Here is a 65,790-nt window from a genome sequence, read left to right as displayed (position 1 = left end):
ATCCTTGGATGTGTTTGGATTGCAGCACGATGCAGGAGGACCCGGAGACCCTGCTGGCCTTGCAAAGGGCCAATATCGTGGCCCAGTACCATCAGGTGAGGCCCAGAAGGGACCATAGACACTACACACCCACGACAGGGGGGACCGTACCTGCAAGAGCAGGTGAGGCTCAAGAGGGGATCAGAGCCAAGGATGAGCCAGGTCAGCCCAGGCAAGGACCACAGTCACCAGGAACAAGTGAGACCCTGGGGATGGTCCCGGTGTCAGTAGCAACTAAGGGTCCATCCTGGATCCTCGTCATTGGTAGCGGAGGAGCCCAGGCACCAGGTACAGGTGAGGCCCGGGTGGGGACCAGAGTCACCAGGTCCAGATGAAGACCACAGCTACCAGGTCCAGGTGAGCCCAGGTGGGGACCAGAGTCACCAGGTTCAGGTGAGGCCAAGGAGGTGGGGACCACAGTCGCAGATCCACATGAGGCTCAGGTGGAGACCAGAGTCACCTGGGTGAAGCCCAGTTGGGGACTAGAGTCACCAGGCCTGGGTGAGGGCCAGGTAGGGATCAGAGTCACCAGGTCAAGTGAGGCCCAGGTGGGGACCACAGTCGCCGGGTCCGGGTGAGGCCCAGGGGGGGATCGTCACTGATAGACAGAAGCAGGTGAGGCTGCCAGGCTGCGCCCACTCTGGCGCCCGGCCAATCTCAGAGGGTCGGCGCTCCCTCAGGATCCAGGGGAGGGAGGAGCCCTTCTGCTCCCTCCTGTCTCTGTCCCCACTCCCCTGCTCTGATCGGTCCCCACCACGGAGCCCCCTCTGTTGCAGGCGCCCCAAGCAGGGTCTCCGCAGGACCTGTCACTGTGCAAGGTCGCCGACCACCAGGGCTTTCTGCAGTGAGTCCCCTGGACACCCCTCATCCATCCCAGGGCGGGTGGCCTTTGCAGGAACACCTCTCTGGAGGCTGACCCCCCCGCCCCCAGGTCGGGACCTGGTCCCCTGGAGCCCTCTGAGGGCCATGTCTGCGCTGGGTTGCAGCTGAGACACCCCGGAGGCCGACCCGGGACGTGGGCAGGAAGGGAGCTGGGCCCGGGGGAGGCCCCTGGACACTCAGAGGAGGGGCCCCCACGCCTGCTTTGGGCAGGCCCAGGGGTCAGCCTGCTGCATCCGGGGGTGGTGGTGGGGTGGGGTGTCCAGTCCCTTCAGCAGGGGATCCCGCCCGTGAGGGGCTCTGGGGCCGGGGCGTGCTCTCCGTAGGGGGACGGCCTGGTCTGGGCCGAGTCCGCAGGGGTGCTCTCGCCCACACCCGAAGGCTTTTGCGGGGCTGCAGGTGGATGCCGGGGACCAGGCCAGCGCGGGGAGGGGGGGGGGGCCGCAGAGGGAGGCCCCGACCAGGCAGGAGGAGGCAAGAGGAGGAGGGGGCTGCCCTGGGCGGGAAGGAGGGAGGGGACAGCCCAGTGGCCTAGGTCGCAGGGGACGAGGCTGATGGGTCAACAGCCCCACGAGAACCTGACGGACGCTGGAGACCCCAGGTGGGGCCCCCTCGGCCCTGCTCACGGCCCAGTGTCTGCTGGGATGGCTCAGGGGTGGTCGTGCTCAGGGGCTCCGACAGGACGGGAGGTGAAATGGGCCAGGGTGGCAGAGGGGACAGCAGAGAGGGGAGCCCGGGGACAGCAGGGGGACGGCCAGGGGGCAGGGGGAGGCCGGCTGGACGCTGGGCAGTCAGGCCCTGGGGAGGCGGGGGGACCTCAGCGGGACGGTCACGGGGCACCCGGGCCACGCTGACAGCTCTCGGGCTGGTCCATCGAGGAGGGGGGCAGGTCACCCCCTGGGGGCGCCGAGGGGTCCCCGCCCAGCCCACCACCGGCAAACACCCTCCTCAGACCCCCCAGACGCCGCCGCCGCCCGCCCTCAGGCCGCTGGCAGCCCCTGCCCTCCCCGGGGGAGCCCTGCCCTCCCCAGGACGCTGGGTGCAGACGGGGTGTGTGTGTGTGTGTGTGTGTGTGTGTGTGTGTGTGTGTGTGGCTGTGGGGCCGGGGCCTCAGGGCTCTGCGTCTCCTGCCTTCCAGGGACAGGGAGCTGCCCGACCCCAGCCCCCGCGAGGCCAAGGTGAGAGCCCGTCCTGGGCCCCGGGCAGGACGTGGGGGGGAGCTGGGGCCAGCTGTCTGCACCGCGTCCCCCAGGACATCCCCGGGCGTCTCCCCAGTCCCCCGTCCCAGCGCTGCACGGGCCGCCGGGAACGCACCCGAGACCCGGAGCCGCGGTCCGCGGGGGGCCCTGTGCCTTCCTGGCTCCTCCGGGTCCCGCGGGGCACTGGACGCGGCCCGAGCGCCCACCTCCCGCGGCGGGAGCCTCACCTGCGGCCCCCGCCTGTCCTCTCCCAGAAACTCCGCCAGGAGACCCGGCGCGCGGACAAATGGATAAAAATGCTCAAGCGATGGGACCACTACCTCCCCAGCGAGAAGGTGGGGCGCTGGGTGCCCCCGAGGGCTCTCCGTCCCGACGGGGCTGGGGGGCCGCCCTCAGTGTCCTCCTGCCCCGTCCTCGGGGGAGCCCCCTGCCTGGGGAGAGTCTGCTGGGAGCCCGGGCCTCCCTCCCCAGGCCCCGGGACGGCGGTGGGGGAGCGTCAGGTCGGGGCCAGGGTCCCTGCTCCTCGCGGGGGACGGGGGAGGGGGGGGGGCCAGATCCAGGGAGACCCAGCCTCTCTGCAGACACCCTGGAGCCGACGCCGGAACCTTCTAGATGCCTCGTGTTCCCTGGGCTCCAAGGGGCCGCCCTGGGCCCCTCTCACCAGCACTGCCTTCCTCCCCGCAGCTGCGACGCCGGGTGTACAAGGGGGTCCCGCCCCAGGTGCGGGGACAGGTGTGGCTGCGATTGCTGAACGTCGACCAGGTTAAGGCCAGCAATGCCGGGAAATACCAGGTGGGACCCGACCCGTCTACTCCCCGTGGACCCTCGGTCCCCTCCCTGCCCAGGGCTGACCCTCCGTGACCCCTCCCCACCCGGGGCTGAACTCCCGTGTCCCCTCCCCACCCGGGCTGATCCTCCACGTCCCCTCCCTGTCCAGGGCTGACCCTCAGTCCCCTCCCCGCCCACGACAGCTGGGCACAGGCCCTCACGCAGGCCCCGCGGGCACGGTGGGCACTCCCGCCGTCCCCGGCCTCCCAGGGGAAGGGTGGAGGTTCCTGCAGGACACACTCCCGTGGTGGCCCCGGGGCTCCCTGCCCAGGACGGCAGCTGCTGACAGGTCGGGGTCTGTGTCCCTGACGCCGGCTCCTCCTCCCGGGGTCTCCCCGCAGGCAATGAAGGAGGCGGCCCTGGTCTCCTCCCGGGACATCGTGCAGATCGACCTGGACGTCAACCGCACGTTCCGCAGTCACACCATGTTCTGGGACCGCTACGGGGTCGGGTGAGGCTGCTGGGCCAGCGGGGTTCGGGGGTCGGGGGCCCGGCCTGGGAGAGGCCCGGGGGCTTCTGTGCTGGGGACACGGGGTCTCCGAGGCCGGGGGGAGCGACGGCAGCAAACAACACACTGCCACGTGGTAGGGTGCTGGGGATGACCCCCGTGCCCCCAACCCCAGGGTCTCGGGGATGGGGAGGCCGCAGGACGGGGCCTCCAGGGGTCACCGTCTGAGCTGAACCCCAAGGGGGTGAGGGGCGGCCCCGTGAAGAGCAGGGGGCCGGGGTGGGGGCGTGGGGGGCACGAAGGGGACCTGCGGCCAGGGTGCATGGCCGCGGCTGGACCGGGACACGTGGACCCGACGAGGGTCGGACAGGTCAGGGTGACACCCACCCTCCGGTGCTTTATGTACTTCTGAATTCTGGGCGTTTTGTTTTAGACAATTTGCACTTGGTGAGCACACACGGCATGACGCCCCCCCCCCCCCCCCCCCCCCCCAGACGCCGCCCCGGTCCAGGCAGGCCCTGCGCGGAGCACACGGGGCCCCAGGGGCAGGGGCAGGGGTCACAGCAAACCCCAGACTGGGGTCGCCTTTATGTGTAGACGTCTCCGTGTGCACCTTAGAGAAGGGGGTGCCCTGTGTCCGCAGCCCCCCACCCCATCCCCTCACCCACCGCCCCCACGCCATCCCCCTGCATCACCCCCCACACCATCCCCCACAACCCCAGACACTATCGGTCCCGCCCCCACCCCCACCCCACCCCCACGAGGACGCGGTGCAGCTGCCCCCTGTGGGACATGCTCAGCCTCCCCGGCCACCTTGGGGTTCTCTGGACGGCCTGCTCCCGTCAGAAGCCCGGGTGTCCCGCAGAGTCCCCAGGGGCCGCGGGGAGGTGGGGAAGGCAGGGAGCCCCCCGACAGGGGCTTGCAGGTGGGTGGAGCATAGGGTGCAGCTACCTGTGTGTGCAGCGGGCGGGGTGTGTGGGAGCCCGGGACCCCAGGGGTGACCTGCAGGGGCGCCAGGGGCGGGGCTGGGGAGACGCCAGGCATGGGTGGCTGGGCTTCCCGGGCGGGCCGCTCGGACCGTCTCCCCACGAGAACTCGGTGCTCCTCCCTGCAGGGAACCTGCTGCCCCCCGGGGCCCCCGCGGCCCTCAGAGCGCGGCCGGGTCAGGCTGACCTGTGACCCCCGGCCCGGGGGGAGCCGGCCTCCAGCAGCCCGGGCCCGGGGGCCGCGGAGCCGGGGTGCAGACTCAGGCCGCCGTGCGGGGGGCATCGGGCGGCTCCTGGCAGCGCTGAGGGGGCCGCACCCCGTACCCCCCCGTGCTCAGATAGTGACCCCAGGGGTTCGCAGCCTGTATCGGGGTCACACCTGCACGACGTTCCCTGCTCTCCTCACGGCGGCTCAGACCTGGAGCCCCGAGATGCTCTGGGATGGGCGGGCCCGGGGTGCCCCCCACAGAGTCCAGCCCAGGGACACCTGGGAAGACCTGGGGGTGCGCTCAGGGCCACGGATGCCCCGGCTGCGTGGGCTCGGTGCAGGGGTCACGTGGGGCTGGTGGTGTTCCCGGGACACGGGGCCGGGCCAGGCCAGGGCAGCGGAGGAGAGGCGTCAGGGGCTGCGGGGACCGGGGCAGGGGGAGCGCTGGCTCCCATGGGGGCGTGCGGGGGGGGGGGGGGGCCGCTCCAGGGCTGGAGGCCCGGGGCGCTGGCGGCGCTGGGGGAGCCCGGAGCTGCGCACCCCACGGCGGGAGCCGCTCGGAGGCGTCGGACACCCCAGGGTGCACTGAACCCCCGGCACGCTGCACGTGTGAGGTCGCCGCCTGTCCCCGTGCGCAGACCTGACCCCGGAGATCGGCCCCCGCGGAGGGGCCCTGCGGGCCGCGGGGCCTGCGGGGCGGGTGTCGGCACCTCGGCGGCCTCGCTGGGCGGGGGCTGACTGAGCAGAGCCCCCCGCTGTCCCCCCTCCTAGGCAGCGAGCCCTGTTCTGCGTACTGGCAGCGTACTCGGTGTACGACACGGTGAGTGTCCCTGCCCCCGCCTCCTGCCCCGCGGGCGGCCTTGTCCTGAGTGGTGGTGACCAGCGGGACTCACAGTTATGGCCCCGGCTCCACGGCCCCCGAGATGCCGGGGAGGGTCTCTCTCCTCCGGGACGGGCAGGGGGCGGGGTGCAGACCTCCCAGGGGAGGCAGGGCCTGCGTGCCCGAGGGCCGGGGCTGCCCAGGGCCCCCGCGTGCACCGCGGCCGTCCTAGAGCTCGGGTCTGGACCCTGACAGACGGCACTACCGACGAGAGCCCGGGCGGGGAAGGCTCCCACTCCCCCGAAGGGAACGAGACCGAGGCGCCCAGGAGGCCGCCCCCTTCCACGGCGCATTCCAGAAGGGTCCCCGAGGACCCCAGCTCACACGCTCCCCGGCCCCGCGGGGTGTCCTGGCCCAGCTCCCCTCGTGGGACCTGCCAGGGGCCACAGTCAGGCCCCCCCACCCCCCCCCCCGCCGACCTGCCCTCTGGGGGGTCTCCAGACCTGGCGGGTCCCCTACAGCCTGGCACAGCTCACGGAGGCCCCTCCTGCTGGCCTGAGGACGGGGGTCCTGGCACGGCGGCCGCAGGGCTCGGTAGCGGGGCCCGGGGTGCTCGCGCCCCAGCTGGTCCGGGTGGCCCTCACCTGCTCCCCCGCCCTCTGGGAGCCCCCTCCGGGAGCCCGGGCTGGGAGGGAGCCGGGGGAGCCTGACGCCCGCGGGGAGGGCTCAGAGGGGGCCTCGGGGCGCACGCCCTCCGTGGGGCTCTGGCTCTTGCAGGAGGTGGGCTACTGCCAGGGCATGAGCGAGATCGCGGCCGTCCTCCTCATGTTCCTGCCCGAGGAGGACGCCTTCTGGGCGCTGGCCCAGCTGATGGTGGGCGACCGGCACTCCATGCACGGTAGGGGCCCGCCGGGGAGCTCAGGAGGGCCTCCCTGCAGGCTGCTGCACCGGGGGGCAGGCGGGGACCCCCCAGCTCGCCCCCCCACGGGCAAGGGCCCCGCCTCCCCGGTGGCCTCGGGGTCCCGGAGCCACGGCCACCCGCCCCACCGTCTGCAGGCCAGGCACGCACTCCCGTTGCTCCCCCAGCCTCCCGCCGGGCTGCCGGCTTGTCCCCCAGGCCCCCCTGCCAGCCCACGGCCACACGGGGCCCAGGGGGCAGCGTCTCCCCCTCCCGGGGGCCCCCAGCCTCACTCCCAAGCCCCACAGCAGAGGGCCGTGCACGCCCATCACCCTCCCCTTGGCCTGCACCCGCTGCCCCTCGGGGCTGGGGACCCGCCTGTCCCCGCGGCGGCCCCCGCAGGAGAGAGGGTGCTGGGTCAGCCGGGCCCGGTCCTCAGCCCCCAGCCCACGCCCCGCGGGGTCTCTGTGAGGACGAGGGTCCCCGGGCCCCGCGCCCCCGGCCTGGGAGGCAGGCCCTGCCCTCTGGGAAGAGCGGATCCAGCCAGGGCTCCGAGGGCGGTGGGCACACGGGGGTCAGGGCGTGGCGGGGAGGCCCCTGCCCCGACACCCCCCACCCCGCCTGGTGCAGGAGGAGGCCCTGACCGTGGGGGCCTGGGGCCTTCTCAGGCTTCTTCGTCCCGGGCTTCCCGAAGCTCCTCAGGTTCCAGAGACATCACGAGCGGGTCCTCCAAAGAGCTCTCCCGGACCTGAGGAAGCACATGGCGAGTGGGGGCGAGTGGGAGCTCCTGAGGCTCCGTCCCCGGAGCCCGGGGCAGGGGGTGGGGGGCATGGCCCTCCCTCCGAGCTGCCCAGAGTTGGGGTCACGTTCCTCCCCCTGGGGCCCGGGGGCGCCCTCGGGGCTGGGCTGGCCCGTGGGGAGCGCGTCCACCCGGCTCCAGGGGCCGCGGCGTGGGGCCTGAGCACCCCCTGCCCTCCCGCCAGGACGAGGAGCAGATGTCCACCGGCATCTACAGCCCCAAATGGTTTCTCCAGTGCTTCCTCGGCCGGGTGAGGCCCCCCCCCCGCCCCGGGACCCCCGCTCCCGGACCTGCCCCCTGCCCCCGGGGAGGGCCCAGCTCAGCCCCACCCTCCAGACGAGCCAGGCCCGACCCCGGGGTCCTGAGGCTGAGGCTGAGGCTGAGGCTCGCAGCCCAGCCCGTCCTGGAGAAGCCCAGAGGGTCCCTGGACGAGGTCCCGGGGGGCGGCCCGTCTCTGCCTCAGCTCCCCCGGGGGAGGCCGGGTCAGCCCGGGGTGTGGACGGGCCCTCGGCCCATCGGGCGGCCAGCCTGGGGTCCTCTCGAGGCGTGGTGTCGTCAAGTGCGGGCAGAGTCTGTGCCCCCAGGGGTGCGGGAGGTGCTGGCCGGGGTCGGAACCCGGAGTGGCCGGGAGTCCCTGATCTCCCTGGGAGGAGGGCACGCACGGGGAGGCGGGGGGCGGGGGGCGGGGGCCGGGGGGGGGCGCTGCGGGGCCTCGTCGCAGGCAGCCGGGGGCCAGATGGCAGGCCTAGCCTAGCCCCAGCCGAGCCCCCCAGGGGCCCTGCTCAGGCCGCTCCTCCCACCCCGCCGTCCCCCTAGACCCCCTTCTCGCTCACCCTGAAGCTGTGGGATGCCTACGTGTTGGATGGGGAGAGGGTGCTCACGGCCATGGCCTATACCATCCTCAAGGTGCACAGGAGTAAGTGAGCCCCCGGGAGCCCAGGTGTGCCGGGGGCGGGGGGCAGGGGCGGTGACCCTGGGCTCTGAGCAGCACCCAGACCTGGGGCGGGGGGACGGCGGGGCAGGCGGGTGCAGCGGGGCTCCCCGAGTGGAGCAGCGGGCAGGGGCCACCCCGGCCAGCGCACTGCCCGCGGCGCTCCTGGGCACAGCGGGACCCCAGCCGCTGGCCTGGGGGCCCCGGGGGCCCCAGGGCGGGGCCCTCTGGGTCTGACTCTCGCCCACCGCCCAGAGCGCCTCCTGAAGCTGCCCCTGGAAGGGCTCCGGGAGTTCCTCCAGGACTCTCTGGCCCAGCCCTGGGCCCTGGAGGACGAGGCCGTGCTGAGACACCTTCGGGCCTCCATGACCCAGCTCCGCAGGATGCGGTGCGACCTGCCCCCGCCAGGTGGGCTCAGGGCCCCGGCCCCTCCCGACTCGGCCTGCTGGGGCCGCCCACAGGGGACAGAGCCCCCGGGGCCCCCGTCCTCATCTCTGGGGCTCTCCTCTTCTGCTCCAGCCTCGGGGACCCCAGGCCAGGGCTGGGCGGGCGGGCGGGTACCCACTGCAGGGCCCGGGCAGCAGTGTGGGGGGCTGAGCACAGGGTCAGGCCGGGGGGGGGTCACGCGGGAGCCGTGAGGACCCCCGGGGCCCCCAGCGGGGGACACACAGCCTGCTGGAGACGCTGACCCCGTCGGCCTCTTTCCAGCGGGACCTGAGGAGTTCCCCACGAGGCCCCTGGGCCTGGAGCCAGTGTCCCCGGCGCCCGGGCCTCTCCTCCCTTCTCCGGCCTCTGAGCCACCGCCCAGGGTGGAGGAGCCGGCCTCCCCGGGCCCAGCCGCCCGGCCTGAGCCGCCCGGACCCCCTCCCGGCCAGGCCATCGTCCAACTTGCCCCCCAGCCCCGGCGGTGGAACTCCCTCCCCACCCTCCCGGGGCAACAAGGCGGTGCAGGCAGGCGGCCCCGGGACACGGCGGGCTTCAAGACAGAAAACGGGGTCTCCTTCCATTTGGCACCTGCCTGGGCCACCCCAGAGGCCCCGCGACGGACCGGGCCCTGGAGCACCCCCGGGACTCCCATCACGCGGTCCCCCCAGCCCCCTAGGGATGACGCTGTCGGGCCCAGGACACCCTTCCTGCCCCGCGGCCACTGCAGCTCGTGCCCCTCGCTGGGCAGTGACGGGCACAGCCAGGGCAGAGCCAGGGCGGCGCTGAGCCCGCTGCCCCGAGGCCCCGCACAGGCCCGGGACCCTCTGCCCCCCGCGTCCACGGGGCAGCTCGATGCTCGCGGGCCTCGGGGGCAGAGCGTGGCGGTGAGGGCGGGGGCCCGGAGGCTCCGGCCCGCCGTCACCGTGCCCTGCCTCGTCTCGCTGTGCCTCCCGGAGGGCGGCACCGCCCGCACGGGACACCAGCCCCTGACCCAGAGGGACCTGGGCTGGCCTGGCCCCGGGCTCTGTGGGGGCAGGGGCGACTCGAGCGCCTGCCCCAGGCCCAGCGCTAATGGGATCCAGCGCCCCGGGGCCCTGGCCAGGCCTGCGTTCTGGCCCCGGGCCGAGCGAGCCCTCTCACAGCAGGATGTGGCCTCCTGGGCCCTGGGCGTGCCCCACAGACCCAGGTCGCTGACCTAGGGCAGCCCTGGGGATCCCGGGACACCCCAGGGCAGGGCAGCGGGGGCAGGCCCGTGGGCCCCACCCACACCCACACCCCCACCCCCACCCACACCCACACCCACACCCACACCAGGAGGCAGGCTCCTCCACGCGCTGGGGCTCCAGCAGTCAGTCACCCGGCCCCAGGGGGCCCGAGGCCGGGGTCCAGCTGCCCTGCGGGGACCCAGCGCAGGAGCCCATGGGCCGCAGGTCCACGTCAGCCCTGCCGCCCCCAGAACCGCCTCTCACCGCCCCGACCTCAGGACACGCGCCCCCACCCGGAGTCGAGTCCGCACAGGCTCCCAGGCGGGGGACGACTCCAGCACCCGCACCCCTGTGGGATTCCCGCTTTCCTCTAAGGACAGGAAGGTCTCCCAGGGGAAGGCGCGCACCCTCGGCTCTGAGCCCCTGTTTGCTGTTGCAAGTTCAATAAAGTGTTGTTGTGTGAGAGGGCACGGCCGGCTCGTTTCTGCGTCTCCCGGAGCTCTGTGCACGGGGTGCGGAGACACCCCCAGAGAGGAGGAGGGGGCGCCGCCCAGGCCCCGACCAGCCCCTGCGGGGGCGCCGCCAGGCACACACGGCTGACGTCCCCACGTGCCTTCCCGGGGCGGCCAGACGCCAGGGTCAGGACCCCGCAGACTCTACTGCGACTCAGCCTGCGCCCGCGGCCAGGACGGGCCTGGGACAGAGTGACAGCCGGGGAGCCTCAGGTCACCAGGGTCTGTGCTAAGCGCCCCGGGAGGTCTGTGCCCCCTCTGTCCAGGGGGCCTGGGCTGCCCGGGCTCCGGGGCGCTTCCTCCCCTCCCCGCCCCGGGCCTGTGCGCCTGGGGCACAGAGGGCCCGCGGGGCGGTCAGCGTGGCCCCGGAGCGGACGTCAGGACAGCAGGCCCTTGCAGCTCTCACACCTGGGCCACCCTCACCGGGCGGGCTCAGCGTGCACACCCGGTGCTGCTGGATCCCTCGCACCAGAGTGTGGAGGGCACCCTGCACGCCCTGGAGAGTAGGGGCTGGGTGAGCGCGGGGCTCGGCCTGGGGGCAGGCAGCGCAGGGGACCGAGGGACCCCGGCCCCGTCCCCACCCCGACTCCCACACACACACACACACAGGCAGCCCCAGGGCTCCCCCCACGGGCAGCCGGCCCCTCAGGAGCTCCCCCCAGGGCGGCCCCGAGGTCTGGCTCCCCGCTGGAGAGGCATCGGGGAGAAGAGGAGCGGCCGGCGCTCGGCGGGGACCCGCTGCCACCCACGGGAATGTGGCCGAGCCGGACCTTCCAGCTCAGCTGACCCCCCGGCGGGACGGGACGGCACGGGACGGCACGGGACGGCACGAGGGGGCCCGGGTCGGCCGGGAGGACCCAGCTAGCTGCCCAGCGCCAGCACCGGAAATGATGGTGTTTCAACCGTTTCGGCGTCAGGACGACGCGGCCCGAGGATCAGATCGCGGCACGGCGACAGACAGGCACACACCCCAAACCCAACAAACGTCGGAATCCCCCGACTGTTGTCAGACAGCAGCCGGACGGTTACAGACGTGACGCTGGGGTCCCCGGTAGGACACACGGAGGACGCTCCAGACCACGTCTGCGGAGGCGCTGGAGGCCCGGGGATGCGCCTGCGGGCGCCCACGGGGAGCGCGGGGCGGCGGGAAGCACCCTACAGAGGGGGGGCCCCTCCTGGGAAAGGACGCCGGGTCCCCGCGAAGGCTCCCGATGCTGACAGCTGTCCCCCTCTCCTTCAGCTTCTGGTTCCCCCCCGCCCCATTTTGCTCTTCCTGATTCTCCGTCGGCCTCCGCCCTGCATCCGAGCCACTGACCACACGGGCTTCTTTAGGACGTCGGGTCCCAAAAGGAGGCCGAGCTCTGGCTCCCGGGATCGGGAAGGACCATCGCCGAGGTTTATGCTGATCCCCCCGAGCTCGTGCCTTCCCGGCTCTTCTGTCCTGCAGAACGAGGGGAGGCACGGGCCTTACGGGGAAGGAGGCCCACTCCCACTCGGGCGGGACCGTCCCTCGTGGGGGACCCCGTCATCTGGGCCCGGGAGAGCGAGCGGGGCCATCAAGAACAGGTCGCAGGCTAGACATGGTCCGCTCTGAGGTTTGTCCTGAAGCGAGGACTCCCCTTCCACGTCACGCTGTCTTAGTTCATCCATTTATTGTTTGTTAAAGGTTTTACGTTTATGTCCTCTCTACACCCAACACGGAGTTCCAGCTCACAGTCCTGACATCAAGGTCCCCCGACCAGGCCGGCCAGGCACCCCAGGGCCATGTTTCTCATCTCTTTGCTGGCTCGCCTATCTCTGCACCCAACTGGGACATCGAGTCCACGACGGGGGAGCTTTAGCTACCTCCGAACCCGCAAGAACCCGGAACGTTCTCGCTGTGTCCCCATCCTAGTACGACCTTCGCCGTCGAATAGCAACTCAAATAAATCGGCAGCCAGCCCAATGACTCCTGGTCAAGGAAACGGCCAACTTGTCACGTGTGTGGGCCCCGCTCCCTGGGCTCCCGGGGCTCCCGGGGAGGCTCCGCTTTCTTTAACATCGACCAAGGTCCCAATGACTCCACCGCACCTCGACGCCGGGGCTCAGTTTCTGCCCTGACACGACACAGGCAGCACGTCGGCTTCAGTTACTCCCTGTCAATCAATCAAAGGGAGCCTGGCCGCTCTCGGGGTGGTTGGGGTGGTTGGTAAGAACACGCGACTCTTGTTCTTGGGGCGGAGAGTTCAAGCCCCATGTGGGTGTAGAGATGACAGAAAAATAAAATCTTAAAAAGAAAATCAGTCAGTCGGTCTGGGGGAGACACAGCCCCGGATCCCACAGGGGCAGGGAGCCAGCTGACGGGTCTACGCACACTATTAGAAGCAGCAGAGCACAAAGTCAGAACTTCCAGAAGTCTGCTGGGGGGGGGGACACGCCGGCCTCGACGGTGCTCGGGAGGCGAAGTGGGGGGCGGCCCCTGGAGCGACAGGGTGGGCTCAGGGTCCCCGGGGTCCCAAGGACGGTGGCGCCAACGGTTCCCAGGCCCAGGAGCGGGGACCCCGGCCGAGGGCCGCGGGACTAGGGCCAGCTGTCTGCCCTGTGTGGCCACAAACTGCAAACCCCTGTGCGGTCACGGGGCCGCGTCCCTGGGCCGGGCCAGCAAAGGCCAGAAGTGGGAGGAGACCCTCCCGGGCGGGAGGAGCACGGGTCTCCCCCAGGGCAGCCCCTAAAACTTGGAGGTTTGAAACTCAGTCACTTGTCCGAGATAAAAAGAAACAAAACAAAACAAAACAAAACAAAACTCGGACACAGGCAGGGTGAACGCAGGGTTCTGACAGAAACGGTGGAGACAAGAGGGCTTGATGGCACATCAGAAACTATATGCCAATAGGACAACCTACCAGAAATGGACACCATGACACTATATATAGAAAACTACAAAAATGAACAAACAAAAAAATGTTAGAACCGGTAAATGAATTCAGTAAAGTCACAGGATACATAATTAATGCACAGAATTCTGTTGCATTCCTATACCTCAGTAAGAAGGTAAGAAAAAGAGAAACTAAGACATTAATAAAAATAAATTTAAAATGAAACAAAAAATAATATTATACTTAAGAAAAAACCTAAGGAAACAGCTATAAAAACTTACTCTGAAGACGATGATGGAAAGAAATCGATGACACAAAGAAACGGAAAGAGACACTCCACACTCGTGGACTGAAAGGGTACGAAGTGTCTTCACAACCGAGAGCAGCCCAGACATTCCTATAAACCCTATCAAAATGCCCCCAGCATTTCTCACAGAGCTAAGATAAATGATCTTCAACTTTGCATGGAACCTCAAAAGACCCCAGACAGGCGAAGCAGCCTTGCAAAAGAAAAGCCAAGTAGGAAGCTTCACATCGCTAGATTTCCAGTTATGTCACAAAACTGTTGTGATGAAGACAGTACGGTCCTGGCACGACAACGGACACACAGACCAAGAGCACAGAGCAGACCTCCCAGAAATGAACCCACAACTATGTCGTCGTTTAATCCTTGATAAAGCTGGAAAGAATATCCAGTGGGGAAAAAAATCTACAAATGGTGTTGGAAAAAGTGGATAGACACAAGCCAAAGAATGAAATTTCTAGTTTTTGATTTTACTTTTGTGTGTGGCTAAATTCCTAGAAAATATATAACCTACCAAAACTGACACATAGAGAAATAGAAAATTTGAATAGACCAATTCTCAGCGAAGCTGTTGAGTAATAGGAAAAAAATTCCCAAAACGCAGAAGTCCACGACCAGATGGCTTCATGAGTGAATTCTATGAAACATTTAAAGAAGTATTAAAGCCTAGAAAGAGTATTATGCTAAGCACAATATGCCAACCCTAACCCTAACCCTAACCCTGACCCTGACCCTGACCCTGACCCTAACCCTGACCCGGAAGCCTCCCCGCGGGTCCTGAGGAGGCCGGGCCCCTGTGGGCGTGGACGCGACCCCCACACGGCTGTTTCCGGTCTGTTGACTACGTGGGACTCCCAGCGCTGAGAGGGCACCTCCGTGGCTTGTTCCTGCTCTCGGGGGAGACGATTTCAGGTCGTCACCCTCGGGGATGACGTCAGCTGCGGGCCTTCCTACGCGGCCTCTCCTCTGTTGACAGACCTTTCCTAAAACCCCCTGTGCTTTTCATGCTTTGTTCTGTCAAATGCGTTTTCTGCGACTCTTGAGGGGATCGTCTCCTTTCTCTTTGTTTTTGTTGTTTTTTTAAAGATTTTATTTATATATCCTTGAGAGACACCGAGAGACGAGAGAGAGAGAGAGAGAGAGAGAGAGAGAGAGAGAGAGGGAGAGGCAGAGACACGGGCAGAGGGAGAAGAAGGCTCCGTGCAGGGAGCCCGATGTGGGACTCGATCCCGGGACTCCAGGATCTCGCCCTGGGCCGAAGGGAAGGCAGGCGCTGAAGCGCTGAGCCCCGCCGCCCCCCTCCGCCCCGGGCCGCCCCATGTCCTTTCTCTGGTTAACGGGATGGATCGTGCTGAGTGATCAGAGGGGCCGCGGGGGGCAGGTGGGCAACGTGGATGAACAAATAGGGAAAGCTACAAGCGTGTGGTTCTAAATAAAGGAATCCCGGAAATTTAGAAAGTACGGCCTGGCAATAGAGTCAGGACCGTGGGGACAACTCGGTACGGGGACAGACGGTGACGCCGCTTCTCGCGGGGAGAGCTGAGCGAGGCACAGAATTGTCAAGTCGCCAGCTGTAGCCCTGAAACTACTGTCCCCTTGGGTGTCGACGGCACTTCAATAGATACCAAGGAAAAGGGGTTTCCGGTGGGAATCCCGGTGGGCCCGTGAAAGGCATTTACACGGTCGTGACGCACACGAAGGCGCCTCTGCAGAGGGGATCCAGATGCTCACGTGTCTTCATGTTAATGTTTAGAAGATGTACTTGGGAGACGGTGCGGGGGGCAGGGGCGGAGGGACAGGGGGAACCTGGAGCGGACTCCTCACCCACCGGAGACCGAGCCCCACCCGAGGCTCCACGCCACAACCTGGAGATCCTGGCTTGAGCCAAACTCAAGAGTCGACGTGGAACCGACGGACGGAACCACCCAGGAGCCCCTCAAATGCTCCTAACTGCAACCCCACGCTGTGAACCCTGGGGGGCGGAGGGGGGCATCTGTGACCCCCAGTCTGCCTTGAAGGGCGGGAGGCCTGCAGGGCCCGAGGATGGGAACTGAGGATGCGGGAGGCTGCCTGCATCGCCTTCCCGCCCGGCGTGGGGACAGGACCCTCCCCCGGGACCCTCGGCCACCAGGGTGAGGGCTGAGTGCTGATTGGACCCCGCCTGCCCACAGTGATGATGCGGGACCCCGCTCTGGGCGGAACTGTGGTGCCCCCGGGTTCCACCGCTGCCTGGTGCCCACTCTGCGTCCGCAGACCTTCGGAGGCACCGGTGCTCCGGATCTGGCTCGCAGCGACCCGACTCTCCTGCTCTCCCCAGTAGCCCAGGACTCGTCTCTCCTCAGTACCCCCACCCTCCCACTCTCCCCAGTACCCCGCTACTCCCACTCTCCCCAGTACCCCGCTACTCCCACTCTCCCCAGTACCCCCACCCTCCCACTCTCCCCAGTACCCCCACCCTCCCACTCTCCCCAGTACCCCGCTACTCCCACTCTCCCCAGTACCCCCACCCTCCCACTCTCCCCAGTACCCCCACCCTCCCACACTCCCCAGTACCCCAGTGCATAAAGAGGAGGCGCCCACACAGCGACAGGTCACAGGTGAGTGGCAGCTGATCCCTGATCCCCGCGGGCCACAGTGGGGCCTGTGGATCCGCGTGGGGGCACAGGCCTCCCGCGCTGGGGTCCACAACACCCCGACCCCCATGCGATGACCGTGAGCAGCTCCCACAGCCCTTCCACAGCCCCACGGGGTGAGAGCGGCCACCCTGCTGCCCCCCGTCCAGGGAAGGAGGCTGCAGTCGGAACTCAGGCAGCTCCCCCGGGACCCCCGCTCCCCTGTAAGCCCTCTGCTGTGCAGGCACCCAAGCCATGACCTTTCCAGCCTGTCCTAGACGCATGGACCCCGACAGGGGTGACTGTCACCCCCCCATCCCGCCCTGTGCCCGCTGGGTCCCCCTGGCCCGTGAGCAGGCTTGCTCTTCAGGCTCCAAAGAACGTGGAGTCCCTCGTGCTCCCCCAGGGCCCCCCTCAGGCTATTCACACATCGCTGCCCTCAGGGTAGGGAGTTCGGTCGCACTCTTGCTGGCATCAGGTTTTAATTTTGATGAAGTCCAGTCCGTCGCTTTCTCCCCTTGGTCGTGTGCTTGTGGAATCTCGGAGAAACCTTCCATTCCCGCCCCCCCCCCCCCCAAGCCCGCAGGGACACTCGCTGGCCGGCCCACCCACCACCATCTCTGCGCCGGCCCCGGGCTGGGAGACGTCACCCCCGAGCATCAGGTGGGCAGTTCCCCGGAGCCCCTGGGTCCCCCGCCCGTGTGCTCCTGATACCGGGGTGGGAGCGCTCTGTGACCCCAGCGTGACGGCGTGCCCTGGGACAGTGGCTGGGAAGGTGGACTGTCGGTGGGCGACGGACAGACAGGCAGCGAGGGCCCGTGTGTGATGCCTGTGCCCCTCGGGGCTACGGGGTTGTCTCCGGCTCCGGTCAGACAGAGGGGCGCCCGCCCACGGGGAGCACCCGGACGCATGTGTCCTCGGAAGGTTCTCACGCGCCGTCATCCTTGGATGTGTTTGGATTGCAGCACGATGCAGGAGGACCCGGAGACCCTGCTGGCCTTGCAAAGGGCCAATATCGTGGCCCAGTACCATCAGGTGAGGCCCAGAAGGGACCATAGACACTACACACCCACGACAGGGGGGACCGTACCTGCAAGAGCAGGTGAGGCTCAAGAGGGGATCAGAGCCAAGGATGAGCCAGGTCAGCCCAGGCAAGGACCACAGTCACCAGGAACAAGTGAGACCCTGGGGATGGTCCCGGTGTCAGTAGCAACTAAGGGTCCATCCTGGATCCTCGTCATTGGTAGCGGAGGAGCCCAGGCACCAGGTACAGGTGAGGCCCGGGTGGGGACCAGAGTCACCAGGTCCAGATGAAGACCACAGCTACCAGGTCCAGGTGAGCCCAGGTGGGGACCAGAGTCACCAGGTTCAGGTGAGGCCAAGGAGGTGGGGACCACAGTCGCAGATCCACATGAGGCTCAGGTGGAGACCAGAGTCACCTGGGTGAAGCCCAGTTGGGGACTAGAGTCACCAGGCCTGGGTGAGGGCCAGGTAGGGATCAGAGTCACCAGGTCAAGTGAGGCCCAGGTGGGGACCACAGTCGCCGGGTCCGGGTGAGGCCCAGGGGGGGATCGTCACTGATAGACAGAAGCAGGTGAGGCTGCCAGGCTGCGCCCACTCTGGCGCCCGGCCAATCTCAGAGGGTCGGCGCTCCCTCAGGATCCAGGGGAGGGAGGAGCCCTTCTGCTCCCTCCTGTCTCTGTCCCCACTCCCCTGCTCTGATCGGTCCCCACCACGGAGCCCCCTCTGTTGCAGGCGCCCCAAGCAGGGTCTCCGCAGGACCTGTCACTGTGCAAGGTCGCCGACCACCAGGGCTTTCTGCAGTGAGTCCCCTGGACACCCCTCATCCATCCCAGGGCGGGTGGCCTTTGCAGGAACACCTCTCTGGAGGCTGACCCCCCCGCCCCCAGGTCGGGACCTGGTCCCCTGGAGCCCTCTGAGGGCCATGTCTGCGCTGGGTTGCAGCTGAGACACCCCGGAGGCCGACCCGGGACGTGGGCAGGAAGGGAGCTGGGCCCGGGGGAGGCCCCTGGACACTCAGAGGAGGGGCCCCCACGCCTGCTTTGGGCAGGCCCAGGGGTCAGCCTGCTGCATCCGGGGGTGGTGGTGGGGTGGGGTGTCCAGTCCCTTCAGCAGGGGATCCCGCCCGTGAGGGGCTCTGGGGCCGGGGCGTGCTCTCCGTAGGGGGACGGCCTGGTCTGGGCCGAGTCCGCAGGGGTGCTCTCGCCCACACCCGAAGGCTTTTGCGGGGCTGCAGGTGGATGCCGGGGACCAGGCCAGCGCGGGGAGGGGGGGGGGGCCGCAGAGGGAGGCCCCGACCAGGCAGGAGGAGGCAAGAGGAGGAGGGGGCTGCCCTGGGCGGGAAGGAGGGAGGGGACAGCCCAGTGGCCTAGGTCGCAGGGGACGAGGCTGATGGGTCAACAGCCCCACGAGAACCTGACGGACGCTGGAGACCCCAGGTGGGGCCCCCTCGGCCCTGCTCACGGCCCAGTGTCTGCTGGGATGGCTCAGGGGTGGTCGTGCTCAGGGGCTCCGACAGGACGGGAGGTGAAATGGGCCAGGGTGGCAGAGGGGACAGCAGAGAGGGGAGCCCGGGGACAGCAGGGGGACGGCCAGGGGGCAGGGGGAGGCCGGCTGGACGCTGGGCAGTCAGGCCCTGGGGAGGCGGGGGGACCTCAGCGGGACGGTCACGGGGCACCCGGGCCACGCTGACAGCTCTCGGGCTGGTCCATCGAGGAGGGGGGCAGGTCACCCCCTGGGGGCGCCGAGGGGTCCCCGCCCAGCCCACCACCGGCAAACACCCTCCTCAGACCCCCCAGACGCCGCCGCCGCCCGCCCTCAGGCCGCTGGCAGCCCCTGCCCTCCCCGGGGGAGCCCTGCCCTCCCCAGGACGCTGGGTGCAGACGGGGTGTGTGTGTGTGTGTGTGTGTGTGTGTGTGTGTGTGTGTGTGGCTGTGGGGCCGGGGCCTCAGGGCTCTGCGTCTCCTGCCTTCCAGGGACAGGGAGCTGCCCGACCCCAGCCCCCGCGAGGCCAAGGTGAGAGCCCGTCCTGGGCCCCGGGCAGGACGTGGGGGGGAGCTGGGGCCAGCTGTCTGCACCGCGTCCCCCAGGACATCCCCGGGCGTCTCCCCAGTCCCCCGTCCCAGCGCTGCACGGGCCGCCGGGAACGCACCCGAGACCCGGAGCCGCGGTCCGCGGGGGGCCCTGTGCCTTCCTGGCTCCTCCGGGTCCCGTGGGGCACTGGACGCGGCCCGAGCGCCCACCTCCCGCGGCGGGAGCCTCACCTGCGGCCCCCGCCTGTCCTCTCCCAGAAACTCCGCCAGGAGACCCGGCGCGCGGACAAATGGATAAAAATGCTCAAGCGATGGGACCACTACCTCCCCAGCGAGAAGGTGGGGCGCTGGGTGCCCCCGAGGGCTCTCCGTCCCGACGGGGCTGGGGGGCCGCCCTCAGTGTCCTCCTGCCCCGTCCTCGGGGGAGCCCCCTGCCTGGGGAGAGTCTGCTGGGAGCCCGGGCCTCCCTCCCCAGGCCCCGGGACGGCGGTGGGGGAGCGTCAGGTCGGGGCCAGGGTCCCTGCTCCTCGCGGGGGACGGGGGAGGGGGGGGGGCCAGATCCAGGGAGACCCAGCCTCTCTGCAGACACCCTGGAGCCGACGCCGGAACCTTCTAGATGCCTCGTGTTCCCTGGGCTCCAAGGGGCCGCCCTGGGCCCCTCTCACCAGCACTGCCTTCCTCCCCGCAGCTGCGACGCCGGGTGTACAAGGGGGTCCCGCCCCAGGTGCGGGGACAGGTGTGGCTGCGATTGCTGAACGTCGACCAGGTTAAGGCCAGCAATGCCGGGAAATACCAGGTGGGACCCGACCCGTCTACTCCCCGTGGACCCTCGGTCCCCTCCCTGCCCAGGGCTGACCCTCCGTGACCCCTCCCCACCCGGGGCTGAACTCCCGTGTCCCCTCCCCACCCGGGCTGATCCTCCACGTCCCCTCCCTGTCCAGGGCTGACCCTCAGTCCCCTCCCCGCCCACGACAGCTGGGCACAGGCCCTCACGCAGGCCCCGCGGGCACGGTGGGCACTCCCGCCGTCCCCGGCCTCCCAGGGGAAGGGTGGAGGTTCCTGCAGGACACACTCCCGTGGTGGCCCCGGGGCTCCCTGCCCAGGACGGCAGCTGCTGACAGGTCGGGGTCTGTGTCCCTGACGCCGGCTCCTCCTCCCGGGGTCTCCCCGCAGGCAATGAAGGAGGCGGCCCTGGTCTCCTCCCGGGACATCGTGCAGATCGACCTGGACGTCAACCGCACGTTCCGCAGTCACACCATGTTCTGGGACCGCTACGGGGTCGGGTGAGGCTGCTGGGCCAGCGGGGTTCGGGGGTCGGGGGCCCGGCCTGGGAGAGGCCCGGGGGCTTCTGTGCTGGGGACACGGGGTCTCCGAGGCCGGGGGGAGCGACGGCAGCAAACAACACACTGCCACGTGGTAGGGTGCTGGGGATGACCCCCGTGCCCCCAACCCCAGGGTCTCGGGGATGGGGAGGCCGCAGGACGGGGCCTCCAGGGGTCACCGTCTGAGCTGAACCCCAAGGGGGTGAGGGGCGGCCCCGTGAAGAGCAGGGGGCCGGGGTGGGGGCGTGGGGGGCACGAAGGGGACCTGCGGCCAGGGTGCATGGCCGCGGCTGGACCGGGACACGTGGACCCGACGAGGGTCGGACAGGTCAGGGTGACACCCACCCTCCGGTGCTTTATGTACTTCTGAATTCTGGGCGTTTTGTTTTAGACAATTTGCACTTGGTGAGCACACACGGCATGACGCCCCCCCCCCCCCCCCCCCCCCCCAGACGCCGCCCCGGTCCAGGCAGGCCCTGCGCGGAGCACACGGGGCCCCAGGGGCAGGGGCAGGGGTCACAGCAAACCCCAGACTGGGGTCGCCTTTATGTGTAGACGTCTCCGTGTGCACCTTAGAGAAGGGGGTGCCCTGTGTCCGCAGCCCCCCACCCCATCCCCTCACCCACCGCCCCCACGCCATCCCCCTGCATCACCCCCCACACCATCCCCCACAACCCCAGACACTATCGGTCCCGCCCCCACCCCCACCCCACCCCCACGAGGACGCGGTGCAGCTGCCCCCTGTGGGACATGCTCAGCCTCCCCGGCCACCTTGGGGTTCTCTGGACGGCCTGCTCCCGTCAGAAGCCCGGGTGTCCCGCAGAGTCCCCAGGGGCCGCGGGGAGGTGGGGAAGGCAGGGAGCCCCCCGACAGGGGCTTGCAGGTGGGTGGAGCATAGGGTGCAGCTACCTGTGTGTGCAGCGGGCGGGGTGTGTGGGAGCCCGGGACCCCAGGGGTGACCTGCAGGGGCGCCAGGGGCGGGGCTGGGGAGACGCCAGGCATGGGTGGCTGGGCTTCCCGGGCGGGCCGCTCGGACCGTCTCCCCACGAGAACTCGGTGCTCCTCCCTGCAGGGAACCTGCTGCCCCCCGGGGCCCCCGCGGCCCTCAGAGCGCGGCCGGGTCAGGCTGACCTGTGACCCCCGGCCCGGGGGGAGCCGGCCTCCAGCAGCCCGGGCCCGGGGGCCGCGGAGCCGGGGTGCAGACTCAGGCCGCCGTGCGGGGGGCATCGGGCGGCTCCTGGCAGCGCTGAGGGGGCCGCACCCCGTACCCCCCCGTGCTCAGATAGTGACCCCAGGGGTTCGCAGCCTGTATCGGGGTCACACCTGCACGACGTTCCCTGCTCTCCTCACGGCGGCTCAGACCTGGAGCCCCGAGATGCTCTGGGATGGGCGGGCCCGGGGTGCCCCCCACAGAGTCCAGCCCAGGGACACCTGGGAAGACCTGGGGGTGCGCTCAGGGCCACGGATGCCCCGGCTGCGTGGGCTCGGTGCAGGGGTCACGTGGGGCTGGTGGTGTTCCCGGGACACGGGGCCGGGCCAGGCCAGGGCAGCGGAGGAGAGGCGTCAGGGGCTGCGGGGACCGGGGCAGGGGGAGCGCTGGCTCCCATGGGGGCGTGCGGGGGGGGGGGGGGGCCGCTCCAGGGCTGGAGGCCCGGGGCGCTGGCGGCGCTGGGGGAGCCCGGAGCTGCGCACCCCACGGCGGGAGCCGCTCGGAGGCGTCGGACACCCCAGGGTGCACTGAACCCCCGGCACGCTGCACGTGTGAGGTCGCCGCCTGTCCCCGTGCGCAGACCTGACCCCGGAGATCGGCCCCCGCGGAGGGGCCCTGCGGGCCGCGGGGCCTGCGGGGCGGGTGTCGGCACCTCGGCGGCCTCGCTGGGCGGGGGCTGACTGAGCAGAGCCCCCCGCTGTCCCCCCTCCTAGGCAGCGAGCCCTGTTCTGCGTACTGGCAGCGTACTCGGTGTACGACACGGTGAGTGTCCCTGCCCCCGCCTCCTGCCCCGCGGGCGGCCTTGTCCTGAGTGGTGGTGACCAGCGGGACTCACAGTTATGGCCCCGGCTCCACGGCCCCCGAGATGCCGGGGAGGGTCTCTCTCCTCCGGGACGGGCAGGGGGCGGGGTGCAGACCTCCCAGGGGAGGCAGGGCCTGCGTGCCCGAGGGCCGGGGCTGCCCAGGGCCCCCGCGTGCACCGCGGCCGTCCTAGAGCTCGGGTCTGGACCCTGACAGACGGCACTACCGACGAGAGCCCGGGCGGGGAAGGCTCCCACTCCCCCGAAGGGAACGAGACCGAGGCGCCCAGGAGGCCGCCCCCTTCCACGGCGCATTCCAGAAGGGTCCCCGAGGACCCCAGCTCACACGCTCCCCGGCCCCGCGGGGTGTCCTGGCCCAGCTCCCCTCGTGGGACCTGCCAGGGGCCACAGTCAGGCCCCCCCACCCCCCCCCCCGCCGACCTGCCCTCTGGGGGGTCTCCAGACCTGGCGGGTCCCCTACAGCCTGGCACAGCTCACGGAGGCCCCTCCTGCTGGCCTGAGGACGGGGGTCCTGGCACGGCGGCCGCAGGGCTCGGTAGCGGGGCCCGGGGTGCTCGCGCCCCAGCTGGTCCGGGTGGCCCTCACCTGCTCCCCCGCCCTCTGGGAGCCCCCTCCGGGAGCCCGGGCTGGGAGGGAGCCGGGGGAGCCTGACGCCCGCGGGGAGGGCTCAGAGGGGGCCTCGGGGCGCACGCCCTCCGTGGGGCTCTGGCTCTTGCAGGAGGTGGGCTACTGCCAGGGCATGAGCGAGATCGCGGCCGTCCTCCTCATGTTCCTGCCCGAGGAGGACGCCTTCTGGGCGCTGGCCCAGCTGATGGTGGGCGACCGGCACTCCATGCACGGTAGGGGCCCGCCGGGGAGCTCAGGAGGGCCTCCCTGCAGGCTGCTGCACCGGGGGGCAGGCGGGGACCCCCCAGCTCGCCCCCCCACGGGCAAGGGCCCCGCCTCCCCGGTGGCCTCGGGGTCCCGGAGCCACGGCCACCCGCCCCACCGTCTGCAGGCCAGGCACGCACTCCCGTTGCTCCCCCAGCCTCCCGCCGGGCTGCCGGCTTGTCCCCCAGGCCCCCCTGCCAGCCCACGGCCACACGGGGCCCAGGGGGCAGCGTCTCCCCCTCCCGGGGGCCCCCAGCCTCACTCCCAAGCCCCACAGCAGAGGGCCGTGCACGCCCATCACCCTCCCCTTGGCCTGCACCCGCTGCCCCTCGGGGCTGGGGACCCGCCTGTCCCCGCGGCGGCCCCCGCAGGAGAGAGGGTGCTGGGTCAGCCGGGCCCGGTCCTCAGCCCCCAGCCCACGCCCCGCGGGGTCTCTGTGAGGACGAGGGTCCCCGGGCCCCGCGCCCCCGGCCTGGGAGGCAGGCCCTGCCCTCTGGGAAGAGCGGATCCAGCCAGGGCTCCGAGGGCGGTGGGCACACGGGGGTCAGGGCGTGGCGGGGAGGCCCCTGCCCCGACACCCCCCACCCCGCCTGGTGCAGGAGGAGGCCCTGACCGTGGGGGCCTGGGGCCTTCTCAGGCTTCTTCGTCCCGGGCTTCCCGAAGCTCCTCAGGTTCCAGAGACATCACGAGCGGGTCCTCCAAAGAGCTCTCCCGGACCTGAGGAAGCACATGGCGAGTGGGGGCGAGTGGGAGCTCCTGAGGCTCCGTCCCCGGAGCCCGGGGCAGGGGGTGGGGGGCATGGCCCTCCCTCCGAGCTGCCCAGAGTTGGGGTCACGTTCCTCCCCCTGGGGCCCGGGGGCGCCCTCGGGGCTGGGCTGGCCCGTGGGGAGCGCGTCCACCCGGCTCCAGGGGCCGCGGCGTGGGGCCTGAGCACCCCCTGCCCTCCCGCCAGGACGAGGAGCAGATGTCCACCGGCATCTACAGCCCCAAATGGTTTCTCCAGTGCTTCCTCGGCCGGGTGAGGCCCCCCCCCCGCCCCGGGACCCCCGCTCCCGGACCTGCCCCCTGCCCCCGGGGAGGGCCCAGCTCAGCCCCACCCTCCAGACGAGCCAGGCCCGACCCCGGGGTCCTGAGGCTGAGGCTGAGGCTGAGGCTCGCAGCCCAGCCCGTCCTGGAGAAGCCCAGAGGGTCCCTGGACGAGGTCCCGGGGGGCGGCCCGTCTCTGCCTCAGCTCCCCCGGGGGAGGCCGGGTCAGCCCGGGGTGTGGACGGGCCCTCGGCCCATCGGGCGGCCAGCCTGGGGTCCTCTCGAGGCGTGGTGTCGTCAAGTGCGGGCAGAGTCTGTGCCCCCAGGGGTGCGGGAGGTGCTGGCCGGGGTCGGAACCCGGAGCGGCCGGGAGTCCCTGATCTCCCTGGGAGGAGGGCACGCACGGGGAGGCGGGGGGCGGGGGGCGGGGGCCGGGGGGGGGGGCGCTGCGGGGCCTCGTCGCAGGCAGCCGGGGGCCAGATGGCAGGCCTAGCCTAGCCCCAGCCGAGCCCCCCAGGGGCCCTGCTCAGGCCGCTCCTCCCACCCCGCCGTCCCCCTAGACCCCCTTCTCGCTCACCCTGAAGCTGTGGGATGCCTACGTGTTGGATGGGGAGAGGGTGCTCACGGCCATGGCCTATACCATCCTCAAGGTGCACAGGAGTAAGTGAGCCCCCGGGAGCCCAGGTGTGCCGGGGGCGGGGGGCAGGGGCGGTGACCCTGGGCTCTGAGCAGCACCCAGACCTGGGGCGGGGGGACGGCGGGGCAGGCGGGTGCAGCGGGGCTCCCCGAGTGGAGCAGCGGGCAGGGGCCACCCCGGCCAGCGCACTGCCCGCGGCGCTCCTGGGCACAGCGGGACCCCAGCCGCTGGCCTGGGGGCCCCGGGGGCCCCAGGGCGGGGCCCTCTGGGTCTGACTCTCGCCCACCGCCCAGAGCGCCTCCTGAAGCTGCCCCTGGAAGGGCTCCGGGAGTTCCTCCAGGACTCTCTGGCCCAGCCCTGGGCCCTGGAGGACGAGGCCGTGCTGAGACACCTTCGGGCCTCCATGACCCAGCTCCGCAGGATGCGGTGCGACCTGCCCCCGCCAGGTGGGCTCAGGGCCCCGGCCCCTCCCGACTCGGCCTGCTGGGGCCGCCCACAGGGGACAGAGCCCCCGGGGCCCCCGTCCTCATCTCTGGGGCTCTCCTCTTCTGCTCCAGCCTCGGGGACCCCAGGCCAGGGCTGGGCGGGCGGGCGGGTACCCACTGCAGGGCCCGGGCAGCAGTGTGGGGGGCTGAGCACAGGGTCAGGCCGGGGGGGGGTCACGCGGGAGCCGTGAGGACCCCCGGGGCCCCCAGCGGGGGACACACAGCCTGCTGGAGACGCTGACCCCGTCGGCCTCTTTCCAGCGGGACCTGAGGAGTTCCCCACGAGGCCCCTGGGCCTGGAGCCAGTGTCCCCGGCGCCCGGGCCTCTCCTCCCTTCTCCGGCCTCTGAGCCACCGCCCAGGGTGGAGGAGCCGGCCTCCCCGGGCCCAGCCGCCCGGCCTGAGCCGCCCGGACCCCCTCCCGGCCAGGCCATCGTCCAACTTGCCCCCCAGCCCCGGCGGTGGAACTCCCTCCCCACCCTCCCGGGGCAACAAGGCGGTGCAGGCAGGCGGCCCCGGGACACGGCGGGCTTCAAGACAGAAAACGGGGTCTCCTTCCATTTGGCACCTGCCTGGGCCACCCCAGAGGCCCCGCGACGGACCGGGCCCTGGAGCACCCCCGGGACTCCCATCACGCGGTCCCCCCAGCCCCCTAGGGATGACGCTGTCGGGCCCAGGACACCCTTCCTGCCCCGCGGCCACTGCAGCTCGTGCCCCTCGCTGGGCAGTGACGGGCACAGCCAGGGCAGAGCCAGGGCGGCGCTGAGCCCGCTGCCCCGAGGCCCCGCACAGGCCCGGGACCCTCTGCCCCCCGCGTCCACGGGGCAGCTCGATGCTCGCGGGCCTCGGGGGCAGAGCGTGGCGGTGAGGGCGGGGGCCCGGAGGCTCCGGCCCGCCGTCACCGTGCCCTGCCTCGTCTCGCTGTGCCTCCCGGAGGGCGGCACCGCCCGCACGGGACACCAGCCCCTGACCCAGAGGGACCTGGGCTGGCCTGGCCCCGGGCTCTGTGGGGGCAGGGGCGACTCGAGCGCCTGCCCCAGGCCCAGCGCTAATGGGATCCAGCGCCCCGGGGCCCTGGCCAGGCCTGCGTTCTGGCCCCGGGCCGAGCGAGCCCTCTCACAGCAGGATGTGGCCTCCTGGGCCCTGGGCGTGCCCCACAGACCCAGGTCGCTGACCTAGGGCAGCCCTGGGGATCCCGGGACACCCCAGGGCAGGGCAGCGGGGGCAGGCCCGTGGGCCCCACCCACACCCACACCCCCACCCCCACCCACACCCACACCCACACCCACACCAGGAGGCAGGCTCCTCCACGCGCTGGGGCTCCAGCAGTCAGTCACCCGGCCCCAGGGGGCCCGAGGCCGGGGTCCAGCTGCCCTGCGGGGACCCAGCGCAGGAGCCCATGGGCCGCAGGTCCACGTCAGCCCTGCCGCCCCCAGAACCGCCTCTCACCGCCCCGACCTCAGGACACGCGCCCCCACCCGGAGTCGAGTCCGCACAGGCTCCCAGGCGGGGGACGACTCCAGCACCCGCACCCCTGTGGGATTCCCGCTTTCCTCTAAGGACAGGAAGGTCTCCCAGGGGAAGGCGCGCACCCTCGGCTCTGAGCCCCTGTTTGCTGTTGCAAGTTCAATAAAGTGTTGTTGTGTGAGAGGGCACGGCCGGCTCGTTTCTGCGTCTCCCGGAGCTCTGTGCACGGGGTGCGGAGACACCCCCAGAGAGGAGGAGGGGGCGCCGCCCAGGCCCCGACCAGCCCCTGCGGGGGCGCCGCCAGGCACACACGGCTGACGTCCCCACGTGCCTTCCCGGGGCGGCCAGACGCCAGGGTCAGGACCCCGCAGACTCTACTGCGACTCAGCCTGCGCCCGCGGCCAGGACGGGCCTGGGACAGAGTGACAGCCGGGGAGCCTCAGGTCACCAGGGTCTGTGCTAAGCGCCCCGGGAGGTCTGTGCCCCCTCTGTCCAGGGGGCCTGGGCTGCCCGGGCTCCGGGGCGCTTCCTCCCCTCCCCGCCCCGGGCCTGTGCGCCTGGGGCACAGAGGGCCCGCGGGGCGGTCAGCGTGGCCCCGGAGCGGACGTCAGGACAGCAGGCCCTTGCAGCTCTCACACCTGGGCCACCCTCACCGGGCGGGCTCAGCGTGCACACCCGGTGCTGCTGGATCCCTCGCACCAGAGTGTGGAGGGCACCCTGCACGCCCTGGAGAGTAGGGGCTGGGTGAGCGCGGGGCTCGGCCTGGGGGCAGGCAGCGCAGGGGACCGAGGGACCCCGGCCCCGTCCCCACCCCGACTCCCACACACACACACACACAGGCAGCCCCAGGGCTCCCCCCACGGGCAGCCGGCCCCTCAGGAGCTCCCCCCAGGGCGGCCCCGAGGTCTGGCTCCCCGCTGGAGAGGCATCGGGGAGAAGAGGAGCGGCCGGCGCTCGGCGGGGACCCGCTGCCACCCACGGGAATGTGGCCGAGCCGGACCTTCCAGCTCAGCTGACCCCCCGGCGGGACGGGACGGCACGGGACGGCACGGGACGGCACGAGGGGGCCCGGGTCGGCCGGGAGGACCCAGCTAGCTGCCCAGCGCCAGCACCGGAAATGATGGTGTTTCAACCGTTTCGGCGTCAGGACGACGCGGCCCGAGGATCAGATCGCGGCACGGCGACAGACAGGCACACACCCCAAACCCAACAAACGTCGGAATCCCCCGACTGTTGTCAGACAGCAGCCGGACGGTTACAGACGTGACGCTGGGGTCCCCGGTAGGACACACGGAGGACGCTCCAGACCACGTCTGCGGAGGCGCTGGAGGCCCGGGGATGCGCCTGCGGGCGCCCACGGGGAGCGCGGGGCGGCGGGAAGCACCCTACAGAGGGGGGGCCCCTCCTGGGAAAGGACGCCGGGTCCCCGCGAAGGCTCCCGATGCTGACAGCTGTCCCCCTCTCCTTCAGCTTCTGGTTCCCCCCCGCCCCATTTTGCTCTTCCTGATTCTCCGTCGGCCTCCGCCCTGCATCCGAGCCACTGACCACACGGGCTTCTTTAGGACGTCGGGTCCCAAAAGGAGGCCGAGCTCTGGCTCCCGGGATCGGGAAGGACCATCGCCGAGGTTTATGCTGATCCCCCCGAGCTCGTGCCTTCCCGGCTCTTCTGTCCTGCAGAACGAGGGGAGGCACGGGCCTTACGGGGAAGGAGGCCCACTCCCACTCGGGCGGGACCGTCCCTCGTGGGGGACCCCGTCATCTGGGCCCGGGAGAGCGAGCGGGGCCATCAAGAACAGGTCGCAGGCTAGACATGGTCCGCTCTGAGGTTTGTCCTGAAGCGAGGACTCCCCTTCCACGTCACGCTGTCTTAGTTCATCCATTTATTGTTTGTTAAAGGTTTTACGTTTATGTCCTCTCTACACCCAACACGGAGTTCCAGCTCACAGTCCTGACATCAAGGTCCCCCGACCAGGCCGGCCAGGCACCCCAGGGCCATGTTTCTCATCTCTTTGCTGGCTCGCCTATCTCTGCACCCAACTGGGACATCGAGTCCACGACGGGGGAGCTTTAGCTGCCTCCGAACCCGCAAGAACCCGGAACGTTCTCGCTGTGTCCCCATCCTAGTACGACCTTCGCCGTCGAATAGCAACTCAAATAAATCGGCAGCCAGCCCAATGACTCCTGGTCAAGGAAACGGCCAACTTGTCACGTGTGTGGGCCCCGCTCCCTGGGCTCCCGGGGCTCCCGGGGAGGCTCCGCTTTCTTTAACATCGACCAAGGTCCCAATGACTCCACCGCACCTCGACGCCGGGGCTCAGTTTCTGCCCTGACACGACACAGGCAGCACGTCGGCTTCAGTTACTCCCTGTCAATCAATCAAAGGGAGCCTGGCCGCTCTCGGGGTGGTTGGGGTGGTTGGTAAGAACACGCGACTCTTGTTCTTGGGGCGGAGAGTTCAAGCCCCATGTGGGTGTAGAGATGACAGAAAAATAAAATCTTAAAAAGAAAATCAGTCAGTCGGTCTGGGGGAGACACAGCCCCGGATCCCACAGGGGCAGGGAGCCAGCTGACGGGTCTACGCACACTATTAGAAGCAGCAGAGCACAAAGTCAGAACTTCCAGAAGTCTGCTGGGGGGGGGGACACGCCGGCCTCGACGGTGCTCGGGAGGCGAAGTGGGGGGCGGCCCCTGGAGCGACAGGGTGGGCTCAGGGTCCCCGGGGTCCCAAGGACGGTGGCGCCAACGGTTCCCAGGCCCAGGAGCGGGGACCCCGGCCGAGGGCCGCGGGACTAGGGCCAGCTGTCTGCCCTGTGTGGCCACAAACTGCAAACCCCTGTGCGGTCACGGGGCCGCGTCCCTGGGCCGGGCCAGCAAAGGCCAGAAGTGGGAGGAGACCCTCCCGGGCGGGAGGAGCACGGGTCTCCCCCAGGGCAGCCCCTAAAACTTGGAGGTTTGAAACTCAGTCACTTGTCCGAGATAAAAAGAAACAAAACAAAACAAAACAAAACAAAACTCGGACACAGGCAGGGTGAACGCAGGGTTCTGACAGAAACGGTGGAGACAAGAGGGCTTGATGGCACATCAGAAACTATATGCCAATAGGACAACCTACCAGAAATGGACACCATGACACTATATATAGAAAACTACAAAAATGAACAAACAAAAAAATGTTAGAACCGGTAAATGAATTCAGTAAAGTCACAGGATACATAATTAATGCACAGAATTCTGTTGCATTCCTATACCTCAGTAAGAAGGTAAGAAAAAGAGAAACTAAGACATTAATAAAAATAAATTTAAAATGAAACAAAAAATAATATTATACTTAAGAAAAAACCTAAGGAAACAGCTATAAAAACTTACTCTGAAGACGATGATGGAAAGAAATCGATGACACAAAGAAACGGAAAGAGACACTCCACACTCGTGGACTGAAAGGGTACGAAGTGTCTTCACAACCGAGAGCAGCCCAGACATTCCTATAAACCCTATCAAAATGCCCCCAGCATTTCTCACAGAGCTAAGATAAATGATCTTCAACTTTGCATGGAACCTCAAAAGACCCCAGACAGGCGAAGCAGCCTTGCAAAAGAAAAGCCAAGTAGGAAGCTTCACATCGCTAGATTTCCAGTTATGTCACAAAACTGTTGTGATGAAGACAGTACGGTCCTGGCACGACAACGGACACACAGACCGAGAGCACAGAGCAGACCTCCCAGAAATGAACCCACAACTATGTCGTCGTTTAATCCTTGATAAAGCTGGAAAGAATATCCAGTGGGGAAAAAAATCTACAAATGGTGTTGGAAAAAGTGGATAGACACAAGCCAAAGAATGAAATTTCTAGTTTTTGATTTTACTTTTGTGTGTGGCTAAATTCCTAGAAAATATATAACCTACCAAAACTGACACATAGAGAAATAGAAAATTTGAATAGACCAATTCTCAGCGAAGCTGTTGAGTAATAGGAAAAAAATTCCCAAAACGCAGAAGTCCACGACCAGATGGCTTCATGAGTGAATTCTATGAAACATTTAAAGAAGTATTAAAGCCTAGAAAGAGTATTATGCTAAGCACAATATGCCAACCCTAACCCTAACCCTAACCCTGACCCTGACCCTGACCCTGACCCTAACCCTGACCCGGAAGCCTCCCCGCGGGTCCTGAGGAGGCCGGGCCCCTGTGGGCGTGGACGCGACCCCCACACGGCTGTTTCCGGTCTGTTGACTACGTGGGACTCCCAGCGCTGAGAGGGCACCTCCGTGGCTTGTTCCTGCTCTCGGGGGAGACGATTTCAGGTCGTCACCCTCGGGGATGACGTCAGCTGCGGGCCTTCCTACGCGGCCTCTCCTCTGTTGACAGACCTTTCCTAAAACCCCCTGTGCTTTTCATGCTTTGTTCTGTCAAATGCGTTTTCTGCGACTCTTGAGGGGATCGTCTCCTTTCTCTTTGTTTTTGTTGTTTTTTTAAAGATTTTATTTATATATCCTTGAGAGACACCGAGAGACGAGAGAGAGAGAGAGAGAGAGAGAGAGAGAGAGAGAGGGAGAGGCAGAGACACGGGCAGAGGGAGAAGAAGGCTCCGTGCAGGGAGCCCGATGTGGGACTCGATCCCGGGACTCCAGGATCTCGCCCTGGGCCGAAGGGAAGGCAGGCGCTGAAGCGCTGAGCCCCGCCGCCCCCCTCCGCCCCGGGCCGCCCCATGTCCTTTCTCTGGTTAACGGGATGGATCGTGCTGAGTGATCAGAGGGGCCGCGGGGGGCAGGTGGGCAACGTGGATGAACAAATAGGGAAAGCTACAAGCGTGTGGTTCTAAATAAAGGAATCCCGGAAATTTAGAAAGTACGGCCTGGCAATAGAGTCAGGACCGTGGGGACAACTCGGTACGGGGACAGACGGTGACGCCGCTTCTCGCGGGGAGAGCTGAGCGAGGCACAGAATTGTCAAGTCGCCAGCTGTAGCCCTGAAACTACTGTCCCCTTGGGTGTCGACGGCACTTCAATAGATACCAAGGAAAAGGGGTTTCCGGTGGGAATCCCGGTGGGCCCGTGAAAGGCATTTACACGGTCGTGACGCACACGAAGGCGCCTCTGCAGAGGGGATCCAGATGCTCACGTGTCTTCATGTTAATGTTTAGAAGATGTACTTGGGAGACGGTGCGGGGGGCAGGGGCGGAGGGACAGGGGGAACCTGGAGCGGACTCCTCACCCACCGGAGACCGAGCCCCACCCGAGGCTCCACGCCACAACCTGGAGATCCTGGCTTGAGCCAAACTCAAGAGTCGACGTGGAACCGACGGACGGAACCACCCAGGAGCCCCTCAAATGCTCCTAACTGCAACCCCACGCTGTGAACCCTGGGGGGCGGAGGGGGGCATCTGTGACCCCCAGTCTGCCTTGAAGGGCGGGAGGCCTGCAGGGCCCGAGGATGGGAACTGAGGATGCGGGAGGCTGCCTGCATCGCCTTCCCGCCCGGCGTGGGGACAGGACCCTCCCCCGGGACCCTCGGCCACCAGGGTGAGGGCTGAGTGCTGATTGGACCCCGCCTGCCCACAGTGATGATGCGGGACCCCGCTCTGGGCGGAACTGTGGTGCCCCCGGGTTCCACCGCTGCCTGGTGCCCACTCTGCGTCCGCAGACCTTCGGAGGCACCGGTGCTCCGGATCTGGCTCGCAGCGACCCGACTCTCCTGCTCTCCCCAGTAGCCCAGGACTCGTCTCTCCTCAGTACCCCCACCCTCCCACTCTCCCCAGTACCCCGCTACTCCCACTCTCCCCAGTACCCCCACCCTCCCACTCTCCCCAGTACCCCCACCCTCCCACTCTCCCCAGTACCCCGCTACTCCCACTCTCCCCAGTACCCCCACCCTCCCACTCTCCCCAGTACCCCCACCCTCCCACACTCCCCAGTACCCCAGTGCATAAAGAGGAGGCGCCCACACAGCGACAGGTCACAGGTGAGTGGCAGCTGATCCCTGATCCCCGCGGGCCACAGTGGGGCCTGTGGATCCGCGTGGGGGCACAGGCCTCCCGCGCTGGGGTCCACAACACCCCGACCCCCATGCGATGACCGTGAGCAGCTCCCACAGCCCTTCCACAGCCCCACGGGGTGAGAGCGGCCACCCTGCTGCCCCCCGTCCAGGGAAGGAGGCTGCAGTCGGAACTCAGGCAGCTCCCCCGGGACCCCCGCTCCCCTGTAAGCCCTCTGCTGTGCAGGCACCCAAGCCATGACCTTTCCAGCCTGTCCTAGACGCATGGACCCCGACAGGGGTGACTGTCACCCCCCCATCCCGCCCTGTGCCCGCTGGGTCCCCCTGGCCCGTGAGCAGGCTTGCTCTTCAGGCTCCAAAGAACGTGGAGTCCCTCGTGCTCCCCCAGGGCCCCCCTCAGGCTATTCACACATCGCTGCCCTCAGGGTAGGGAGTTCGGTCGCACTCTTGCTGGCATCAGGTTTTAATTTTGATGAAGTCCAGTCCGTCGCTTTCTCCCCTTGGTCGTGTGCTTGTGGAATCTCGGAGAAACCTTCCATTCCCGCCCCCCCCCCCCCCCAAGCCCGCAGGGACACTCGCTGGCCGGCCCACCCACCACCATCTCTGCGCCGGCCCCGGGCTGGGAGACGTCACCCCCGAGCATCAGGTGGGCAGTTCCCCGGAGCCCCTGGGTCCCCCGCCCGTGTGCTCCTGATACCGGGGTGGGAGCGCTCTGTGACCCCAGCGTGACGGCGTGCCCTGGGACAGTGGCTGGGAAGGTGGACTGTCGGTGGGCGACGGACAGACAGGCAGCGAGGGCCCGTGTGTGATGCCTGTGCCCCTCGGGGCTACGGGGTTGTCTCCGGCTCCGGTCAGACAGAGGGGCGCCCGCCCACGGGGAGCACCCGGACGCATGTGTCCTCGGAAGGTTCTCACGCGCCGTCATCCTTGGATGTGTTTGGATTGCAGCACGATGCAGGAGGACCCGGAGACCCTGCTGGCCTTGCAAAGGGCCAATATCGTGGCCCAGTACCATCAGGTGAGGCCCAGAAGGGACCATAGACACTACACACCCACGACAGGGGGGACCGTACCTGCAAGAGCAGGTGAGGCTCAAGAGGGGATCAGAGCCAAGGATGAGCCAGGTCAGCCCAGGCAAGGACCACAGTCACCAGGAACAAGTGAGACCCTGGGGATGGTCCCGGTGTCAGTAGCAACTAAGGGTCCATCCTGGATCCTCGTCATTGGTAGCGGAGGAGCCCAGGCACCAGGTACAGGTGAGGCCCGGGTGGGGACCAGAGTCACCAGGTCCAGATGAAGACCACAGCTACCAGGTCCAGGTGAGCCCAGGTGGGGACCAGAGTCACCAGGTTCAGGTGAGGCCAAGGAGGTGGGGACCACAGTCGCAGATCCACATGAGGCTCAGGTGGAGACCAGAGTCACCTGGGTGAAGCCCAGTTGGGGACTAGAGTCACCAGGCCTGGGTGAGGGCCAGGTAGGGATCAGAGTCACCAGGTCAAGTGAGGCCCAGGTGGGGACCACAGTCGCCGGGTCCGGGTGAGGCCCAGGGGGGGATCGTCACTGATAGACAGAAGCAGGTGAGGCTGCCAGGCTGCGCCCACTCTGGCGCCCGGCCAATCTCAGAGGGTCGGCGCTCCCTCAGGATCCAGGGGAGGGAGGAGCCCTTCTGCTCCCTCCTGTCTCTGTCCCCACTCCCCTGCTCTGATCGGTCCCCACCACGGAGCCCCCCTCTGTTGCAGGCGCCCCAAGCAGGGTCTCCGCAGGACCTGTCACTGTGCAAGGTCGCCGACCACCAGGGCTTTCTGCAGTGAGTCCCCTGGACACCCCTCATCCATCCCAGGGCGGGTGGCCTTTGCAGGAACACCTCTCTGGAGGCTGACCCCCCCGCCCCCAGGTCGGGACCTGGTCCCCTGGAGCCCTCTGAGGGCCATGTCTGCGCTGGGTTGCAGCTGAGACACCCCGGAGGCCGACCCGGGACGTGGGCAGGAAGGGAGCTGGGCCCGGGGGAGGCCCCTGGACACTCAGAGGAGGGGCCCCCACGCCTGCTTTGGGCAGGCCCAGGGGTCAGCCTGCTGCATCCGGGGGTGGTGGTGGGGTGGGGTGTCCAGTCCCTTCAGCAGGGGATCCCGCCCGTGAGGGGCTCTGGGGCCGGGGCGTGCTCTCCGTAGGGGGACGGCCTGGTCTGGGCCGAGTCCGCAGGGGTGCTCTCGCCCACACCCGAAGGCTTTTGCGGGGCTGCAGGTGGATGCCGGGGACCAGGCCAGCGCGGGGAGGGGGGGGGGGGCCGCAGAGGGAGGCCCCGACCAGGCAGGAGGAGGCAAGAGGAGGAGGGGGCTGCCCTGGGCGGGAAGGAGGGAGGGGACAGCCCAGTGGCCTAGGTCGCAGGGGACGAGGCTGATGGGTCAACAGCCCCACGAGAACCTGACGGACGCTGGAGACCCCAGGTGGGGCCCCCTCGGCCCTGCTCACGGCCCAGTGTCTGCTGGGATGGCTCAGGGGTGGTCGTGCTCAGGGGCTCCGACAGGACGGGAGGTGAAATGGGCCAGGGTGGCAGAGGGGACAGCAGAGAGGGGAGCCCGGGGACAGCAGGGGGACGGCCAGGGGGCAGGGGGAGGCCGGCTGGACGCTGGGCAGTCAGGCCCTGGGGAGGCGGGGGGACCTCAGCGGGACGGTCACGGGGCACCCGGGCCACGCTGACAGCTCTCGGGCTGGTCCATCGAGGAGGGGGGCAGGTCACCCCCTGGGGGCGCCGAGGGGTCCCCGCCCAGCCCACCACCGGCAAACACCCTCCTCAGACCCCCCAGACGCCGCCGCCGCCCGCCCTCAGGCCGCTGGCAGCCCCTGCCCTCCCCGGGGGAGCCCTGCCCTCCCCAGGACGCTGGGTGCAGACGGGGTGTGTGTGTGTGTGTGTGTGTGTGTGTGTGTGTGTGTGTGTGGCTGTGGGGCCGGGGCCTCAGGGCTCTGCGTCTCCTGCCTTCCAGGGACAGGGAGCTGCCCGACCCCAGCCCCCGCGAGGCCAAGGTGAGAGCCCGTCCTGGGCCCCGGGCAGGACGTGGGGGGGAGCTGGGGCCAGCTGTCTGCACCGCGTCCCCCAGGACATCCCCGGGCGTCTCCCCAGTCCCCCGTCCCAGCGCTGCACGGGCCGCCGGGAACGCACCCGAGACCCGGAGCCGCGGTCCGCGGGGGGCCCTGTGCCTTCCTGGCTCCTCCGGGTCCCGCGGGGCACTGGACGCGGCCCGAGCGCCCACCTCCCGCGGCGGGAGCCTCACCTGCGGCCCCCGCCTGTCCTCTCCCAGAAACTCCGCCAGGAGACCCGGCGCGCGGACAAATGGATAAAAATGCTCAAGCGATGGGACCACTACCTCCCCAGCGAGAAGGTGGGGCGCTGGGTGCCCCCGAGGGCTCTCCGTCCCGACGGGGCTGGGGGGCCGCCCTCAGTGTCCTCCTGCCCCGTCCTCGGGGGAGCCCCCTGCCTGGGGAGAGTCTGCTGGGAGCCCGGGCCTCCCTCCCCAGGCCCCGGGACGGCGGTGGGGGAGCGTCAGGTCGGGGCCAGGGTCCCTGCTCCTCGCGGGGGACGGGGGAGGGGGGGGGGCCAGATCCAGGGAGACCCAGCCTCTCTGCAGACACCCTGGAGCCGACGCCGGAACCTTCTAGATGCCTCGTGTTCCCTGGGCTCCAAGGGGCCGCCCTGGGCCCCTCTCACCAGCACTGCCTTCCTCCCCGCAGCTGCGACGCCGGGTGTACAAGGGGGTCCCGCCCCAGGTGCGGGGACAGGTGTGGCTGCGATTGCTGAACGTCGACCAGGTTAAGGCCAGCAATGCCGGGAAATACCAGGTGGGACCCGACCCGTCTACTCCCCGTGGACCCTCGGTCCCCTCCCTGCCCAGGGCTGACCCTCCGTGACCCCTCCCCACCCGGGGCTGAACTCCCGTGTCCCCTCCCCACCCGGGCTGATCCTCCACGTCCCCTCCCTGTCCAGGGCTGACCCTCAGTCCCCTCCCCGCCCACGACAGCTGGGCACAGGCCCTCACGCAGGCCCCGCGGGCACGGTGGGCACTCCCGCCGTCCCCGGCCTCCCAGGGGAAGGGTGGAGGTTCCTGCAGGACACACTCCCGTGGTGGCCCCGGGGCTCCCTGCCCAGGACGGCAGCTGCTGACAGGTCGGGGTCTGTGTCCCTGACGCCGGCTCCTCCTCCCGGGGTCTCCCCGCAGGCAATGAAGGAGGCGGCCCTGGTCTCCTCCCGGGACATCGTGCAGATCGACCTGGACGTCAACCGCACGTTCCGCAGTCACACCATGTTCTGGGACCGCTACGGGGTCGGGTGAGGCTGCTGGGCCAGCGGGGTTCGGGGGTCGGGGGCCCGGCCTGGGAGAGGCCCGGGGGCTTCTGTGCTGGGGACACGGGGTCTCCGAGGCCGGGGGGAGCGACGGCAGCAAACAACACACTGCCACGTGGTAGGGTGCTGGGGATGACCCCCGTGCCCCCAACCCCAGGGTCTCGGGGATGGGGAGGCCGCAGGACGGGGCCTCCAGGGGTCACCGTCTGAGCTGAACCCCAAGGGGGTGAGGGGCGGCCCCGTGAAGAGCAGGGGGCCGGGGTGGGGGCGTGGGGGGCACGAAGGGGACCTGCGGCCAGGGTGCATGGCCGCGGCTGGACCGGGACACGTGGACCCGACGAGGGTCGGACAGGTCAGGGTGACACCCACCCTCCGGTGCTTTATGTACTTCTGAATTCTGGGCGTTTTGTTTTAGACAATTTGCACTTGGTGAGCACACACGGCATGACGCCCCCCCCCCCCCCCCCCCCCCCCAGACGCCGCCCCGGTCCAGGCAGGCCCTGCGCGGAGCACACGGGGCCCCAGGGGCAGGGGCAGGGGTCACAGCAAACCCCAGACTGGGGTCGCCTTTATGTGTAGACGTCTCCGTGTGCACCTTAGAGAAGGGGGTGCCCTGTGTCCGCAGCCCCCCACCCCATCCCCTCACCCACCGCCCCCACGCCATCCCCCTGCATCACCCCCCACACCATCCCCCACAACCCCAGACACTATCGGTCCCGCCCCCACCCCCACCCCACCCCCACGAGGACGCGGTGCAGCTGCCCCCTGTGGGACATGCTCAGCCTCCCCGGCCACCTTGGGGTTCTCTGGACGGCCTGCTCCCGTCAGAAGCCCGGGTGTCCCGCAGAGTCCCCAGGGGCCGCGGGGAGGTGGGGAAGGCAGGGAGCCCCCCGACAGGGGCTTGCAGGTGGGTGGAGCATAGGGTGCAGCTACCTGTGTGTGCAGCGGGCGGGGTGTGTGGGAGCCCGGGACCCCAGGGGTGACCTGCAGGGGCGCCAGGGGCGGGGCTGGGGAGACGCCAGGCATGGGTGGCTGGGCTTCCCGGGCGGGCCGCTCGGACCGTCTCCCCACGAGAACTCGGTGCTCCTCCCTGCAGGGAACCTGCTGCCCCCCGGGGCCCCCGCGGCCCTCAGAGCGCGGCCGGGTCAGGCTGACCTGTGACCCCCGGCCCGGGGGGAGCCGGCCTCCAGCAGCCCGGGCCCGGGGGCCGCGGAGCCGGGGTGCAGACTCAGGCCGCCGTGCGGGGGGCATCGGGCGGCTCCTGGCAGCGCTGAGGGGGCCGCACCCCGTACCCCCCCGTGCTCAGATAGTGACCCCAGGGGTTCGCAGCCTGTATCGGGGTCACACCTGCACGACGTTCCCTGCTCTCCTCACGGCGGCTCAGACCTGGAGCCCCGAGATGCTCTGGGATGGGCGGGCCCGGGGTGCCCCCCACAGAGTCCAGCCCAGGGACACCTGGGAAGACCTGGGGGTGCGCTCAGGGCCACGGATGCCCCGGCTGCGTGGGCTCGGTGCAGGGGTCACGTGGGGCTGGTGGTGTTCCCGGGACACGGGGCCGGGCCAGGCCAGGGCAGCGGAGGAGAGGCGTCAGGGGCTGCGGGGACCGGGGCAGGGGGAGCGCTGGCTCCCATGGGGGCGTGCGGGGGGGGGGGGGGGCCGCTCCAGGGCTGGAGGCCCGGGGCGCTGGCGGCGCTGGGGGAGCCCGGAGCTGCGCACCCCACGGCGGGAGCCGCTCGGAGGCGTCGGACACCCCAGGGTGCACTGAACCCCCGGCACGCTGCACGTGTGAGGTCGCCGCCTGTCCCCGTGCGCAGACCTGACCCCGGAGATCGGCCCCCGCGGAGGGGCCCTGCGGGCCGCGGGGCCTGCGGGGCGGGTGTCGGCACCTCGGCGGCCTCGCTGGGCGGGGGCTGACTGAGCAGAGCCCCCCGCTGTCCCCCCTCCTAGGCAGCGAGCCCTGTTCTGCGTACTGGCAGCGTACTCGGTGTACGACACGGTGAGTGTCCCTGCCCCCGCCTCCTGCCCCGCGGGCGGCCTTGTCCTGAGTGGTGGTGACCAGCGGGACTCACAGTTATGGCCCCGGCTCCACGGCCCCCGAGATGCCGGGGAGGGTCTCTCTCCTCCGGGACGGGCAGGGGGCGGGGTGCAGACCTCCCAGGGGAGGCAGGGCCTGCGTGCCCGAGGGCCGGGGCTGCCCAGGGCCCCCGCGTGCACCGCGGCCGTCCTAGAGCTCGGGTCTGGACCCTGACAGACGGCACTACCGACGAGAGCCCGGGCGGGGAAGGCTCCCACTCCCCCGAAGGGAACGAGACCGAGGCGCCCAGGAGGCCGCCCCCTTCCACGGCGCATTCCAGAAGGGTCCCCGAGGACCCCAGCTCACACGCTCCCCGGCCCCGCGGGGTGTCCTGGCCCAGCTCCCCTCGTGGGACCTGCCAGGGGCCACAGTCAGGCCCCCCCACCCCCCCCCCCGCCGACCTGCCCTCTGGGGGGTCTCCAGACCTGGCGGGTCCCCTACAGCCTGGCACAGCTCACGGAGGCCCCTCCTGCTGGCCTGAGGACGGGGGTCCTGGCACGGCGGCCGCAGGGCTCGGTAGCGGGGCCCGGGGTGCTCGCGCCCCAGCTGGTCCGGGTGGCCCTCACCTGCTCCCCCGCCCTCTGGGAGCCCCCTCCGGGAGCCCGGGCTGGGAGGGAGCCGGGGGAGCCTGACGCCCGCGGGGAGGGCTCAGAGGGGGCCTCGGGGCGCACGCCCTCCGTGGGGCTCTGGCTCTTGCAGGAGGTGGGCTACTGCCAGGGCATGAGCGAGATCGCGGCCGTCCTCCTCATGTTCCTGCCCGAGGAGGACGCCTTCTGGGCGCTGGCCCAGCTGATGGTGGGCGACCGGCACTCCATGCACGGTAGGGGCCCGCCGGGGAGCTCAGGAGGGCCTCCCTGCAGGCTGCTGCACCGGGGGGCAGGCGGGGACCCCCCAGCTCGCCCCCCCACGGGCAAGGGCCCCGCCTCCCCGGTGGCCTCGGGGTCCCGGAGCCACGGCCACCCGCCCCACCGTCTGCAGGCCAGGCACGCACTCCCGTTGCTCCCCCAGCCTCCCGCCGGGCTGCCGGCTTGTCCCCCAGGCCCCCCTGCCAGCCCACGGCCACACGGGGCCCAGGGGGCAGCGTCTCCCCCTCCCGGGGGCCCCCAGCCTCACTCCCAAGCCCCACAGCAGAGGGCCGTGCACGCCCATCACCCTCCCCTTGGCCTGCACCCGCTGCCCCTCGGGGCTGGGGACCCGCCTGTCCCCGCGGCGGCCCCCGCAGGAGAGAGGGTGCTGGGTCAGCCGGGCCCGGTCCTCAGCCCCCAGCCCACGCCCCGCGGGGTCTCTGTGAGGACGAGGGTCCCCGGGCCCCGCGCCCCCGGCCTGGGAGGCAGGCCCTGCCCTCTGGGAAGAGCGGATCCAGCCAGGGCTCCGAGGGCGGTGGGCACACGGGGGTCAGGGCGTGGCGGGGAGGCCCCTGCCCCGACACCCCCCACCCCGCCTGGTGCAGGAGGAGGCCCTGACCGTGGGGGCCTGGGGCCTTCTCAGGCTTCTTCGTCCCGGGCTTCCCGAAGCTCCTCAGGTTCCAGAGACATCACGAGCGGGTCCTCCAAAGAGCTCTCCCGGACCTGAGGAAGCACATGGCGAGTGGGGGCGAGTGGGAGCTCCTGAGGCTCCGTCCCCGGAGCCCGGGGCAGGGGGTGGGGGGCATGGCCCTCCCTCCGAGCTGCCCAGAGTTGGGGTCACGTTCCTCCCCCTGGGGCCCGGGGGCGCCCTCGGGGCTGGGCTGGCCCGTGGGGAGCGCGTCCACCCGGCTCCAGGGGCCGCGGCGTGGGGCCTGAGCACCCCCTGCCCTCCCGCCAGGACGAGGAGCAGATGTCCACCGGCATCTACAGCCCCAAATGGTTTCTCCAGTGCTTCCTCGGCCGGGTGAGGCCCCCCCCCCGCCCCGGGACCCCCGCTCCCGGACCTGCCCCCTGCCCCCGGGGAGGGCCCAGCTCAGCCCCACCCTCCAGACGAGCCAGGCCCGACCCCGGGGTCCTGAGGCTGAGGCTGAGGCTGAGGCTCGCAGCCCAGCCCGTCCTGGAGAAGCCCAGAGGGTCCCTGGACGAGGTCCCGGGGGGCGGCCCGTCTCTGCCTCAGCTCCCCCGGGGGAGGCCGGGTCAGCCCGGGGTGTGGACGGGCCCTCGGCCCATCGGGCGGCCAGCCTGGGGTCCTCTCGAGGCGTGGTGTCGTCAAGTGCGGGCAGAGTCTGTGCCCCCAGGGGTGCGGGAGGTGCTGGCCGGGGTCGGAACCCGGAGCGGCCGGGAGTCCCTGATCTCCCTGGGAGGAGGGCACGCACGGGGAGGCGGGGGGCGGGGGGCGGGGGCCGGGGGGGGGGCGCTGCGGGGCCTCGTCGCAGGCAGCCGGGGGCCAGATGGCAGGCCTAGCCTAGCCCCAGCCGAGCCCCCCAGGGGCCCTGCTCAGGCCGCTCCTCCCACCCCGCCGTCCCCCTAGACCCCCTTCTCGCTCACCCTGAAGCTGTGGGATGCCTACGTGTTGGATGGGGAGAGGGTGCTCACGGCCATGGCCTATACCATCCTCAAGGTGCACAGGAGTAAGTGAGCCCCCGGGAGCCCAGGTGTGCCGGGGGCGGGGGGCAGGGGCGGTGACCCTGGGCTCTGAGCAGCACCCAGACCTGGGGCGGGGGGACGGCGGGGCAGGCGGGTGCAGCGGGGCTCCCCGAGTGGAGCAGCGGGCAGGGGCCACCCCGGCCAGCGCACTGCCCGCGGCGCTCCTGGGCACAGCGGGACCCCAGCCGCTGGCCTGGGGGCCCCGGGGGCCCCAGGGCGGGGCCCTCTGGGTCTGACTCTCGCCCACCGCCCAGAGCGCCTCCTGAAGCTGCCCCTGGAAGGGCTCCGGGAGTTCCTCCAGGACTCTCTGGCCCAGCCCTGGGCCCTGGAGGACGAGGCCGTGCTGAGACACCTTCGGGCCTCCATGACCCAGCTCCGCAGGATGCGGTGCGACCTGCCCCCGCCAGGTGGGCTCAGGGCCCCGGCCCCTCCCGACTCGGCCTGCTGGGGCCGCCCACAGGGGACAGAGCCCCCGGGGCCCCCGTCCTCATCTCTGGGGCTCTCCTCTTCTGCTCCAGCCTCGGGGACCCCAGGCCAGGGCTGGGCGGGCGGGCGGGTACCCACTGCAGGGCCCGGGCAGCAGTGTGGGGGGCTGAGCACAGGGTCAGGCCGGGGGGGGGTCACGCGGGAGCCGTGAGGACCCCCGGGGCCCCCAGCGGGGGACACACAGCCTGCTGGAGACGCTGACCCCGTCGGCCTCTTTCCAGCGGGACCTGAGGAGTTCCCCACGAGGCCCCTGGGCCTGGAGCCAGTGTCCCCGGCGCCCGGGCCTCTCCTCCCTTCTCCGGCCTCTGAGCCACCGCCCAGGGTGGAGGAGCCGGCCTCCCCGGGCCCAGCCGCCCGGCCTGAGCCGCCCGGACCCCCTCCCGGCCAGGCCATCGTCCAACTTGCCCCCCAGCCCCGGCGGTGGAACTCCCTCCCCACCCTCCCGGGGCAACAAGGCGGTGCAGGCAGGCGGCCCCGGGACACGGCGGGCTTCAAGACAGAAAACGGGGTCTCCTTCCATTTGGCACCTGCCTGGGCCACCCCAGAGGCCCCGCGACGGACCGGGCCCTGGAGCACCCCCGGGACTCCCATCACGCGGTCCCCCCAGCCCCCTAGGGATGACGCTGTCGGGCCCAGGACACCCTTCCTGCCCCGCGGCCACTGCAGCTCGTGCCCCTCGCTGGGCAGTGACGGGCACAGCCAGGGCAGAGCCAGGGCGGCGCTGAGCCCGCTGCCCCGAGGCCCCGCACAGGCCCGGGACCCTCTGCCCCCCGCGTCCACGGGGCAGCTCGATGCTCGCGGGCCTCGGGGGCAGAGCGTGGCGGTGAGGGCGGGGGCCCGGAGGCTCCGGCCCGCCGTCACCGTGCCCTGCCTCGTCTCGCTGTGCCTCCCGGAGGGCGGCACCGCCCGCACGGGACACCAGCCCCTGACCCAGAGGGACCTGGGCTGGCCTGGCCCCGGGCTCTGTGGGGGCAGGGGCGACTCGAGCGCCTGCCCCAGGCCCAGCGCTAATGGGATCCAGCGCCCCGGGGCCCTGGCCAGGCCTGCGTTCTGGCCCCGGGCCGAGCGAGCCCTCTCACAGCAGGATGTGGCCTCCTGGGCCCTGGGCGTGCCCCACAGACCCAGGTCGCTGACCTAGGGCAGCCCTGGGGATCCCGGGACACCCCAGGGCAGGGCAGCGGGGGCAGGCCCGTGGGCCCCACCCACACCCACACCCCCACCCCCACCCACACCCACACCCACACCCACACCAGGAGGCAGGCTCCTCCACGCGCTGGGGCTCCAGCAGTCAGTCACCCGGCCCCAGGGGGCCCGAGGCCGGGGTCCAGCTGCCCTGCGGGGACCCAGCGCAGGAGCCCATGGGCCGCAGGTCCACGTCAGCCCTGCCGCCCCCAGAACCGCCTCTCACCGCCCCGACCTCAGGACACGCGCCCCCACCCGGAGTCGAGTCCGCACAGGCTCCCAGGCGGGGGACGACTCCAGCACCCGCACCCCTGTGGGATTCCCGCTTTCCTCTAAGGACAGGAAGGTCTCCCAGGGGAAGGCGCGCACCCTCGGCTCTGAGCCCCTGTTTGCTGTTGCAAGTTCAATAAAGTGTTGTTGTGTGAGAGGGCACGGCCGGCTCGTTTCTGCGTCTCCCGGAGCTCTGTGCACGGGGTGCGGAGACACCCCCAGAGAGGAGGAGGGGGCGCCGCCCAGGCCCCGACCAGCCCCTGCGGGGGCGCCGCCAGGCACACACGGCTGACGTCCCCACGTGCCTTCCCGGGGCGGCCAGACGCCAGGGTCAGGACCCCGCAGACTCTACTGCGACTCAGCCTGCGCCCGCGGCCAGGACGGGCCTGGGACAGAGTGACAGCCGGGGAGCCTCAGGTCACCAGGGTCTGTGCTAAGCGCCCCGGGAGGTCTGTGCCCCCTCTGTCCAGGGGGCCTGGGCTGCCCGGGCTCCGGGGCGCTTCCTCCCCTCCCCGCCCCGGGCCTGTGCGCCTGGGGCACAGAGGGCCCGCGGGGCGGTCAGCGTGGCCCCGGAGCGGACGTCAGGACAGCAGGCCCTTGCAGCTCTCACACCTGGGCCACCCTCACCGGGCGGGCTCAGCGTGCACACCCGGTGCTGCTGGATCCCTCGCACCAGAGTGTGGAGGGCACCCTGCACGCCCTGGAGAGTAGGGGCTGGGTGAGCGCGGGGCTCGGCCTGGGGGCAGGCAGCGCAGGGGACCGAGGGACCCCGGCCCCGTCCCCACCCCGACTCCCACACACACACACACACAGGCAGCCCCAGGGCTCCCCCCACGGGCAGCCGGCCCCTCAGGAGCTCCCCCCAGGGCGGCCCCGAGGTCTGGCTCCCCGCTGGAGAGGCATCGGGGAGAAGAGGAGCGGCCGGCGCTCGGCGGGGACCCGCTGCCACCCACGGGAATGTGGCCGAGCCGGACCTTCCAGCTCAGCTGACCCCCCGGCGGGACGGGACGGCACGGGACGGCACGGGACGGCACGAGGGGGCCCGGGTCGGCCGGGAGGACCCAGCTAGCCGCCCAGCGCCAGCACCGGAAATGATGGTGTTTCAACCGTTTCGGCGTCAGGACGACGCGGCCCGAGGATCAGATCGCGGCACGGCGACAGACAGGCACACACCCCAAACCCAACAAACGTCGGAATCCCCCGACTGTTGTCAGACAGCAGCCGGACGGTTACAGACGTGACGCTGGGGTCCCCGGTAGGACACACGGAGGACGCTCCAGACCACGTCTGCGGAGGCGCTGGAGGCCCGGGGATGCGCCTGCGGGCGCCCACGGGGAGCGCGGGGCGGCGGGAAGCACCCTACAGAGGGGGGGCCCCTCCTGGGAAAGGACGCCGGGTCCCCGCGAAGGCTCCCGATGCTGACAGCTGTCCCCCTCTCCTTCAGCTTCTGGTTCCCCCCCGCCCCATTTTGCTCTTCCTGATTCTCCGTCGGCCTCCGCCCTGCATCCGAGCCACTGACCACACGGGCTTCTTTAGGACGTCGGGTCCCAAAAGGAGGCCGAGCTCTGGCTCCCGGGATCGGGAAGGACCATCGCCGAGGTTTATGCTGATCCCCCCGAGCTCGTGCCTTCCCGGCTCTTCTGTCCTGCAGAACGAGGGGAGGCACGGGCCTTACGGGGAAGGAGGCCCACTCCCACTCGGGCGGGACCGTCCCTCGTGGGGGACCCCGTCATCTGGGCCCGGGAGAGCGAGCGGGGCCATCAAGAACAGGTCGCAGGCTAGACATGGTCCGCTCTGAGGTTTGTCCTGAAGCGAGGACTCCCCTTCCACGTCACGCTGTCTTAGTTCATCCATTTATTGTTTGTTAAAGGTTTTACGTTTATGTCCTCTCTACACCCAACACGGAGTTCCAGCTCACAGTCCTGACATCAAGGTCCCCCGACCAGGCCGGCCAGGCACCCCAGGGCCATGTTTCTCATCTCTTTGCTGGCTCGCCTATCTCTGCACCCAACTGGGACATCGAGTCCACGACGGGGGAGCTTTAGCTACCTCCGAACCCGCAAGAACCCGGAACGTTCTCGCTGTGTCCCCATCCTAGTACGACCTTCGCCGTCGAATAGCAACTCAAATAAATCGGCAGCCAGCCCAATGACTCCTGGTCAAGGAAACGGCCAACTTGTCACGTGTGTGGGCCCCGCTCCCTGGGCTCCCGGGGCTCCCGGGGAGGCTCCGCTTTCTTTAACATCGACCAAGGTCCCAATGACTCCACCGCACCTCGACGCCGGGGCTCAGTTTCTGCCCTGACACGACACAGGCAGCACGTCGGCTTCAGTTACTCCCTGTCAATCAATCAAAGGGAGCCTGGCCGCTCTCGGGGTGGTTGGGGTGGTTGGTAAGAACACGCGACTCTTGTTCTTGGGGCGGAGAGTTCAAGCCCCATGTGGGTGTAGAGATGACAGAAAAATAAAATCTTAAAAAGAAAATCAGTCAGTCGGTCTGGGGGAGACACAGCCCCGGATCCCACAGGGGCAGGGAGCCAGCTGACGGGTCTACGCACACTATTAGAAGCAGCAGAGCACAAAGTCAGAACTTCCAGAAGTCTGCTGGGGGGGGGGACACGCCGGCCTCGACGGTGCTCGGGAGGCGAAGTGGGGGGCGGCCCCTGGAGCGACAGGGTGGGCTCAGGGTCCCCGGGGTCCCAAGGACGGTGGCGCCAACGGTTCCCAGGCCCAGGAGCGGGGACCCCGGCCGAGGGCCGCGGGACTAGGGCCAGCTGTCTGCCCTGTGTGGCCACAAACTGCAAACCCCTGTGCGGTCACGGGGCCGCGTCCCTGGGCCGGGCCAGCAAAGGCCAGAAGTGGGAGGAGACCCTCCCGGGCGGGAGGAGCACGGGTCTCCCCCAGGGCAGCCCCTAAAACTTGGAGGTTTGAAACTCAGTCACTTGTCCGAGATAAAAAGAAACAAAACAAAACAAAACAAAACAAAACTCGGACACAGGCAGGGTGAACGCAGGGTTCTGACAGAAACGGTGGAGACAAGAGGGCTTGATGGCACATCAGAAACTATATGCCAATAGGACAACCTACCAGAAATGGACACCATGACACTATATATAGAAAACTACAAAAATGAACAAACAAAAAAATGTTAGAACCGGTAAATGAATTCAGTAAAGTCACAGGATACATAATTAATGCACAGAATTCTGTTGCATTCCTATACCTCAGTAAGAAGGTAAGAAAAAGAGAAACTAAGACATTAATAAAAATAAATTTAAAATGAAACAAAAAATAATATTATACTTAAGAAAAAACCTAAGGAAACAGCTATAAAAACTTACTCTGAAGACGATGATGGAAAGAAATCGATGACACAAAGAAACGGAAAGAGACACTCCACACTCGTGGACTGAAAGGGTACGAAGTGTCTTCACAACCGAGAGCAGCCCAGACATTCCTATAAACCCTATCAAAATGCCCCCAGCATTTCTCACAGAGCTAAGATAAATGATCTTCAACTTTGCATGGAACCTCAAAAGACCCCAGACAGGCGAAGCAGCCTTGCAAAAGAAAAGCCAAGTAGGAAGCTTCACATCGCTAGATTTCCAGTTATGTCACAAAACTGTTGTGATGAAGACAGTACGGTCCTGGCACGACAACGGACACACAGACCAAGAGCACAGAGCAGACCTCCCAGAAATGAACCCACAACTATGTCGTCGTTTAATCCTTGATAAAGCTGGAAAGAATATCCAGTGGGGAAAAAAATCTACAAATGGTGTTGGAAAAAGTGGATAGACACAAGCCAAAGAATGAAATTTCTAGTTTTTGATTTTACTTTTGTGTGTGGCTAAATTCCTAGAAAATATATAACCTACCAAAACTGACACATAGAGAAATAGAAAATTTGAATAGACCAATTCTCAGCGAAGCTGTTGAGTAATAGGAAAAAAATTCCCAAAACGCAGAAGTCCACGACCAGATGGCTTCATGAGTGAATTCTATGAAACATTTAAAGAAGTATTAAAGCCTAGAAAGAGTATTATGCTAAGCACAATATGCCAACCCTAACCCTAACCCTAACCCTGACCCTGACCCTGACCCTGACCCTAACCCTGACCCGGAAGCCTCCCCGCGGGTCCTGAGGAGGCCGGGCCCCTGTGGGCGTGGACGCGACCCCCACACGGCTGTTTCCGGTCTGTTGACTACGTGGGACTCCCAGCGCTGAGAGGGCACCTCCGTGGCTTGTTCCTGCTCTCGGGGGAGACGATTTCAGGTCGTCACCCTCGGGGATGACGTCAGCTGCGGGCCTTCCTACGCGGCCTCTCCTCTGTTGACAGACCTTTCCTAAAACCCCCTGTGCTTTTCATGCTTTGTTCTGTCAAATGCGTTTTCTGCGACTCTTGAGGGGATCGTCTCCTTTCTCTTTGTTTTTGTTGTTTTTTTAAAGATTTTATTTATATATCCTTGAGAGACACCGAGAGACGAGAGAGAGAGAGAGAGAGAGAGAGAGAGAGAGAGAGAGAGAGGGAGAGGCAGAGACACGGGCAGAGGGAGAAGAAGGCTCCGTGCAGGGAGCCCGATGTGGGACTCGATCCCGGGACTCCAGGATCTCGCCCTGGGCCGAAGGGAAGGCAGGCGCTGAAGCGCTGAGCCCCGCCGCCCCCCTCCGCCCCGGGCCGCCCCATGTCCTTTCTCTGGTTAACGGGATGGATCGTGCTGAGTGATCAGAGGGGCCGCGGGGGGCAGGTGGGCAACGTGGATGAACAAATAGGGAAAGCTACAAGCGTGTGGTTCTAAATAAAGGAATCCCGGAAATTTAGAAAGTACGGCCTGGCAATAGAGTCAGGACCGTGGGGACAACTCGGTACGGGGACAGACGGTGACGCCGCTTCTCGCGGGGAGAGCTGAGCGAGGCACAGAATTGTCAAGTCGCCAGCTGTAGCCCTGAAACTACTGTCCCCTTGGGTGTCGACGGCACTTCAATAGATACCAAGGAAAAGGGGTTTCCGGTGGGAATCCCGGTGGGCCCGTGAAAGGCATTTACACGGTCGTGACGCACACGAAGGCGCCTCTGCAGAGGGGATCCAGATGCTCACGTGTCTTCATGTTAATGTTTAGAAGATGTACTTGGGAGACGGTGCGGGGGGCAGGGGCGGAGGGACAGGGGGAACCTGGAGCGGACTCCTCACCCACCGGAGACCGAGCCCCACCCGAGGCTCCACGCCACAACCTGGAGATCCTGGCTTGAGCCAAACTCAAGAGTCGACGTGGAACCGACGGACGGAACCACCCAGGAGCCCCTCAAATGCTCCTAACTGCAACCCCACGCTGTGAACCCTGGGGGGCGGAGGGGGGCATCTGTGACCCCCAGTCTGCCTTGAAGGGCGGGAGGCCTGCAGGGCCCGAGGATGGGAACTGAGGATGCGGGAGGCTGCCTGCATCGCCTTCCCGCCCGGCGTGGGGACAGGACCCTCCCCCGGGACCCTCGGCCACCAGGGTGAGGGCTGAGTGCTGATTGGACCCCGCCTGCCCACAGTGATGATGCGGGACCCCGCTCTGGGCGGAACTGTGGTGCCCCCGGGTTCCACCGCTGCCTGGTGCCCACTCTGCGTCCGCAGACCTTCGGAGGCACCGGTGCTCCGGATCTGGCTCGCAGCGACCCGACTCTCCTGCTCTCCCCAGTAGCCCAGGACTCGTCTCTCCTCAGTACCCCCACCCTCCCACTCTCCCCAGTACCCCGCTACTCCCACTCTCCCCAGTACCCCGCTACTCCCACTCTCCCCAGTACCCCCACCCTCCCACTCTCCCCAGTACCCCCACCCTCCCACTCTCCCCAGTACCCCGCTACTCCCACTCTCCCCAGTACCCCCACCCTCCCACTCTCCCCAGTACCCCCACCCTCCCACACTCCCCAGTACCCCAGTGCATAAAGAGGAGGCGCCCACACAGCGACAGGTCACAGGTGAGTGGCAGCTGATCCCTGATCCCCGCGGGCCACAGTGGGGCCTGTGGATCCGCGTGGGGGCACAGGCCTCCCGCGCTGGGGTCCACAACACCCCGACCCCCATGCGATGACCGTGAGCAGCTCCCACAGCCCTTCCACAGCCCCACGGGGTGAGAGCGGCCACCCTGCTGCCCCCCGTCCAGGGAAGGAGGCTGCAGTCGGAACTCAGGCAGCTCCCCCGGGACCCCCGCTCCCCTGTAAGCCCTCTGCTGTGCAGGCACCCAAGCCATGACCTTTCCAGCCTGTCCTAGACGCATGGACCCCGACAGGGGTGACTGTCACCCCCCCATCCCGCCCTGTGCCCGCTGGGTCCCCCTGGCCCGTGAGCAGGCTTGCTCTTCAGGCTCCAAAGAACGTGGAGTCCCTCGTGCTCCCCCAGGGCCCCCCTCAGGCTATTCACACATCGCTGCCCTCAGGGTGGGGAGTTCGGTCGCACTCTTGCTGGCATCAGGTTTTAATTTTGATGAAGTCCAGTCCGTCGCTTTCTCCCCTTGGTCGTGTGCTTGTGGAATCTCGGAGAAACCTTCCATTCCCGCCCCCCCCCCCCCAAGCCCGCAGGGACACTCGCTGGCCGGCCCACCCACCACCATCTCTGCGCCGGCCCCGGGCTGGGAGACGTCACCCCCGAGCATCAGGTGGGCAGTTCCCCGGAGCCCCTGGGTCCCCCGCCCGTGTGCTCCTGATACCGGGGTGGGAGCGCTCTGTGACCCCAGCGTGACGGCGTGCCCTGGGACAGTGGCTGGGAAGGTGGACTGTCGGTGGGCGACGGACAGACAGGCAGCGAGGGCCCGTGTGTGATGCCTGTGCCCCTCGGGGCTACGGGGTTGTCTCCGGCTCCGGTCAGACAGAGGGGCGCCCGCCCACGGGGAGCACCCGGACGCATGTGTCCTCGGAAGGTTCTCACGCGCCGTCATCCTTGGATGTGTTTGGATTGCAGCACGATGCAGGAGGACCCGGAGACCCTGCTGGCCTTGCAAAGGGCCAATATCGTGGCCCAGTACCATCAGGTGAGGCCCAGAAGGGACCATAGACACTACACACCCACGACAGGGGGGACCGTACCTGCAAGAGCAGGTGAGGCTCAAGAGGGGATCAGAGCCAAGGATGAGCCAGGTCAGCCCAGGCAAGGACCACAGTCACCAGGAACAAGTGAGACCCTGGGGATGGTCCCGGTGTCAGTAGCAACTAAGGGTCCATCCTGGATCCTCGTCATTGGTAGCGGAGGAGCCCAGGCACCAGGTACAGGTGAGGCCCGGGTGGGGACCAGAGTCACCAGGTCCAGATGAAGACCACAGCTACCAGGTCCAGGTGAGCCCAGGTGGGGACCAGAGTCACCAGGTTCAGGTGAGGCCAAGGAGGTGGGGACCACAGTCGCAGATCCACATGAGGCTCAGGTGGAGACCAGAGTCACCTGGGTGAAGCCCAGTTGGGGACTAGAGTCACCAGGCCTGGGTGAGGGCCAGGTAGGGATCAGAGTCACCAGGTCAAGTGAGGCCCAGGTGGGGACCACAGTCGCCGGGTCCGGGTGAGGCCCAGGGGGGGATCGTCACTGATAGACAGAAGCAGGTGAGGCTGCCAGGCTGCGCCCACTCTGGCGCCCGGCCAATCTCAGAGGGTCGGCGCTCCCTCAGGATCCAGGGGAGGGAGGAGCCCTTCTGCTCCCTCCTGTCTCTGTCCCCACTCCCCTGCTCTGATCGGTCCCCACCACGGAGCCCCCTCTGTTGCAGGCGCCCCAAGCAGGGTCTCCGCAGGACCTGTCACTGTGCAAGGTCGCCGACCACCAGGGCTTTCTGCAGTGAGTCCCCTGGACACCCCTCATCCATCCCAGGGCGGGTGGCCTTTGCAGGAACACCTCTCTGGAGGCTGACCCCCCCGCCCCCAGGTCGGGACCTGGTCCCCTGGAGCCCTCTGAGGGCCATGTCTGCGCTGGGTTGCAGCTGAGACACCCCGGAGGCCGACCCGGGACGTGGGCAGGAAGGGAGCTGGGCCCGGGGGAGGCCCCTGGACACTCAGAGGAGGGGCCCCCACGCCTGCTTTGGGCAGGCCCAGGTGTCAGCCTGCTGCATCCGGGGGTGGTGGTGGGGTGGGGTGTCCAGTCCCTTCAGCAGGGGATCCCGCCCGTGAGGGGCTCTGGGGCCGGGGCGTGCTCTCCGTAGGGGGACGGCCTGGTCTGGGCCGAGTCCGCAGGGGTGCTCTCGCCCACACCCGAAGGCTTTTGCGGGGCTGCAGGTGGATGCCGGGGACCAGGCCAGCGCGGGGATGGGGGGGGGCCGCAGAGGGAGGCCCCGACCAGGCAGGAGGAGGCAAGAGGAGGAGGGGGCTGCCCTGGGCGGGAAGGAGGGAGGGGACAGCCCAGTGGCCTAGGTCGCAGGGGACGAGGCTGATGGGTCAACAGCCCCACGAGAACCTGACGGACGCTGGAGACCCCAGGTGGGGCCCCCTCGGCCCTGCTCACGGCCCAGTGTCTGCTGGGATGGCTCAGGGGTGGTCGTGCTCAGGGGCTCCGACAGGACGGGAGGTGAAATGGGCCAGGGTGGCAGAGGGGACAGCAGAGAGGGGAGCCCGGGGACAGCAGGGGGACGGCCAGGGGGCAGGGGGAGGCCGGCTGGACGCTGGGCAGTCAGGCCCTGGGGAGGCGGGGGGACCTCAGCGGGACGGTCACGGGGCACCCGGGCCACGCTGACAGCTCTCGGGCTGGTCCATCGAGGAGGGGGGCAGGTCACCCCCTGGGGGCGCCGAGGGGTCCCCGCCCAGCCCACCACCGGCAAACACCCTCCTCAGACCCCCCAGACGCCGCCGCCGCCCGCCCTCAGGCCGCTGGCAGCCCCTGCCCTCCCCGGGGGAGCCCTGCCCTCCCCAGGACGCTGGGTGCAGACGGGGTGTGTGTGTGTGTGTGTGTGTGTGTGTGTGTGTGTGTGTGTGGCTGTGGGGCCGGGGCCTCAGGGCTCTGCGTCTCCTGCCTTCCAGGGACAGGGAGCTGCCCGACCCCAGCCCCCGCGAGGCCAAGGTGAGAGCCCGTCCTGGGCCCCGGGCAGGACGTGGGGGGGAGCTGGGGCCAGCTGTCTGCACCGCGTCCCCCAGGACATCCCCGGGCGTCTCCCCAGTCCCCCGTCCCAGCGCTGCACGGGCCGCCGGGAACGCACCCGAGACCCGGAGCCGCGGTCCGCGGGGGGCCCTGTGCCTTCCTGGCTCCTCCGGGTCCCGCGGGGCACTGGACGCGGCCCGAGCGCCCACCTCCCGCGGCGGGAGCCTCACCTGCGGCCCCCGCCTGTCCTCTCCCAGAAACTCCGCCAGGAGACCCGGCGCGCGGACAAATGGATAAAAATGCTCAAGCGATGGGACCACTACCTCCCCAGCGAGAAGGTGGGGCGCTGGGTGCCCCCGAGGGCTCTCCGTCCCGACGGGGCTGGGGGGCCGCCCTCAGTGTCCTCCTGCCCCGTCCTCGGGGGAGCCCCCTGCCTGGGGAGAGTCTGCTGGGAGCCCGGGCCTCCCTCCCCAGGCCCCGGGACGGCGGTGGGGGAGCGTCAGGTCGGGGCCAGGGTCCCTGCTCCTCGCGGGGGACGGGGGAGGGGGGGGGGCCAGATCCAGGGAGACCCAGCCTCTCTGCAGACACCCTGGAGCCGACGCCGGAACCTTCTAGATGCCTCGTGTTCCCTGGGCTCCAAGGGGCCGCCCTGGGCCCCTCTCACCAGCACTGCCTTCCTCCCCGCAGCTGCGACGCCGGGTGTACAAGGGGGTCCCGCCCCAGGTGCGGGGACAGGTGTGGCTGCGATTGCTGAACGTCGACCAGGTTAAGGCCAGCAATGCCGGGAAATACCAGGTGGGACCCGACCCGTCTACTCCCCGTGGACCCTCGGTCCCCTCCCTGCCCAGGGCTGACCCTCCGTGACCCCTCCCCACCCGGGGCTGAACTCCCGTGTCCCCTCCCCACCCGGGCTGATCCTCCACGTCCCCTCCCTGTCCAGGGCTGACCCTCAGTCCCCTCCCCGCCCACGACAGCTGGGCACAGGCCCTCACGCAGGCCCCGCGGGCACGGTGGGCACTCCCGCCGTCCCCGGCCTCCCAGGGGAAGGGTGGAGGTTCCTGCAGGACACACTCCCGTGGTGGCCCCGGGGCTCCCTGCCCAGGACGGCAGCTGCTGACAGGTCGGGGTCTGTGTCCCTGACGCCGGCTCCTCCTCCCGGGGTCTCCCCGCAGGCAATGAAGGAGGCGGCCCTGGTCTCCTCCCGGGACATCGTGCAGATCGACCTGGACGTCAACCGCACGTTCCGCAGTCACACCATGTTCTGGGACCGCTACGGGGTCGGGTGAGGCTGCTGGGCCAGCGGGGTTCGGGGGTCGGGGGCCCGGCCTGGGAGAGGCCCGGGGGCTTCTGTGCTGGGGACACGGGGTCTCCGAGGCCGGGGGGAGCGACGGCAGCAAACAACACACTGCCACGTGGTAGGGTGCTGGGGATGACCCCCGTGCCCCCAACCCCAGGGTCTCGGGGATGGGGAGGCCGCAGGACGGGGCCTCCAGGGGTCACCGTCTGAGCTGAACCCCAAGGGGGTGAGGGGCGGCCCCGTGAAGAGCAGGGGGCCGGGGTGGGGGCGTGGGGGGCACGAAGGGGACCTGCGGCCAGGGTGCATGGCCGCGGCTGGACCGGGACACGTGGACCCGACGAGGGTCGGACAGGTCAGGGTGACACCCACCCTCCGGTGCTTTATGTACTTCTGAATTCTGGGCGTTTTGTTTTAGACAATTTGCACTTGGTGAGCACACACGGCATGACGCCCCCCCCCCCCCCCCCCCCCCCCCAGACGCCGCCCCGGTCCAGGCAGGCCCTGCGCGGAGCACACGGGGCCCCAGGGGCAGGGGCAGGGGTCACAGCAAACCCCAGACTGGGGTCGCCTTTATGTGTAGACGTCTCCGTGTGCACCTTAGAGAAGGGGGTGCCCTGTGTCCGCAGCCCCCCACCCCATCCCCTCACCCACCGCCCCCACGCCATCCCCCTGCATCACCCCCCACACCATCCCCCACAACCCCAGACACTATCGGTCCCGCCCCCACCCCCACCCCACCCCCACGAGGACGCGGTGCAGCTGCCCCCTGTGGGACATGCTCAGCCTCCCCGGCCACCTTGGGGTTCTCTGGACGGCCTGCTCCCGTCAGAAGCCCGGGTGTCCCGCAGAGTCCCCAGGGGCCGCGGGGAGGTGGGGAAGGCAGGGAGCCCCCCGACAGGGGCTTGCAGGTGGGTGGAGCATAGGGTGCAGCTACCTGTGTGTGCAGCGGGCGGGGTGTGTGGGAGCCCGGGACCCCAGGGGTGACCTGCAGGGGCGCCAGGGGCGGGGCTGGGGAGACGCCAGGCATGGGTGGCTGGGCTTCCCGGGCGGGCCGCTCGGACCGTCTCCCCACGAGAACTCGGTGCTCCTCCCTGCAGGGAACCTGCTGCCCCCCGGGGCCCCCGCGGCCCTCAGAGCGCGGCCGGGTCAGGCTGACCTGTGACCCCCGGCCCGGGGGGAGCCGGCCTCCAGCAGCCCGGGCCCGGGGGCCGCGGAGCCGGGGTGCAGACTCAGGCCGCCGTGCGGGGGGCATCGGGCGGCTCCTGGCAGCGCTGAGGGGGCCGCACCCCGTACCCCCCCGTGCTCAGATAGTGACCCCAGGGGTTCGCAGCCTGTATCGGGGTCACACCTGCACGACGTTCCCTGCTCTCCTCACGGCGGCTCAGACCTGGAGCCCCGAGATGCTCTGGGATGGGCGGGCCCGGGGTGCCCCCCACAGAGTCCAGCCCAGGGACACCTGGGAAGACCTGGGGGTGCGCTCAGGGCCACGGATGCCCCGGCTGCGTGGGCTCGGTGCAGGGGTCACGTGGGGCTGGTGGTGTTCCCGGGACACGGGGCCGGGCCAGGCCAGGGCAGCGGAGGAGAGGCGTCAGGGGCTGCGGGGACCGGGGCAGGGGGAGCGCTGGCTCCCATGGGGGCGTGCGGGGGGGGGGGGGGGCCGCTCCAGGGCTGGAGGCCCGGGGCGCTGGCGGCGCTGGCGGCGCTGGGGGAGCCCGGAGCTGCGCACCCCACGGCGGGAGCCGCTCGGAGGCGTCGGACACCCCAGGGTGCACTGAACCCCCGGCACGCTGCACGTGTGAGGTCGCCGCCTGTCCCCGTGCGCAGACCTGACCCCGGAGATCGGCCCCCGCGGAGGGGCCCTGCGGGCCGCGGGGCCTGCGGGGCGGGTGTCGGCACCTCGGCGGCCTCGCTGGGCGGGGGCTGACTGAGCAGAGCCCCCCGCTGTCCCCCCTCCTAGGCAGCGAGCCCTGTTCTGCGTACTGGCAGCGTACTCGGTGTACGACACGGTGAGTGTCCCTGCCCCCGCCTCCTGCCCCGCGGGCGGCCTTGTCCTGAGTGGTGGTGACCAGCGGGACTCACAGTTATGGCCCCGGCTCCACGGCCCCCGAGATGCCGGGGAGGGTCTCTCTCCTCCGGGACGGGCAGGGGGCGGGGTGCAGACCTCCCAGGGGAGGCAGGGCCTGCGTGCCCGAGGGCCGGGGCTGCCCAGGGCCCCCGCGTGCACCGCGGCCGTCCTAGAGCTCGGGTCTGGACCCTGACAGACGGCACTACCGACGAGAGCCCGGGCGGGGAAGGCTCCCACTCCCCCGAAGGGAACGAGACCGAGGCGCCCAGGAGGCCGCCCCCTTCCACGGCGCATTCCAGAAGGGTCCCCGAGGACCCCAGCTCACACGCTCCCCGGCCCCGCGGGGTGTCCTGGCCCAGCTCCCCTCGTGGGACCTGCCAGGGGCCACAGTCAGGCCCCCCCACCCCCCCCCCCGCCGACCTGCCCTCTGGGGGGTCTCCAGACCTGGCGGGTCCCCTACAGCCTGGCACAGCTCACGGAGGCCCCTCCTGCTGGCCTGAGGACGGGGGTCCTGGCACGGCGGCCGCAGGGCTCGGTAGCGGGGCCCGGGGTGCTCGCGCCCCAGCTGGTCCGGGTGGCCCTCACCTGCTCCCCCGCCCTCTGGGAGCCCCCTCCGGGAGCCCGGGCTGGGAGGGAGCCGGGGGAGCCTGACGCCCGCGGGGAGGGCTCAGAGGGGGCCTCGGGGCGCACGCCCTCCGTGGGGCTCTGGCTCTTGCAGGAGGTGGGCTACTGCCAGGGCATGAGCGAGATCGCGGCCGTCCTCCTCATGTTCCTGCCCGAGGAGGACGCCTTCTGGGCGCTGGCCCAGCTGATGGTGGGCGACCGGCACTCCATGCACGGTAGGGGCCCGCCGGGGAGCTCAGGAGGGCCTCCCTGCAGGCTGCTGCACCGGGGGGCAGGCGGGGACCCCCCAGCTCGCCCCCCCACGGGCAAGGGCCCCGCCTCCCCGGTGGCCTCGGGGTCCCGGAGCCACGGCCACCCGCCCCACCGTCTGCAGGCCAGGCACGCACTCCCGTTGCTCCCCCAGCCTCCCGCCGGGCTGCCGGCTTGTCCCCCAGGCCCCCCTGCCAGCCCACGGCCACACGGGGCCCAGGGGGCAGCGTCTCCCCCTCCCGGGGGCCCCCAGCCTCACTCCCAAGCCCCACAGCAGAGGGCCGTGCACGCCCATCACCCTCCCCTTGGCCTGCACCCGCTGCCCCTCGGGGCTGGGGACCCGCCTGTCCCCGCGGCGGCCCCCGCAGGAGAGAGGGTGCTGGGTCAGCCGGGCCCGGTCCTCAGCCCCCAGCCCACGCCCCGCGGGGTCTCTGTGAGGACGAGGGTCCCCGGGCCCCGCGCCCCCGGCCTGGGAGGCAGGCCCTGCCCTCTGGGAAGAGCGGATCCAGCCAGGGCTCCGAGGGCGGTGGGCACACGGGGGTCAGGGCGTGGCGGGGAGGCCCCTGCCCCGACACCCCCCACCCCGCCTGGTGCAGGAGGAGGCCCTGACCGTGGGGGCCTGGGGCCTTCTCAGGCTTCTTCGTCCCGGGCTTCCCGAAGCTCCTCAGGTTCCAGAGACATCACGAGCGGGTCCTCCAAAGAGCTCTCCCGGACCTGAGGAAGCACATGGCGAGTGGGGGCGAGTGGGAGCTCCTGAGGCTCCGTCCCCGGAGCCCGGGGCAGGGGGTGGGGGGCATGGCCCTCCCTCCGAGCTGCCCAGAGTTGGGGTCACGTTCCTCCCCCTGGGGCCCGGGGGCGCCCTCGGGGCTGGGCTGGCCCGTGGGGAGCGCGTCCACCCGGCTCCAGGGGCCGCGGCGTGGGGCCTGAGCACCCCCTGCCCTCCCGCCAGGACGAGGAGCAGATGTCCACCGGCATCTACAGCCCCAAATGGTTTCTCCAGTGCTTCCTCGGCCGGGTGAGGCCCCCCCCCCGCCCCGGGACCCCCGCTCCCGGACCTGCCCCCTGCCCCCGGGGAGGGCCCAGCTCAGCCCCACCCTCCAGACGAGCCAGGCCCGACCCCGGGGTCCTGAGGCTGAGGCTGAGGCTGAGGCTCGCAGCCCAGCCCGTCCTGGAGAAGCCCAGAGGGTCCCTGGACGAGGTCCCGGGGGGCGGCCCGTCTCTGCCTCAGCTCCCCCGGGGGAGGCCGGGTCAGCCCGGGGTGTGGACGGGCCCTCGGCCCATCGGGCGGCCAGCCTGGGGTCCTCTCGAGGCGTGGTGTCGTCAAGTGCGGGCAGAGTCTGTGCCCCCAGGGGTGCGGGAGGTGCTGGCCGGGGTCGGAACCCGGAGCGGCCGGGAGTCCCTGATCTCCCTGGGAGGAGGGCACGCACGGGGAGGCGGGGGGCGGGGGGCGGGGGCCGGGGGGGGGGCGCTGCGGGGCCTCGTCGCAGGCAGCCGGGGGCCAGATGGCAGGCCTAGCCTAGCCCCAGCCGAGCCCCCCAGGGGCCCTGCTCAGGCCGCTCCTCCCACCCCGCCGTCCCCCTAGACCCCCTTCTCGCTCACCCTGAAGCTGTGGGATGCCTACGTGTTGGATGGGGAGAGGGTGCTCACGGCCATGGCCTATACCATCCTCAAGGTGCACAGGAGTAAGTGAGCCCCCGGGAGCCCAGGTGTGCCGGGGGCGGGGGGCAGGGGCGGTGACCCTGGGCTCTGAGCAGCACCCAGACCTGGGGCGGGGGGACGGCGGGGCAGGCGGGTGCAGCGGGGCTCCCCGAGTGGAGCAGCGGGCAGGGGCCACCCCGGCCAGCGCACTGCCCGCGGCGCTCCTGGGCACAGCGGGACCCCAGCCGCTGGCCTGGGGGCCCCGGGGGCCCCAGGGCGGGGCCCTCTGGGTCTGACTCTCGCCCACCGCCCAGAGCGCCTCCTGAAGCTGCCCCTGGAAGGGCTCCGGGAGTTCCTCCAGGACTCTCTGGCCCAGCCCTGGGCCCTGGAGGACGAGGCCGTGCTGAGACACCTTCGGGCCTCCATGACCCAGCTCCGCAGGATGCGGTGCGACCTGCCCCCGCCAGGTGGGCTCAGGGCCCCGGCCCCTCCCGACTCGGCCTGCTGGGGCCGCCCACAGGGGACAGAGCCCCCGGGGCCCCCGTCCTCATCTCTGGGGCTCTCCTCTTCTGCTCCAGCCTCGGGGACCCCAGGCCAGGGCTGGGCGGGCGGGCGGGTACCCACTGCAGGGCCCGGGCAGCAGTGTGGGGGGCTGAGCACAGGGTCAGGCCGGGGGGGGGTCACGCGGGAGCCGTGAGGACCCCCGGGGCCCCCAGCGGGGGACACACAGCCTGCTGGAGACGCTGACCCCGTCGGCCTCTTTCCAGCGGGACCTGAGGAGTTCCCCACGAGGCCCCTGGGCCTGGAGCCAGTGTCCCCGGCGCCCGGGCCTCTCCTCCCTTCTCCGGCCTCTGAGCCACCGCCCAGGGTGGAGGAGCCGGCCTCCCCGGGCCCAGCCGCCCGGCCTGAGCCGCCCGGACCCCCTCCCGGCCAGGCCATCGTCCAACTTGCCCCCCAGCCCCGGCGGTGGAACTCCCTCCCCACCCTCCCGGGGCAACAAGGCGGTGCAGGCAGGCGGCCCCGGGACACGGCGGGCTTCAAGACAGAAAACGGGGTCTCCTTCCATTTGGCACCTGCCTGGGCCACCCCAGAGGCCCCGCGACGGACCGGGCCCTGGAGCACCCCCGGGACTCCCATCACGCGGTCCCCCCAGCCCCCTAGGGATGACGCTGTCGGGCCCAGGACACCCTTCCTGCCCCGCGGCCACTGCAGCTCGTGCCCCTCGCTGGGCAGTGACGGGCACAGCCAGGGCAGAGCCAGGGCGGCGCTGAGCCTGCTGCCCCGAGGCCCCGCACAGGCCCGGGACCCTCTGCCCCCCGCGTCCACGGGGCAGCTCGATGCTCGCGGGCCTCGGGGGCAGAGCGTGGCGGTGAGGGCGGGGGCCCGGAGGCTCCGGCCCGCCGTCACCGTGCCCTGCCTCGTCTCGCTGTGCCTCCCGGAGGGCGGCACCGCCCGCACGGGACACCAGCCCCTGACCCAGAGGGACCTGGGCTGGCCTGGCCCCGGGCTCTGTGGGGGCAGGGGCGACTCGAGCGCCTGCCCCAGGCCCAGCGCTAATGGGATCCAGCGCCCCGGGGCCCTGGCCAGGCCTGCGTTCTGGCCCCGGGCCGAGCGAGCCCTCTCACAGCAGGATGTGGCCTCCTGGGCCCTGGGCGTGCCCCACAGACCCAGGTCGCTGACCTAGGGCAGCCCTGGGGATCCCGGGACACCCCAGGGCAGGGCAGCGGGGGCAGGCCCGTGGGCCCCACCCACACCCACACCCCCACCCCCACCCACACCCACACCCACACCCACACCAGGAGGCAGGCTCCTCCACGCGCTGGGGCTCCAGCAGTCAGTCACCCGGCCCCAGGGGGCCCGAGGCCGGGGTCCAGCTGCCCTGCGGGGACCCAGCGCAGGAGCCCATGGGCCGCAGGTCCACGTCAGCCCTGCCGCCCCCAGAACCGCCTCTCACCGCCCCGACCTCAGGACACGCGCCCCCACCCGGAGTCGAGTCCGCACAGGCTCCCAGGCGGGGGACGACTCCAGCACCCGCACCCCTGTGGGATTCCCGCTTTCCTCTAAGGACAGGAAGGTCTCCCAGGGGAAGGCGCGCACCCTCGGCTCTGAGCCCCTGTTTGCTGTTGCAAGTTCAATAAAGTGTTGTTGTGTGAGAGGGCACGGCCGGCTCGTTTCTGCGTCTCCCGGAGCTCTGTGCACGGGGTGCGGAGACACCCCCAGAGAGGAGGAGGGGGCGCCGCCCAGGCCCCGACCAGCCCCTGCGGGGGCGCCGCCAGGCACACACGGCTGACGTCCCCACGTGCCTTCCCGGGGCGGCCAGACGCCAGGGTCAGGACCCCGCAGACTCTACTGCGACTCAGCCTGCGCCCGCGGCCAGGACGGGCCTGGGACAGAGTGACAGCCGGGGAGCCTCAGGTCACCAGGGTCTGTGCTAAGCGCCCCGGGAGGTCTGTGCCCCCTCTGTCCAGGGGGCCTGGGCTGCCCGGGCTCCGGGGCGCTTCCTCCCCTCCCCGCCCCGGGCCTGTGCGCCTGGGGCACAGAGGGCCCGCGGGGCGGTCAGCGTGGCCCCGGAGCGGACGTCAGGACAGCAGGCCCTTGCAGCTCTCACACCTGGGCCACCCTCACCGGGCGGGCTCAGCGTGCACACCCGGTGCTGCTGGATCCCTCGCACCAGAGTGTGGAGGGCACCCTGCACGCCCTGGAGAGTAGGGGCTGGGTGAGCGCGGGGCTCGGCCTGGGGGCAGGCAGCGCAGGGGACCGAGGGACCCCGGCCCCGTCCCCACCCCGACTCCCACACACACACACACACAGGCAGCCCCAGGGCTCCCCCCACGGGCAGCCGGCCCCTCAGGAGCTCCCCCCAGGGCGGCCCCGAGGTCTGGCTCCCCGCTGGAGAGGCATCGGGGAGAAGAGGAGCGGCCGGCGCTCGGCGGGGACCCGCTGCCACCCACGGGAATGTGGCCGAGCCGGACCTTCCAGCTCAGCTGACCCCCCGGCGGGACGGGACGGCACGGGACGGCACGGGACGGCACGAGGGGGCCCGGGTCGGCCGGGAGGACCCAGCTAGCCGCCCAGCGCCAGCACCGGAAATGATGGTGTTTCAACCGTTTCGGCGTCAGGACGACGCGGCCCGAGGATCAGATCGCGGCACGGCGACAGACAGGCACACACCCCAAACCCAACAAACGTCGGAATCCCCCGACTGTTGTCAGACAGCAGCCGGACGGTTACAGACGTGACGCTGGGGTCCCCGGTAGGACACACGGAGGACGCTCCAGACCACGTCTGCGGAGGCGCTGGAGGCCCGGGGATGCGCCTGCGGGCGCCCACGGGGAGCGCGGGGCGGCGGGAAGCACCCTACAGAGGGGGGGCCCCTCCTGGGAAAGGACGCCGGGTCCCCGCGAAGGCTCCCGATGCTGACAGCTGTCCCCCTCTCCTTCAGCTTCTGGTTCCCCCCCGCCCCATTTTGCTCTTCCTGATTCTCCGTCGGCCTCCGCCCTGCATCCGAGCCACTGACCACACGGGCTTCTTTAGGACGTCGGGTCCCAAAAGGAGGCCGAGCTCTGGCTCCCGGGATCGGGAAGGACCATCGCCGAGGTTTATGCTGATCCCCCCGAGCTCGTGCCTTCCCGGCTCTTCTGTCCTGCAGAACGAGGGGAGGCACGGGCCTTACGGGGAAGGAGGCCCACTCCCACTCGGGCGGGACCGTCCCTCGTGGGGGACCCCGTCATCTGGGCCCGGGAGAGCGAGCGGGGCCATCAAGAACAGGTCGCAGGCTAGACATGGTCCGCTCTGAGGTTTGTCCTGAAGCGAGGACTCCCCTTCCACGTCACGCTGTCTTAGTTCATCCATTTATTGTTTGTTAAAGGTTTTACGTTTATGTCCTCTCTACACCCAACACGGAGTTCCAGCTCACAGTCCTGACATCAAGGTCCCCCGACCAGGCCGGCCAGGCACCCCAGGGCCATGTTTCTCATCTCTTTGCTGGCTCGCCTATCTCTGCACCCAACTGGGACATCGAGTCCACGACGGGGGAGCTTTAGCTGCCTCCGAACCCGCAAGAACCCGGAACGTTCTCGCTGTGTCCCCATCCTAGTACGACCTTCGCCGTCGAATAGCAACTCAAATAAATCGGCAGCCAGCCCAATGACTCCTGGTCAAGGAAACGGCCAACTTGTCACGTGTGTGGGCCCCGCTCCCTGGGCTCCCGGGGCTCCCGGGGAGGCTCCGCTTTCTTTAACATCGACCAAGGTCCCAATGACTCCACCGCACCTCGACGCCGGGGCTCAGTTTCTGCCCTGACACGACACAGGCAGCACGTCGGCTTCAGTTACTCCCTGTCAATCAATCAAAGGGAGCCTGGCCGCTCTCGGGGTGGTTGGGGTGGTTGGTAAGAACACGCGACTCTTGTTCTTGGGGCGGAGAGTTCAAGCCCCATGTGGGTGTAGAGATGACAGAAAAATAAAATCTTAAAAAGAAAATCAGTCAGTCGGTCTGGGGGAGACACAGCCCCGGATCCCACAGGGGCAGGGAGCCAGCTGACGGGTCTACGCACACTATTAGAAGCAGCAGAGCACAAAGTCAGAACTTCCAGAAGTCTGCTGGGGGGGGGGACACGCCGGCCTCGACGGTGCTCGGGAGGCGAAGTGGGGGGCGGCCCCTGGAGCGACAGGGTGGGCTCAGGGTCCCCGGGGTCCCAAGGACGGTGGCGCCAACGGTTCCCAGGCCCAGGAGCGGGGACCCCGGCCGAGGGCCGCGGGACTAGGGCCAGCTGTCTGCCCTGTGTGGCCACAAACTGCAAACCCCTGTGCGGTCACGGGGCCGCGTCCCTGGGCCGGGCCAGCAAAGGCCAGAAGTGGGAGGAGACCCTCCCGGGCGGGAGGAGCACGGGTCTCCCCCAGGGCAGCCCCTAAAACTTGGAGGTTTGAAACTCAGTCACTTGTCCGAGATAAAAAGAAACAAAACAAAACAAAACAAAACAAAACTCGGACACAGGCAGGGTGAACGCAGGGTTCTGACAGAAACGGTGGAGACAAGAGGGCTTGATGGCACATCAGAAACTATATGCCAATAGGACAACCTACCAGAAATGGACACCATGACACTATATATAGAAAACTACAAAAATGAACAAACAAAAAAATGTTAGAACCGGTAAATGAATTCAGTAAAGTCACAGGATACATAATTAATGCACAGAATTCTGTTGCATTCCTATACCTCAGTAAGAAGGTAAGAAAAAGAGAAACTAAGACATTAATAAAAATAAATTTAAAATGAAACAAAAAATAATATTATACTTAAGAAAAAACCTAAGGAAACAGCTATAAAAACTTACTCTGAAGACGATGATGGAAAGAAATCGATGACACAAAGAAACGGAAAGAGACACTCCACACTCGTGGACTGAAAGGGTACGAAGTGTCTTCACAACCGAGAGCAGCCCAGACATTCCTATAAACCCTATCAAAATGCCCCCAGCATTTCTCACAGAGCTAAGATAAATGATCTTCAACTTTGCATGGAACCTCAAAAGACCCCAGACAGGCGAAGCAGCCTTGCAAAAGAAAAGCCAAGTAGGAAGCTTCACATCGCTAGATTTCCAGTTATGTCACAAAACTGTTGTGATGAAGACAGTACGGTCCTGGCACGACAACGGACACACAGACCAAGAGCACAGAGCAGACCTCCCAGAAATGAACCCACAACTATGTCGTCGTTTAATCCTTGATAAAGCTGGAAAGAATATCCAGTGGGGAAAAAAATCTACAAATGGTGTTGGAAAAAGTGGATAGACACAAGCCAAAGAATGAAATTTCTAGTTTTTGATTTTACTTTTGTGTGTGGCTAAATTCCTAGAAAATATATAACCTACCAAAACTGACACATAGAGAAATAGAAAATTTGAATAGACCAATTCTCAGCGAAGCTGTTGAGTAATAGGAAAAAAATTCCCAAAACGCAGAAGTCCACGACCAGATGGCTTCATGAGTGAATTCTATGAAACATTTAAAGAAGTATTAAAGCCTAGAAAGAGTATTATGCTAAGCACAATATGCCAACCCTAACCCTAACCCTAACCCTGACCCTGACCCTGACCCTGACCCTAACCCTGACCCGGAAGCCTCCCCGCGGGTCCTGAGGAGGCCGGGCCCCTGTGGGCGTGGACGCGACCCCCACACGGCTGTTTCCGGTCTGTTGACTACGTGGGACTCCCAGCGCTGAGAGGGCACCTCCGTGGCTTGTTCCTGCTCTCGGGGGAGACGATTTCAGGTCGTCACCCTCGGGGATGACGTCAGCTGCGGGCCTTCCTACGCGGCCTCTCCTCTGTTGACAGACCTTTCCTAAAACCCCCTGTGCTTTTCATGCTTTGTTCTGTCAAATGCGTTTTCTGCGACTCTTGAGGGGATCGTCTCCTTTCTCTTTGTTTTTGTTGTTTTTTTAAAGATTTTATTTATATATCCTTGAGAGACACCGAGAGACGAGAGAGAGAGAGAGAGAGAGAGAGAGAGAGAGAGAGAGAGGGAGAGGCAGAGACACGGGCAGAGGGAGAAGAAGGCTCCGTGCAGGGAGCCCGATGTGGGACTCGATCCCGGGACTCCAGGATCTCGCCCTGGGCCGAAGGGAAGGCAGGCGCTGAAGCGCTGAGCCCCGCCGCCCCCCTCCGCCCCGGGCCGCCCCATGTCCTTTCTCTGGTTAACGGGATGGATCGTGCTGAGTGATCAGAGGGGCCGCGGGGGGCAGGTGGGCAACGTGGATGAACAAATAGGGAAAGCTACAAGCGTGTGGTTCTAAATAAAGGAATCCCGGAAATTTAGAAAGTACGGCCTGGCAATAGAGTCAGGACCGTGGGGACAACTCGGTACGGGGACAGACGGTGACGCCGCTTCTCGCGGGGAGAGCTGAGCGAGGCACAGAATTGTCAAGTCGCCAGCTGTAGCCCTGAAACTACTGTCCCCTTGGGTGTCGACGGCACTTCAATAGATACCAAGGAAAAGGGGTTTCCGGTGGGAATCCCGGTGGGCCCGTGAAAGGCATTTACACGGTCGTGACGCACACGAAGGCGCCTCTGCAGAGGGGATCCAGATGCTCACGTGTCTTCATGTTAATGTTTAGAAGATGTACTTGGGAGACGGTGCGGGGGGCAGGGGCGGAG

The 65,790-nt window shown here is 68.7% G+C and overlaps 1 protein-coding gene across 1 annotated transcript; it reads left to right on the top strand.

Annotated features, from left to right (window-relative positions):
- Positions 1-5,387: 5,387 nt before the first annotated feature.
- On the top strand, positions 5,388-58,686 carry LOC140597498 (uncharacterized; the record flags this gene model as incomplete). The annotated part of the gene is made up of 23 exons (XM_072746091.1): positions 5,388-5,407; positions 6,185-6,305; positions 6,974-7,068; positions 7,289-7,354; positions 7,921-8,020; positions 8,291-8,443; positions 8,744-9,094; positions 23,863-23,957; positions 24,178-24,243; positions 24,812-24,911; positions 25,182-25,334; positions 25,635-25,985; positions 39,581-40,060; positions 40,729-40,823; positions 41,044-41,109; positions 41,677-41,776; positions 42,047-42,199; positions 42,500-43,243; positions 56,045-56,064; positions 56,731-56,962; positions 57,631-57,725; positions 57,946-58,011; positions 58,579-58,686. Coding segments are annotated over 23 exons (3,830 nt in total), but the record flags the coding sequence as incomplete, so codon positions are not given.
- Between the last annotated feature and the right edge of the window lie 7,104 nt (positions 58,687-65,790).

The sequence above is a fragment of the Vulpes vulpes genome, unplaced genomic scaffold (genome assembly GCF_048418805.1).
Source record: "Vulpes vulpes isolate BD-2025 unplaced genomic scaffold, VulVul3 u000000802, whole genome shotgun sequence".
Classification (NCBI taxonomy): domain Eukaryota; kingdom Metazoa; phylum Chordata; class Mammalia; order Carnivora; family Canidae; genus Vulpes; species Vulpes vulpes.
This window is presented reverse-complemented; position numbering and strand designations above follow the sequence as displayed.